At 37.9% G+C, this 65285-nt stretch overlaps 8 protein-coding genes and 2 non-coding genes across 11 annotated transcripts; 5 read left to right on the plus strand and 5 right to left on the minus strand.

The window, feature by feature from the left end:
* Positions 1-620: 620 nt before the first annotated feature.
* On the minus strand, positions 621-727 carry LOC130741524 (small nucleolar RNA R71). Its single transcript, XR_009020418.1, has one exon. It is a non-coding gene; the product is annotated as a small nucleolar RNA R71 (small nucleolar RNA).
* A 5115-nt stretch (positions 728-5842) lies between these two features.
* On the plus strand, positions 5843-6746 carry LOC130737057 (uncharacterized). Its single transcript, XM_057588827.1, has 2 exons — positions 5843-6048; positions 6143-6746. Exons 1-2 carry the CDS (start codon positions 5843-5845, stop codon positions 6744-6746), a joined length of 810 nt encoding a protein of 269 aa, XP_057444810.1.
* A 1137-nt stretch (positions 6747-7883) lies between these two features.
* LOC130739750 (uncharacterized) lies at positions 7884-9782 on the minus strand. The gene is made up of 5 exons (XM_057592141.1): positions 9583-9782; positions 9308-9450; positions 9112-9223; positions 8501-8692; positions 7884-8224 (listed from the first exon to the last, which is right to left on the minus strand). Exons 1-5 carry the CDS (start codon positions 9751-9753, stop codon positions 8030-8032), a joined length of 813 nt encoding a protein of 270 aa, XP_057448124.1. The 5' UTR covers positions 9754-9782; the 3' UTR covers positions 7884-8029.
* Positions 9783-11593: 1811 nt separating this feature from the next.
* On the minus strand, positions 11594-13763 carry LOC130737059 (zinc finger BED domain-containing protein RICESLEEPER 2-like). Its single transcript, XM_057588828.1, has 3 exons — positions 13088-13763; positions 11724-12925; positions 11594-11632 (listed from the first exon to the last, which is right to left on the minus strand). Exons 1-3 carry the CDS (start codon positions 13761-13763, stop codon positions 11594-11596), a joined length of 1917 nt encoding a protein of 638 aa, XP_057444811.1.
* Positions 13764-15067: 1304 nt separating this feature from the next.
* Positions 15068-17258, plus strand: LOC130739753 (putative pentatricopeptide repeat-containing protein At1g26500). The gene has a single exon (XM_057592144.1). The coding sequence runs from the start codon at positions 15224-15226 to the stop codon at positions 16721-16723; it is 1500 nt and encodes a 499-aa protein (XP_057448127.1). The 5' UTR covers positions 15068-15223; the 3' UTR covers positions 16724-17258.
* An 840-nt stretch (positions 17259-18098) lies between these two features.
* Positions 18099-23467, minus strand: LOC130739751 (probable methyltransferase PMT4). Of its 2 annotated transcripts, none has more exons than XM_057592143.1 (9): positions 22486-23467; positions 22222-22357; positions 21869-22109; positions 21455-21680; positions 21192-21354; positions 20779-21080; positions 19344-19476; positions 18774-18980; positions 18099-18372 (listed from the first exon to the last, which is right to left on the minus strand). In XM_057592143.1, the coding sequence occupies exons 1-8, from the start codon at positions 23004-23006 to the stop codon at positions 18831-18833; spliced, it is 1872 nt and encodes a 623-aa protein (XP_057448126.1). In that variant the 5' UTR covers positions 23007-23467; the 3' UTR covers positions 18099-18372; positions 18774-18830. The 2 variants fall into 2 exon arrangements, with proteins under 2 accessions (XP_057448126.1, XP_057448125.1); XM_057592142.1 differs by having other exon boundaries at positions 18099-18391.
* A 2661-nt stretch (positions 23468-26128) lies between these two features.
* LOC130739754 (uncharacterized) lies at positions 26129-31039 on the minus strand. Its single transcript, XM_057592145.1, has 9 exons — positions 30808-31039; positions 30386-30603; positions 30027-30141; positions 29365-29454; positions 28892-29062; positions 28690-28809; positions 28264-28374; positions 26760-26841; positions 26129-26659 (listed from the first exon to the last, which is right to left on the minus strand). The coding sequence occupies exons 1-9, from the start codon at positions 31012-31014 to the stop codon at positions 26601-26603; spliced, it is 1173 nt and encodes a 390-aa protein (XP_057448128.1). The 5' UTR covers positions 31015-31039; the 3' UTR covers positions 26129-26600.
* Positions 31040-36272: 5233 nt separating this feature from the next.
* LOC130739755 (UDP-glucose 6-dehydrogenase 1) lies at positions 36273-38872 on the plus strand. The gene is made up of 2 exons (XM_057592146.1): positions 36273-36443; positions 37132-38872. Exon 2 carries the CDS (start codon positions 37156-37158, stop codon positions 38599-38601), a length of 1446 nt encoding a protein of 481 aa, XP_057448129.1. The 5' UTR covers positions 36273-36443; positions 37132-37155; the 3' UTR covers positions 38602-38872.
* Positions 38873-42227: 3355 nt separating this feature from the next.
* Positions 42228-42387, plus strand: LOC130741481 (U1 spliceosomal RNA). The gene has a single exon (XR_009020377.1). It is a non-coding gene; the product is annotated as a U1 spliceosomal RNA (small nuclear RNA).
* A 4863-nt stretch (positions 42388-47250) lies between these two features.
* On the plus strand, positions 47251-50387 carry LOC130739756 (uncharacterized). Its single transcript, XM_057592147.1, has one exon. The coding sequence runs from the start codon at positions 48143-48145 to the stop codon at positions 49697-49699; it is 1557 nt and encodes a 518-aa protein (XP_057448130.1). The 5' UTR covers positions 47251-48142; the 3' UTR covers positions 49700-50387.
* The last annotated feature ends 14898 nt before the right edge of the window (positions 50388-65285 follow it).

A 65285-nucleotide genomic window follows, 5' to 3' on the forward strand; every position in this document is an offset into this window, starting at 1 on the left:
TTGGCGCCGTTGCCGGGGAATTGTTTGTGGTTTTTGGTTTAAGTTTTTAGTTTGTGGTTTTATTTTTGTTTTGAACTTGTCTAGAATTGGTGCTACTAATCTTTCTCTGTTTAGTATCAAACTTTCAGGCTACTCTCACAAGAGACACCACCATGGGTGGCCAAATGACGGAGGAGGAGATGCAAGCCCATATCAAGGCAAGAATCCAAGAGGGGATCACCCTCCGATTATGTGAACAAGAAGTTGAGAATGCCAACCGGTCTCTTCGGGAACTCACTTCGGCTACCATGAGTTATGACTATCCCGGGAGCATTGTCTTTCCTCAGGGAGTGGGAAACTTTAAGTTGAGACCGACATTCATCAACTTGGTGAGCCAAAACCAATATGGTGGAGGTACTTTGGAAGATCCACATGCTCACATGGAGAGGTTCATCCGGAATTGCAACACTTACCGTGTGAACAATGTTCCGACGGATGCAATTCGGTTGAGCTTGTTTCCATTTTCTTTGAAGGATGCAGCGGAGGAATGGCTGAATTCACAACCTCAAGGGAGTATCACTACTTGGGAAGACCTAGCAGAAAAATTCACAACAAGGTTCTTCCCAAGAGCTCTTTTGAGGAAGCTGAAAAAAGACATTATGAATTTTGTGCAAACCACTGAGGAAAATCTCTATGAAGCTTGGGAGCGCTTCAAGAAGCTATTGAGGAAATGTCCTCAACACAATCTCACCCAAGCTGAATTGGTTGCAACATTTTATGATGGTCTACAATACTCTTGGAGGTTTGGCCTAGATGCGGCTTCAAATGGGGAGTTCGATGCTCTTCCCCCACAAGCGGGGTATGACTTAATAGAAAAGATGGCAGCGAGAGCCATGAACTCTGAAAATGATCGCCAAACCCGAAGGAGTAAGTTTGAAGTGGAAGCTTATGACAAGCTCTTGGCCTCCAACAAGCAACTCACCGAACAAGTGGCGGAGATTCGAATGCATATTAAGGAGACCAAGGCTATTGGTGCAAGAATGACTTGTGTGGAGTGCAAGTCTTGTGGTGGACCTCATGTTAGTAACTTGTGTACTGTTAATGCTGAGAGCAATGAAGCCAAAGCTATAACTCAAGGAAGCATAGTTCCATCCTCAAATCATGAACCTCTTGTCCAAACACAAGCTGTTGGAAAGGTGAATTGCAAGAGGAGTTTAGAGGAGCTATTGGAGAGTTGCATCAACCGCATGAACAACAACCATAAGAACCAAGAGGCGGCTATCAAGAACTTGGAGAACCAACTTGGCCAGCTAGCGAAGCAAATTGCCGAAAGGCCTCAAGGTAAATTTCCTTCCGATACTTTCCCCAATCCCGAACAAGAAAATTCTGTTGTTGTTACTACTAGAAGTGGTAGAGTGTTGAATGGGTTAAAAAAGAAAGCAGAGGGAGGAAAAAGTGAGAGGATGGTTGAGGAGGAAATGAGTGTTCCTATTAAAACTAGAGTGATGAATGATCCTATTCCTGAACTTAGCAAAGTTCCATTTCCTAAAGCATTGGCTAAAAAGAATTTGGATAAAAAGTTTTCAAAATTTATGGATGTTTTTAAGAAACTCCATATTGATATCCCTTTTTCCGATGCTTTAGAACAAATGCCTATCTATGCTAAGTTCATGAAGGACATTTTAAATAAGAGGAGGAAGTTGAGTGAGGTTGATGAAACTATCATGATGACCGAGGAGTGTAGTGCCATTTTGCAAAGAAAAATGCCTAAGAAGAGAAGGGATCCTGGGAGTTTTACTATCCCAGTGGAGATTGAGGGGTTGACTGTTGTTGAAGCCTTGTGTGATTTGGGAGCGAGCATCAACTTGATGCCGCTTAGCATGTTTAGAAGGTTGAATTTAGGAGAGGTCACCCCGACCATGCTCTCCTTACAAATGGCGGACCGATCCCTAAAAACACCTTATGGGATCATTGAAGATGTGATGGTTAAGGTTGATAAGTATGTGTTCCCAGTTGATTTTGTGGTGCTAGACATGGAGGAGGATGCTAAGATTCCTCTCATTCTTGGTCGACCCTTCTTAGCCACTGGTAGGGCTAAAATTGATGTTGATAAGGGTCAACTCATTCTCAGAGTTGGTGAGGACAAGGTAAGATTTTCGGTTTTCAATCCTAATTTGCAAACTAACATTAATGATGGTTTTGTTTGTGATATGATCAAAAGCTTGTCCAGGTCTTCAAAGGAGATCCCCAAGGTAAGTGAAAAAGATGTTGAGCTTAATAAAGCTCTCATCAAGCTTGTTAGTGAAAACAAGTATGGGGGGGTCTAAAGAGGAGAATTTCCAAGACCACATGGCCCGATTCACTCAAGCTAGTCACCTTTTAAATATGGAAGGTGTGACTAGTGATGAGTTCTTGATTAAGCTCTTCCCTCACTCCTTGAAGGGGGGAGCAAGGATTTGGTATGATGGTTTAGATGATACCCTCTCTTGGGAGGAGATGTTCCAAAAGTTTTGTGCAAGGTTCCTACCTTGCTCATGTGGTAAGAAGTGTGATGGTAAGGAATTTCCTTCCTAACATCAAAGGAAGGAGAGTCCACCTAGGACTATAACTTAGGGCTGCTTGGGAGACAACCCAAGTCTTGTTTTATTTTGCTTGTTTGTTTGTTGCATTTTGCAGGGAATGAGAGCCTGAATTCTGGAGTAGGAGGTGTGTCTAAGGCCTCCATGGTAACTTGCAAAGGAGGTTGACTCTTTCCCTTAGTTAAGCTCATGCATTTTTGCATATCTTTCTTTTGTAGCTTTTATTTTTCTTTTATTCATGCATTGTAAGTTAGAGTCATTTTTGGGTCTTTACATCCCTATACTCACATGCTTTTGCCCGTAGTTATGCTCTCTAACATGTTGCTAGTGTTGAAAATGTTTTTGTGAATACTTGTGTTGTTTTTTTTTGGGGATGAGCGGTTGCATGCTTTGGGGAAGAGAGGAGGAGACTTCGGTCTTCCGAGTGTTTCTTAAGGATAGAGTTGATGTGAGTCCATAAGGGTCTTTCTTTGACCCTTCACCATATAATTTTCCTGGAGGATCTTGACTCACTCGTACTTCTTGGTTCTGTATTGATTTCACTCTTTTCATGCTTTGTGATACTTGCACAATTCTTGAGACTTGTAGGTTTTTGAGCTTCAGAGTTGTTGGTTTGAACATTGTCCTTAGTTGTCCCATTTGAGCCTTATTGGAGAATTTGTTGTAGCCAAGTGATTGGGACGGATGTTTGGTTGGATTTTGGGGAGTGTTTGTCCTTGCATTGTGTTGGAGCTAGTAATTTAAGTTGGAAATGTCTCTTGCCCAAAGTGTAAAAAAAAAGAAGAAAAAGAAAAATAAAGGAAAAAAGAGACTCCTAATCAAGTTGGAGTTGCAAAAAGAAAAAAAAATAGAAGAAAAGAAAGTTGAAAAAGGGGTCAAGAGACTTGTGCTTAAAATTTTTGTTGTTGAAAGCTCCGGGGTTACTAATAGGACCACACTCAAGATGCTTGAAGCTCTAGCCTTCCTTAGGGACCAACCACCTTGTACTTCACCAAGCCAACATTTCAACCCTTTGAAGTCTCATTGAATTTGTGCATGTTTGATCTTGGTTGCTCTTGAGTGAATGATATCCAGAACCTATGAACTACTTGTGTGCTCAGTGCACTAAATATATATCTCATCCTAGGAATTTTAGATCTATATGCTTCTCATGATGGACTCTACACTCTCCTTTGTCTAAAAGTTGCATGAAGTGGATTGTTGTGTATTTCTTTTGGAACCAGCTGTAGTTGCTAAATCCCCGGTTTTGTGATAAGTATTCCTTGCTGAGAGCACTTGTTTTGGGAGCATTTCTTGCGCTTGAGGGCAAGCGAGTGTTTTTTACGCTCGAGGGCGAGCTGTCGTTGAGTATAGTGGTGTGATGACCATAGTTTAGTAGTGTTTTTAGGGTCATTTCTTAGTTTGTTTTGAGTTTTTTTGTTGAGTCTCATGTAGTGTTTCATGCATTCTCATGTATTTTTATCTTTATTTGTGTTTTTACTTTGTTTTGGTAGTTTCATAGTTTTATAGGGACCTTTCATGCATTTTAAGTAAGTTTAGGACTTGCATATGTTTTCTACTTGAATTGAGGGTCTTTTGTGCTAATAATCTCTTGGAGTTCCTAGATATTTTCCTTGCTTTGTTCCCAAGCAGCTAGGTCTGAAAACTGATGAAGAAAGAAGGTCAAAAGGCTTGGAAAATTGAAGGGAGGCTTAAAGGGGAGTTAAGAAGAAGGTCAAGAGGCTTTCTAGCATGTAGAGAGCGCTCAGGCGCTCGTGTTGAGCGCCAATTGAGTCGATGTTGACATAATGCTAGAAAGGAATTGGCGCCTGAGCGCTCCTGATTGAGCGCCTGAGCGCCAATTACCTCCAGAGAGCTTGTTTTGGCTTGGAATTGGCGCTCAGGCGTGCTTAATTGGCGCCTGAGCGCCCAGACTCGACCTGTTTGCCTATAAATAGGCTTTTTGTCATTTCTTTTGTAACTTTTGTCATTTCTATACATTCCTAAATAAGTTAGAAGTAGGGTTAGGCTCTGGAGCTTGAGGAGAAGCATTCTCCAAGTCCATGTTCCAGGTTTTATCCTTCTTTTCTTGTATGGATTCTATAGCCATGCTTGGCTAAAACCCCTTTTGCTTTGGGTTCTTTGTAAGACTTTGAATGTTTTAGCTATCAATCCTTTTCTATTCATGATGTTTTGAGTAAACCCTTGAATCTCACTTCTATGCTTTATCTTTCAAGCTTGAATGCATGCTAGCTTCTTACTTTTCTATAATCATAACGATAGTTTGTTATAGAATTGGGACTTGTTGTGAGATTACTCCTTCTATACTTGCTACTAGGAATAGAGGAAGGGTTAGGGTTTGTTGGCCTGATTTGTATGCTTAGTGCTTCTAGCAAATGTTTAGGTTATCAAGGAATTGAACCTATCTTTTGATTAGGAAGGGTTTTCTTTACGAGGCATCGATAGATGACTATCTAGGCTAGAACATCAAGGAGAGACTCAGGATTAATTGAATAGGAAGGTTTGCTAAAACTGAATTTGTTGAGCAAGAACTCAAGGCAATCTCATCTCTGTTTTTCAATCGCTTTATTACTTGATTACTTGTCTTTTTACAAACTCAAGAAACAACCAATTATTAAAACTGAATTTTACTTGTTTTTCAACCTTAAACTTGAATCTTAAACTGAATTGCCACACCAATTCCCTGTGGTTCGATAATTTAAAACCCGGAGGTATTCGTACACTTGCGAATTGACCAACAGAGGTTGTAATAGAAGTTGGACCCTCAAATGTGGTGCAAGTTGTGACTGATAATGCACCTATGTGTAGGGCAGCAGGTTTAATTATTGAATCTGAGTTTCCTTCTATTTATTGGACTCCTTGTGTTGTGCACACCCTTAAACCTTGCTTTGAAGAATATATGTGCAGCCAAGAATACGGAGAGAAACAGTATTGTTTACGAAGAATGTTCTTGGATCACAAAAATTGCTGAAGATGCTATGCTTATCAAGAACTTCATCATGTGCCACTCTATGAGATTATCAATCTTCCATTCTTTCAATTCCTTGAAGTTGCTTTCCATTGCTCCAATGAGATTTGCCTCCACAATAGTGATGCTCAAGAGGTTTAGGGAATTAAAGAAAGGGCTTCAAGAGATGGTCATTAGTGACAAATGGAATTCTTACCAGGATGATGATGTTGAAAAGGCCAAACTTGTGAGGGAAAAATTGTTGGATGTTAGTTGGTGGGATAAGGTTGATTACATTCTTTCATTCACTAGTCCAATCTATGATTTCCTATGAAAAATGGATACGGATGCTTCAACTCTCCATGTAGTATATGAAATGTGGGATTCAATGATTGAAAACGTAAAGAAAGTCATATACAAGTATGAAAGAAAGACGGAGTCGGAGGTATCAACCTTTTATGAGGTAGTGCACTCCATATTAGTTGATCGTTGGACTAAGAGTAGCACACCTCTCCATTGTTTAGCTCACTCTTTGAACCCAAGGTTGTTATCTATATTCTTTAAATATAATGTTTAATTATATTCTCTATGTTATTCGAATTTATATATAACCATATTTTGTATATATTTATTGTAGATATTATAGTCATGAATGGCTAAGTGAAGATGCTAGTAGAGTTCGTCCACATCAAGATGTGGAAATTACTCGTGAAAGGATGAAGTGCTTCAGAAAGTACTTTGTTGATGTGGATGTGAGGAGACGTGTGAATGTAGAGTTTGCAAGTTTCTCAGATGGAAGAGAAGGATTTGATGACATTGACTCTTTAGGAGATAGGGGACGGATTGATGCTAAATCTTGGTGGCTTACTCATGGTGCTCATGCTCCACTATTACAACAAGTTGCTCTTAAGTTACTTGGGCAGCCATGTTCATCTTCATGTAGTGAAAGAAATTGGAGCACATACTCTTTCATTCATTCTTTGAAGAGAAATAAGATGACACCCGAAAGAGCTAAAGATTTAGTATTTGTTCATAGCAATCTCCGGCTTATTTCAAGAAGTTCTCCACAATACCATGAAGGGGAAACCAAGATGTGGGATATAGCGGGAGATGCGTTTGAATCACTTGATGAGGGTGGATGTGGAATACTTGAAGTTGCTAATTTATCACTTGATGAACCGGAGCTAGAGGCTATATTTTTCAATGATGATGGTGGTCAAGAAGGAGGAGCAAGCCACTAGATAGATTACCTCTTTTATTTTATGGAGACAAAGTCCTTAACTTGCAAAATGAGACTTCTTAGTATTTCTTTTTGGTGAAGCTCATTGACATAAGATTGAAGTTTTAAGTTTTTAATTGTAATAACATTAACTTGTGTTTTAACTTTGAGAATGTTTGAAGCACATACTCTTTGTGTTTTGAAGCTCCTTGGGGCTTCTTCCTTGCTTTTCTTGGTATGTGTTTTACTGCTACTGTTTTAGATTTGTTAATTCCTTTTTTGTGTTTTTATTTTCCTTTGCTCCTTGCTGGTTATTAGTTTACTAGGAAAAACTTTGTTCCCAAGGCTCCCCTTTATCAATACATGTTCTTGATACTTTGGGAAAGTTATATATAAACCTTTACTTGTCTAATGTTCTCTTAATTTTGTGAACAAATTTTCATGTTGCTTTATATATATATATATATATATATATATATATATATATATATATATATATTAGCTGTGTCCCCGTATCCTATTTTTTTGGAGTTTTGCCGTGTCGGCGTTCCCGCCCGTGTCCGTGTCCGAGTCCGTGCTTCATAGGTTAGAAGGTTGGAAAACACATTCCCGGGAATATGGAGGTTGGCAAGCAATCCAACCAGACATAGGAGATTGCCAAGCTACCTAATGATCTAACCGCAGGTTAGAGGAATCCACAAGAGTTGTTGCTGCAAACCAGAAGCTGTTAGCCGAAAGGCCACACAGGAAAGTTGTTCTTGGCCAAACAAAAAATTGCATCTTTGTTTCCAAATCTGCCACACAAAAATCAGAACTCCAGCCACATCCAAACGCAAAAAGGACAGCAACCAACCAATCCAATGCAAAGGGATCCAATTTCTCACAAATAAAAAATTCTAGGACCAATACTATCCAATACCAAATGGATCACAATATGAAGGAAACATCAACAATGGGCATATGAGTGGTAGAGGCGGAGGATTGAAAGACCAATCATATTAATCCTCAAACATAAGAAGCATTAATTTGTTATTGTTATTGTTATACTTAGTAACTAAAATTGCGTCCTTACATTCTCAAAGAATGATGAGTCTCAGTCTTAAACTTTTAAAACTTTTCACGGAAAACCTTAATTTGTTTTCTTATAGGCAAAACATCATGATCAGAACTTAGGAACAATGGCACCATAAGCCAAAGACCATATTTTCTTAATACGGAAGCCCCACAACAGTTTCAAAATTATTCCAAGTCAAATATCTCAAAAGTAACAACCCAAAAGTAAGAAGCACCATGTTTAATTAGAGCTTAACAGCAATCATGGTCACTATACAAGTAACGTGTCATCCATTCCTTGAAGCGAGACCAGGCGAGCTGAACTTCAGCATCATCTTCATCGGGCAATATCATGCTGTCCATAAATGCGTGTCCCTTGCCAGGATATATGTGTACCTCATATGGATATTCAGATTCCTTAAAATTTTCCTCCAATTCCTTCGCAGTCTGAGACATCAAACAATATCATAAAATGATGTTTCTTGAATCAAAGGATTTTGACTCAGAACATCAAGCATGTGTTCTCTCTAGTCAGAGAACAGAAAACTGCACATAATTAAGAAAGAAACTAGTAGGATTTGGAAGGTACAGAAACTCCTCCCACACCAATCAGAAAATGAAGTGATATTTATTTGGATAATGTACCGGATATAATATAAATAAACTGACGAAAGGGAACTCAAGGAAGAGGCAAATGGCCAGCAATGTGCGTTGCAAACATACCTTAACATCCGAAAATCCAACAAAATCGTCGAGCTCCCCAAAGTGAGCCTGAACAGGAGCACTGGCGTAGCTAGGGTCATCCTGCCGAGGAGGAGCGCCATGAAAAGATACAATAGCATCAAAAGATGGTGGAAACCGGATAGAGCCGGCAATAGCGAGAGCACCCCCCATACCAAAGCCAGTTACACCAACCTGTTACAATGAAATATCAATTCACATTTGTTTCCGGTTGAAAGCACAATCAACTTACATATTTGGCTTTCCAAGACAATTTAGCAAAGTTGTTGGATTGAGAAAAATCACATTCACATCATCCAATCTAATGGATGAACAAACTCACATTCTTATCACCCAAATCCTAATGGATGAACAAACTCACATTCTTATCACCCAATCTAGTGGATGAACAAACACACTATAAATCTTAGGCAAAAAGCTCATTTATGTCTTTGTGGGTTGAAGAAGAGGAAGAACCTTTTGCAACATTGGAATGGTGATAGAAACAAAAATGGCTCTTCAGACACATGTATGTTAACCAGGACAGTGTAGTGGATAGGAAAATTATAAAGCAGAATAATTTTTCATCTTGACAACACATGAAAGAGACAAACCTTTTTTGAACCATTGTTTTGAAGCCATGTAGTTGAAGAATCAAGTTTCATCAGAGCTTCATCCCAATCAATTCCATAAAACAGTTGCTGTCCGTAGTTTCCTCCGTACATACTGGGGAAAAAGTAAAACCCATCAGTGATCCAAATTCCCAATACAGAATATGACACAAATAGTAAGAAATATTATGCATCCTACTCTGGAATAAGAACTTTAAATCCACGGCCAAGCTGAGAAATCCTCAAAGCATGATTTTTGACATGATAATCCACACCAAACCAGTCCTGAAGCAGAACAATTCCAGGAGCGTCGTGCTCACCAACAAGATATCCATCAAATGTCTAATCATTATAAACAACAACAACATAACAGAAGATTAGCGCGCAATGAAATCAATCAATCAATCTCGTATGAAATAAATACATGGAAAGAGAATCAATCAACAGTGTATGAAAGCAAAGAGGGAGACTCACACTTGTTTTCATATCCCTTGGAATCTGGATTTTCTGGAAGGGAGCAGCAGTATCATCGATGTAACGAGCCGAGGAGAAACGAGGAGGAGGAGGAGGAGCAAAGGGTGAAATGGTACGACGACGGGCTTTAGTCAAGAATCTGGGAGCGGAAGATCTGAGAACCCTCAACATTCCGAGCGAAGCAGTCTCTCTCTCACTTCACTGTTTTGTTTTATTGACTTGGAGTTACCAAACACAAACACATAGAACATCATTGTGATGTTCCATCCTGTTCTGTTCTGTTCCGTTCCGTTCTGTCATGTTCCGTTCTGTCACCAAACATTAAGTAATTTAGGTATTTTAGGGTTTAGGTTTAGATTTTGAACAAGCAGTTTTATATGCTTGCTAACACTAACAGAACAGGTCATAAGTCCGGTTTCCGGCTGACCTGGTCGGACCGATTTTCTAAACACTTATACAGCCTGTGTTTTATTTTTGGTTAGATTAGATACTCACACCAAAAAAAATATTAGATGCTTATCTAATTTGTTTGTTTCAAGTTAAATTGATATTCTTTATCAATAAGATTAGGTTTTTCAAAAATTATAATCTTGGTTATTTATCTTATTTATAAATTAGTATAAGATTAATTTAAAAAAATAAGAATTAGGCATTTAAATTTAACTTTCATATCTAAAAAGTTGAAGAACTCGTACAATGCATGAGAAACTTGTCAAACAATCACTTCTTTTACATCGCCTATGTCGTCACCTTGCCAATTTTGGTCCACAAGCCTACAAGTTGTCAAGCCTAAAGTATGGAGGCGAAATGCGACTTCAGAATAGGGCAATGTGATCATAATGAAGCCATGTGTTCCTTCAAATATTTGATGAAGCAACCTCTCTATGATCGATTCACTTTCTGTCACCTTTCTTTTTCACGCGGCATCTCTTCGAGACATATTTATTGTCACATCTTTCAATTTTCATTGTCACCTATCTTTTCACATTTTTATAAGAGAACACAATCATATGATCAATAAATGAAAAGTTACGCATTTTAATGTGTTATAATTAATGAATGTGTCCTACACATGTTAAAGTCCATATAGATAGGGGTGGGAATAGGCCAGGCCAGGCCAGGCTTTACGTAAATAGGCCTGGCCTACTTAAAAAATTTTAGGCCTAAACCTGGCCTTTTATCTATCAGAGGCTTTTTTTTTTGGCCTGGCCTGGCCTTTTTAAAAGCCTGGCCTGGCCTGGTAGCCTATTTAAAAGCCTATTTTATAATAATCTTTAAATAGGCCAACAAGCCTACATGTAAATAGGCCGGCCTATAATTTTTTAAGCAACAATATTGATAAAAACAAAAGAAAAAATTCCTGTATTTGTCTAAGATACAATATGTTGTCCAAAGAATAACTTCAATTATTCTAAAGCTGCCAAAGTGCACTATAACAAATGCTTACAACTCTTCAAGGATCTGACTACATAAAATGATATCATATGCATTGTTACCAACAATCAAAATGTCATAGGACCTGGGTAATTCAAAAATTCTTCAAGAGTTCTTAGAAGATCTGAGTACGATAATATGCACTAATAATAAGAAAAGATCTCAACAAAAAATCAGATTTGAGTACTAAGCAACTCATTACTTTGCTATTTAATAAATCTGGAAAATAACCTCCAAAAATCTTCCATAACATACTAGATTCATAAACAGTACTCAAGGAAAAAAAGTCTCAACTAGACAACTACACAAATAACATTAGACAATATCTCAACAAAAAGCATCATATCAGTATTTAAAAAATCTGCCAGTATGCTCCTTAAGAAATCAGCAGCTCATGATAAAAGCACCTCCAAAATCTCATCAAAAAACACCAGATCATCTTCTTGTGTCCTTCATAAACAGTCCCAGCAAAAAACACCTTGAAAATAAGAGAATAATGTCACTAGACTGAAAAATATAAAATAATTATTATAGAGATAAAAAAACTTACAGATATGGAAAAACACTTAAAATGACATTAGATCTTCAAGTTGATCTCCTCATTCACTTCACCCACCTTCAAAATAAGAAAATAATGTCACTTAGTCTGAAAATATTTTCAAAATCATTATTATAGAGATAATAAAAAACTTATAAAAAGTAGTTACCTTTGGCTTCTTCATCAAATTATACTTATGACGCAGCCAATCCCCTCCACAGATGAGTGCTTCAATAGATTTTTCATTCAATCTAGAACGAAATTCATCAATTACTCGCCCTCCAGCACTAAATGTAGACTCAGATGCCACTGTGGAGATAGGTATAGCCAGTATATCAGCGGCCATCTTGGATAAGACCTTATACTTTAAGCTGTTGTTCCTCCACCATTCCAATGCACAAAATGAGTTATTATTACCATCGGGAACATAAACACCTTCATCAAAATAAGCTTGTAGTTCTGACTTCATTGGGGGAACCGCTTCCTTTTCACGCACAAGATTCATAATTTGGTCAAATCCAGTGACAAATGAAGATCCAGATTCAGTTGAGGATGTTACATTGTTACCACCATCATTTGAATTCGCAGCCACAAAGGATGACTCCTCAATACTCATAGACACATACTTATCATATAACTTTTCCAATGAAGTTCTAACCTTACTTATATTCTCCATGGCAACATTTTCAGGTTTATATATCAATGGAAAGCATATATCAACAATGTGAAATTTACACCTAGGATCTAAAACACTCGCAATAGCCATAAGCAAATTGCACTCACCCCAGTATTTGTCAAATTTTTCTTTCATTGGGGCTGCCATTTCTCTCATGAAGTCATCTTCATCCTCAGACGCATTGTCAATTACTTGTTTAACTCTCCAAACTTCAGCAAGATATAAATTAGCAGTTGGATACTCACTACCTGAGATTACATGAGTAGCTAGATCAAACACTTCTAGAAGTTTGCAAATCTTCTCAACTTTGCTCCAATCTTCAAGTGAAGGTGAATAAACATAATGCGGCTCTCTTTCCTTGTATGCAGCAAAGGCGGTCTTGAATTTCAAAGAAGTAGACAACATCTGAAATGTTGAATTCCATCTTGTTGGACAATCAATAACAAGCTTCCTTTCCTTCAAGCGTTTCTGTTCAACCACATCACAAAAGGCCTTTAACCTTGCATCATTGTAGTTGATATATTTCACACTTTCACGAATATTGACAATGACACTCTTGATTTTGCTTAAGCCATCTTGCACCAACAAATTTAATATGTGAGCACAGCACCTAACATGAAACAAAGCACCATCAAGAAATAACTTATTGCCTGATAAGTTCTCCTTGAGATTTTTTAAGCATTTATCATTGTAAGCTGCATTATCAACAGATATGGAAAAAATTTAATTCTCAATCCCCCAAACTTTTAAACACTTGAAAATGGCGTCAGCCACATCAACCCCACGCCTAGGAGCTGGCACTTTCACAAAACTCAAAACTCTCTTCTGAAGCTTCCACCCGGCATCAATGAAGTGACCTGTAACCACCATATATTCAGCTACTTGGTGGCTTGACTTCCACATATCTGTTGTCAAACTAATCTTATTCACACTTTTCAGCAATGCCTTCAAGTTTCTCTTCTCCATCTCATATAAAGCTAAACAATCATTTCTTATGGTTTTACGAGTTACCTTTTGAAAATCTGAATTTGCATACTGGAAAGCCCACATCCAAACATCATTCTCAACCACACTAAACGGCATTTCATGAACCATAATAGCAGAAGCAATGATTTCCCTCATCTTTTCATTATTGTATCTAGCACCAGAATTCAGAAACGGGTTACCTGAGTTACAAGGCTGAAATGGTATGGTACTTTGCTTCTTTTCACTAGCCAAATGCACTCTCCTTTGTAAGCAAATTTCTGAATGTCTTCTCAGATGGCTAGTACTGGCTCCTTTCCCACCTGTAGACAATTTCTCTTTGCAATATCTGCAAACTGCTTTCTTTGCACCCCCGGTAATTTCAATTTCATCAAAATCTGCCCAAACTGGAGATGTTTTCTTCCTCTTTTTCTTGGTTACCAATTCTTCACCGACCTGATCTTGGACTTGTTCACCATCTTGTGCGTTATCTTGCTGTTGACTTGCCTCTGGTTGGACATGCTCGTTCACCTCAACAACAATAGGATTGCTCTCAAGTGGAGTAGACATTTGTGAATCTGTAACAAAAATAGAACAATGAGGATTTTTGTTTTAAAAATTATTGATTATTTCTGTACCTAGAATAGAACACAATATTCATCTAATCGAGTTCATTGATAAAATATGACAGAAAATAAATTGTTACATAAGTAAAAAGTTCAAGTTATACAATATGCAATGAACTGTCCCAGGAAATTGTGAAAAGTGTAATCTCTAACTTGCAATTGTCATTACCACTAAAGGGGCGATGCAGAGAAATTAGGGCCGGCTCATGGAGATGGAGATGGAGAATGGAGAGAGTGAGAGTCTAAGAGAAAGAGTCAGAATTAGAAAGGCAACTTTATTCACAATTAATAAGAATTTGAAAGCAAATAGAAGGTCAAGGGTTACTCAAGTCTCATGATTCAAGAAAGAAAACGGCTGAAATAAATCAGGTGAAGCGTTGGACTTGGATACTGGAAGTTGGAAGGTGATATATACTTTAATAAATAAATATTATATTATATGAGTTAATATATTAAACAGGCCGGCCTGATAGGCCTAGAAGGCTTTTTTATAAGCCCAAGCCTGATCTATTTAATTAAATAGGCTTCTTAAAAAGCTTGAACCTAGCCTTTTTATTAAATAGGCCGGGCCAGGCCAGGCCTTAAACAGGCCAGGCCATAAGCCCCTTTCGGCGGCCTGGCCTATTCCCACCCCTACATATAGAGGCCCTAAATAAAGGGAGGGAACAAAGCCATTTCATTTTCCCCACACGAGTTCCAGTGGTTATCGCTCACTTTCCAAGCTACTCCGTTGTGCCTTTTTTCCCTTCTCAATCGTTTCTCCTACATCAACAATGGTTCCTCCTCCACCAAGCCTATTTTCTAGTGAGTCTCTTCATCTTCCATTTTACATTTTTTTTTACCTACATTATTGGACAAATGATTTTCTTAAACAAAATTGCACCTTTTAAGTAAAAAAAAATCCTTTATTAGTTTCAAATTTTCACTCTAGCCTCCTGACTCACATGATTCCATGGATGGAAACCACACCACCCGTTCCCGAAAAGCTTTAGGTAAGAGAGCATTTTCTTCTTCCCAACCCTATATGCTCAAATCAAAATAGGTTTACCGCCTCGCCTTCTTATGTAAACATTTTATGGGTACAGAGTGATATTTTTAACTAAAGAATCACATTACCTTTTCAATTAACGATTATGGTGATCAAATGATCATTTAACCATACATTTACAACGAACCGATATGCGATGCGCCAAAATAATGAGGCCCCCAATTTACTTGTATAAAACCATCTTCATTGAGTGAGAAGCCTAATTTCTATCAAGTGAGAAGAAATTACATGGGGGAAATTGTGACTTCTTAATTTTCCTGGTTACATCAGCAAATTGAGGACTAAAACCCTCATGTCAATGTAAAACCCTCCTATTCTTTTTTCATGTGGAATTACCTTCTGAATGAACACTGAAGATGCTTCTCCGGCGAACAGCCACCGCGCTTTTATCCCCAAACATCATCGCCGTTCAACTACTCCGCCGCCACCTCAGCACCAACCCCGTCTCTCCGGTAAACCCAGACGAGCTCCTCCGCGTGTGCACCGTCCTCTACCAGCAGCAAAACTCCCCCGAGCCAAGGTTCCGGTCAAAGCTCGCCGCCTGCGAGTTCGGTCTCACCCACGAGTTCTTCCTCCAGGTATGCAACAAATTCCCCTATTCATGGCGACCCGTCCACCGCTTCTTCCTCTACACGCAACAACACCCCACTTTCACCCACACCCCAATCTCCTTCAACAAGATGCTCGACGTTGTCGGAAAGTCTCGGAACATTGACCTCTTCTGGGAGCTTCTCTCCGACATCGCACGCCGTCGTTTCGCCACCGACAGGACCTTCGTGATTGCGCTGAGGACTTTAGGTGGTGCCAGGGAGCTGAAAAAGTGTGTCGAGGTTTTCCACTTGATGAACTCTAATGGGTATGGTTACAATTTGGAAACTTTGAACAAGGTGGTTGATGCAATGTGTGGGTACAAGCTTGTTGAAGAAGCTAAGTATGTTGTTTTGAAGCTGAAAGAGTGGGTTAAACCTGATGGGGTGTGTTACAAGCATTTGATTAGAGGGTTTTGTGATAAGGGTGATTTGATTGAGGCTTCTAAGATTTGGAACTTGATGGCTGATGAAGGGTTTGAGCCTGATGTTGAAGCTGTTGAGAAAATGATGGAGACCCTTTTCAAGGTTAATCAGGGTGGTGAGGCTTTGAAGCTCTTTGAGACAATGAGGTTGAAGAGGATGGATGAGCTTGGCCTTTCAACTTATAGGTTGGTGATTAAGTGGATGTGTAATAAGGGGATGATGTCCCAAGCTCAGAAGGTGTTTGAGGAAATGCGCGAGAGGGGTATTCAGATTGATAACTTGACTTTGGGGTCTGTTGTGTATGGGCTTCTAGCAAAACATAGGGTTAGAGAGGCTTATCAAATTGTAGACAGGATTGGTGTGATGGATATAAGTGTCTATCATGGGTTGATAAAAGGGCTTCTGAAGTTGAGAAGGGCGGGTGAAGCGACTCAGGTGTTTAGGGAGATGATAAAGAGAGGTTGTGAACCGACTATGCATACTTACATAATGCTGTTGCAGGGCCATTTGGGGAGGAGGGGAAGGAAGGGTACTGATCCACTTGTCAATTTTGACACTATTTTCGTGGGTGGTTTGGTGAAAGTGGGGAAGGCGCGGGAGTACATCAAGTATGTGGAGAGGGTGATGAACAGAGGATTGGAGGTGCCGAGGTTTGATTATAATAAGTTTTTGCATTACTTTTCAAATGAGGAAGGTGTGTTGATGTTTGAGGAGATGGGGAAAAAGTTGAGAGAAGTAGGGTTGGTTGATTTGGCAGACATTCTTGAGAGATATGGGCAGAAAATGGCTACTAGAGATAGGAGAAGGAATAGATGTCCGATAACTGAGGATAGTAATGACTGATAAACATGTTATGTATATCTAAAGGCTAGAATTTGATGGAAAAATCCAAAGTTTAATTGCAATGAAATAGCAGATTGATGAAATATCAACATTTCTAAACTTAGTGATGATGATGGAGAAAGCTAGCTTGAAGAAGCACATGATTAAAGGTTATATATGTGTTATATCATTGGTTATTTAGTGTCATAGACAAGTTTCTACTTTCTCCATCTCTTCAATACTTGGTGGTTTCTGTGAACCCATAATTTAGAAATAAAATGGTTTAGCTCAAGCTTGTTGCTAATTACTGCTCCCGAGTATCATTAGCTTATTTTCACTTGTTCCTATCATTCTTCTACTTTATTTTTGGGAGTCACTTTTTTTTTAATTTGGTAAGAAAAACATTAATAGGTTTCATATATCCAAGCTAATCCAACCTTAAAGATTGCTGTAGGCGCGCATTCATCTTTGAATTGTCCTCTATGGAACTTATTTAAGTAATTGGAATAAGCATATATTTTGCTGGCCTTATAAATTTCTACTCACAATTCTTTTGTCAGACCTTTGTTTTTGCTTCTAATACAATCAGAGTATTGAACTGTTAATATTTCTCTTGAGCAGTGGTATTGACTCTGTAGTTGGTCAATTCTTGCAATGCTTTTCAATATATAAATCATTCCTTTCCCCATATATAATGTTTAATTTCTCTGAATTGAAAGTGGTACTATAGTGCAGTGTTCTCTAATGCATTGGAAAATAGCAAACAATCAAACTCGTTTCGCATATATGAAGGTGCAACTCATTTATTCAGAATTCAGCGTTGCATGAAAGGCGCACCATTATCCTCAAGTATTCAGATTGTACGCTAAAAACATGGAGTTGAATCTTGGAAATGTGGGGTAAAAAGATAATGCTTTGATGGCTAAATGGAATGCAAGTTCCGTTTTCTTCTAGAGACCACCTCTTTATGGCATCAACCACAATGCTAACCAGATTCAAAAGAATGGTTTAGAGGGGGTGTCCATCTCACCCCAGTTCACGAATACACTGTGCAGTCTCTCTGAACCAGTGTGTCTGTGATTGAATCTGTGACAAATTGTATAGTCTCTCTTACTCTGGATTATTGATTTGCAACTATATGAAGTCTCGGGAGGACTTACAATCTTTCTAGTTAAGAACTTTACTCATTCCCCCCACAAACACCTCTTATTCATTTCAGGGTCCTCGTTGAAGTTGGGATTTTCTTTTAGCAAAGACTCATGTGGTGTAGGTTTTGCACATGATTATTTTAACTACAACTGCATTTCTACTATGCTCTTCGCAACTTTGTACATGTCAAATAATAATTTAACCACTCCTGCTAAATTGCACATGATTAAGAATTTACTATAAGGAATGAACTCTCAATCTCATTCTAGAATTTCGTGGCCATTTATATTCTTTAAAGTCCAATGATCAATAAAGAAATGAATAAGCACAATACAGATGCTACCAAGATATAAAATGAATGAATCACTACAAACACCTTTGACAAAAAAATAAAATAAAAAGAATTGGAGCTAACTTCAACGTGAACCTTCACCATCTACAGCTTTCCACATTCATCCCGACCCAATTGTGCAAAAAGATGAAAAAAGTGCCGGGGCTCAGCAATATATACAACCTGTGCCCTGTAAAAAAATCCCTTCTCTGAAATTGAACAATGAAATATTACAGTTCAGAACACAGATAAGTAGCAATACATTCTGATATGCAGTAAGAAAATTCCATTTATAAATTACTTGGAATCAATCCTTGGCTTGAACATTATTAACCAAAAATCCAAATATCAGTGCTTCTTGCAGAATTAAATTATCGACTTATTGTGGATGCTTCTTCACAACATCACGGAGTTTAGTATGACAAATATACAAAGATAGCACTAGTATAGCAGTAGTATAGAAAAGAATCCACATCCAGAATTAATGATCAATGCAGCATATACCATTCCCCACATGACAAAAAGTATTAACATTTAACTTTATACCAAATTAAATGCCCACCAGTATAGCAGAGAGTTTAGAAGATTTACCAGAACAAAAAATCATGTCCATCCTCCATGGTGATGAGACATGATAGTGCAGATCAATCATTTTTTCAAAAATGGTTTCTGGCAAACAAGAAGCCGTTGGTCACTGCCATTCTGAAGATCAATTAACCTTGCTTCCCAGCTTACTTGTGCTGCAAGTGTGCGAGCCATCTCTATAGCTCCAACGTTATCAGATAGAATCACCCATCCCTACCAATTCATGTAATGGTATGTCAACATATTTGGCTTCGCATACCATTCCCAATGTATTGACACTATAAATTACTTAAATTCAAAGAAAAAATCATAATAAATTCTAAAGAATTGTTTTGATTGTTCACTGCACAAAGAAATGAGCATCCGTGCTTAGAGCCAAATGCTAAGAATCTATCACTCATCATGCTGGGGGACATGTCAAAATTTAAAAAATGTTGAAACTTGAAAGGAAGAAGAATGACTGTTCTGCCAATAATTGATATATTTTTAACATACTGATAATACAAAAAAGAAGTTAGCAAACTGATCATTCCAGCACAAAGTCATGACAATAAATAGAAGGGAGGAACATTGTACCTCTGGTCGCAGTATTCTATCCATTTCCAAAAATAAGTTTATCATGCTGCACCTCTCTGATGCAAGATGAGAGAGAAGTCCATTTGCATGAAGCAAATCATATGTCCGAGGGTAAGTGGGGAAAGGTTCACACCTGAAGATTAATCACAAATAACCAAATCTTAAAAATGACACTTGTACTCTAGTGAAAAGAAAATTTAAAGATCAAATTCCGAAATGGATCTTCTTTCAACTTGATTCTGCAATAATCCAAGTGAAGTAGTTTTTACTTTTAAGCCATCAGATGAAGTATATGCATGCATGCTTGCTACATTCTATCTCCAAACTCAGTCTCAATAGGGAAAACCAAATTAAGAATGGTAAAGGTGCGTTCAATAAAACTTACTAAATTTCAGCATTGAAGGTGACACAAATTGATGTTTGAAAATATATATTTATGAGTTGAACACGTATGAAGGATACTGGTGACTATTTTAATTTCTCAATGCATCAAAGGGGCTGAAATGAAATTACAAGCTTATTCTCCTCTATGGTCTGAGAGAAGTTAGAGAAAACAAACGGACGAACAATAGGAGGAATATAGTCAAATATCTTTAGAGGACAGGGGAGGGATTGGCCGAACTTTGCAAGGGAATCAAGAGTGTTTCCCTCTCGGTGGACATGAGTCGAACGCCCTCAGCCTGTCTGAGAAGCTCCTTGAACTCTGTGATCAAAGGATAGCAAGGATGTCTGTCAATGCAACCCATATAGGAAATACGCTGCACTGCTTGAGTCTGTCTCAATCAGGATTTCCTTGAAGCCTCTTTAAAAAGTAAAATGAGGCTACATTAACCAAAACGAGTGACACCAACAATTTTATTAAATAAGTAGAGTAACTCCATTAAGAAGGGGAGCCTTAGCGCAACGGTTGGAGCTGCTGCCATGTGACTGATTTAGGTCACGGGGTTCAAATTGTGGAGTCAATCTCTTGCGCAAGTACAAGTTAAGACTGCCTGAAAGGGATCCACAATAGGTCCAAACCTTCCCAGGACCCCACCATGGCGGGAGCTTTAAAGTACCACGGTGAATTACTCCATAAAGCATTTAGTGAGCTTCCATTTGCTAAATATTTTCAACTGTCTTGAATTCATTTTTTGGGTATGAATTATACAAACACTACTAACTCATTGGACTTTTTCATATTCAGCAGTCAAAAGTCTTGAACTGCACACTTCTTCAAGCTATCAATATAAAAACAGTTTCTCTAGCCGCTAGAATACACTTCTCTGCTGTATGCTCCAAGAGTGTGCTAAGGAAAATGTACGCTATATATACATTAATCAGGACTTAATTATATTATTATCATGTTCATTAGCCTGACAGCCAATCAATTATATAAAAACTTTTACTAGGACCCCCAACAACTTGCTTGGACTAAGAATATAGAGAAACTTACCAGTCATGCATAACACCAACAAAACCTCTATCTAATATAAGAGGAAGTGAATTAGAAGCCTTAGCAGGAACAACGTTCATGACCCAAACTGACTTTTTCTCTTCCAAGAGGGCAGTGTTCAAGCCCCCATATTTAGAACTCATGTCCATCACATTGCGTAACATGTTAAATGGAGGTAGTGGATCTTCATCTCCTGGTCTCTTTGGATGGTCAGAGAATATTAGTGGTGTAAGCAAAGACCAGTAATTCTTGAGAGCTGATCTCCAGACTTCTAAGTCCTCAAAATAATCTTCAGGCTGAACTCCTGCTATAATAGAGACAGGTCAATAATGAAAAGGCAACACAGTACAAGATGGGAATGAGGTTAGAAAGAGGTGAAGTAAATAACCAGAAAGGAACTACAAATAATACTTTCCATTAGTTCTAAGCTCATCCGAACTCAGTTCAGATCCAGAGGATCTGTTCTGTATTGCAATCCAACGCTTGCTTGAGGTCCCACTTATACATGATACAAGAGGTTGATAATATGCCTCAGCATTATCACCTTCTTTGCATAGTGGTATAGAATTCTTCTTTCTACAGTGTAAAGAAACATGTCACTAATAGTCTGAAGTAGTTGCCAGAAACAAACAGTTAATAGACAATACCAACATTCCAAATTAATAATTATCCTTACCGAAATGCATAGCAATCAACATCAGCAGTCTTCTGCCAGATGAATGTCTCATCTTGCTGAGCTAGAATAGTCCAACAGAGTTGCTCAGTCAGCTCTTCAATTGGCATCAACATGTTTCTCTTTTTCAATCGTAAAGAACTTTCATGCGGCCTAACTGTGGGCAAGGTTAAAACAAAGTATCCTCCAGGTTGAAGAACACGATCAATTTCTATAAGGAACATTCCATCTGTTGGATGAGTTAATGTTAGAGAGCAGTAAGAAAGACAGCACTTCATACATAAACTAACTGTTATGTTATAGGATAAGGACAACAAGGAAGGAAGAGGATGTGAATTATTTCAGAAACTCCACAGAGAAGTCTATTGCCAAGGAAGCAAAGATGATACTTAATGCCTCATAATAGAAACATAATACCTTCTTCATCCCAAATGATGCCACACTCAGCACAGTGAACCATGTCATATGATAATGAAGGATATGGAAGCTGTCTAGCAATAAAGTTGCCAAGCATAGCAGGAAGGCCTCTCTCAAGGGACAACTGAACCTGGCTGCCTGTTGCTTCGTAGGCTGCAATGCAAACCGCCATTACTTTCAGGGATAACAAATGAGCTCCAAAGCTACCAAATCCACAATTAATGTCCAGTATGGTGCGAACCTGCATAATGTGATGAATATATATTAGCAACACACATTATACTACAAAAACAATGTAGTTCTCAACGAGAACTGAAACGAAACTTGTGAATGATGTTATATGTAAGACTTACACCAGCCTGAGGAAATTCAGTGTCACTTCCCAACCCTATCATCTCAGCAATTTGGTGAGAATAATCTTTCACACCATCATAGATCAGTCCATCCTCCGACTGAAAAGCAAATTGATTATCTTCTAGTAGCATTAACCTACATAATGGATTGCAAAATTTTAGAAGTATGGAAACCATAACCATCAATTGATAAACACCATGCACAAGCTGCACTACTTGCTTTCGACTCGGTCAATTGTTACAGATTACAGTCTAAAGGGGTACCTTTTGGTCATACTTCCAGATGACAGGAATTGGTTTTTGGTTATCTTGACATTCCCACTCCATATGATATCCCTTCCAGTTGGCCACCTCAAGGGAATTTTATACTCCTTCGGAGGGCGAACCAAACACCTCTCTTGTTCAACCAACAGCTCGCAATGCCGGTCGAACTCATGCCCGTCCTTAAACCCGGCCAACAAATTGGCAGACACATTGTAGCAAGGCACGAAATTCTCCCTTTCCTTTCCACAAAGGCCAAGCTCCCCTTGTCCACCAGACACACCCTTTTCCACAGCCCTCAACTCCAAATAATCAACCGCAGCCTGCTCCTTAACCCTCCCATGGCTCGTGTATATCAGAGACGCGGGAACACCGCGTAACGGCACAGGATCAACAACATTCCGCGAAGAACCTAACACGAGAATCAGCGCGATAAGGCTTACGAAGCACACGAATAACCAGCTCAATGAGGGTCTTCTAATGCCAAGAATAATGTGCAATTTGTTGAACCAGGACCTTCTCATGTCCAAATCTAAATGAATTTATATTTTCTATATTCCACCAATCCAAGGCTCTAAGAACAGCAGAGGGAAAACTCCAAAAGTGATCATAACATGAGAGAGGATGATTCTACACGTGTTACCACCACCACCATGAACCCTTACTATCGATGCAGGCATTGAAATTTGAAACAAACAATAGCTCCTCACACCGATTCTGAATCGAACGAACGAACGAAATTATCACTCACAGAATCGATTCAGATCGCTTGTAACAGAAATGGAAAAGCGATTCACAGAATCAAACAATGCAAACGTTTCTGATTAACAGGAATCGGATCAGAGCGGTGAATGCAGTTGCAGTGCAATGGGGAATTTAGGGTTTAGGTTGGTTGGAGAAGCGAGTTGAGTTAGTTAAGAATGAAAGAAGGGAAGTTGGGTCCAGTTTCCTTGTAACGTTATTGCGTGTGGCTTTGTTGTTTATGGCAACAATCATTCTTAGGGATATTTTCGGTAAATCAAAATCAACAACCAACAATAATTGCTTTTCTTTTTCCTTTTCTTCTTCTTCTTCTTTCCTTTGCACTCCATATCTTCAAGGATATGGTTGCCTATGTTGCTTAGTAATGCAAACACATATCGGTTATATTATATTGGTTCAGTATGGACTACTTTCTTTTAGAGGATTGTGTGTTAGTTTTCACGGTCAATGTGAAGGCTGTATTGATGGACAATTTGTAAGTACTTATGTAAGCAACTTATATAGTTCTGAAGGTGTGTCCTAACTCGTGGTATTGATAGGAGTTGAACTCACTCAAACTTTTTTTCAAGTGATATTTTTTATTAGGTCATTTGGTTAACTTACAGTAAAAATAATTGGTTAAAGGAGGAAGATTAACTCATTAGTCATTTCGAGTTAATTGCACCATTTTTGATGATTTACTAACTCATTTAATTACGAGAAAAAAACAAATCCTTAAGGGCAGCATAAATGTTTTCAATTCTTTAATTTATATCATATGAACACAAATAAAAAAATTACTTTTTCTTAATCAATTACAAGTATTTCAAAGAAGAGATTTATATTTTATAGTGATGGTGCACTTTGAGGAATAAACTATAACTTATGATCGACACATGTATTTCATTTGAGTCTTACCCATTAAGGATGTGGATTTGAATTCCCTACAGACAGAAATCTCAAGTTGGTGAACATTCATACTCATAGAAATCCCCTAACGATCCAGCATGCCACTAACGTAAACCTTTGTTGATCTTCACTGAGGTTAAGTGTAGTCAAGTCTTTCGCTTCCGAATAAAGCTCGAGGTACATCTTCAAGCCTACCACTTTTGTGACAAAAAAAAGAGAGTATGCTTGACAACTCTTGAGGCAAAGAGTCAAAGGACTGGTGGGGTTCACAAAACAAGTCGTTATTTGCACATCTCTTTTCTTTTTTCCGATGAAGGGCACATCTCATCTATCAATCAATCATGTTATTGAATATAAATTCTTAAAATATCTATAAAAAAATAGCTACATACATGTATGTTTTGAAGATAGTTTTGAAAATGAGAAAAAGGTTGATGCACCGACGGTGTAAAGTTTTTTTACACCATCAACCAATCAGATTGTTTGAAATATGATCTCACTCAGATTTCAAAAAATACATTTTGTAAATGTATATTTTGAAATTGTATAGAAAATATATATTTTAAAGACTAGTTCCAAATGCAATTACATTTTCAATGAAAAAAAATTAGGTGAGTTTGACCACCACCACATTTCAGGCCATCCGATACAATAAGTCGCTTAAAATGTATTTAAAGATTTCTCACTAACACAATTCTCATATTAGAAGCGGGAATCAAACATATAATTTTCTGAAGAAAAGTGATTCATACTTGCCACCTAGGTAAATATTCCGGCTCATTCAATTTTAAAAATTATTTTTTACGGCTGCAAATAATTATATTTCAAAATTTAGTTTCTAAAATTATTTACTTATGGAATGTCCCAGAATCAACCTTCGCTTCATCAATTTATAAAGTGAGCTGTGTTTACCTATTTGTCTTGAAATACATTAAAAATTTTGTTTACATTAATCTAAATGGGTATTCAAACATAGCTTATCCATAATCCGTTCAATTTTTTTTTAACTTATAAACCTGACTGTCTACCATTACAGTCCAAACCATTTGACTAATGTTTTATCCAAGACAATCACATCTCAATCTCATATTCGATAAGAACTTGAGTTTTGTCCCATTTGATCATGCAATAAACTAGATTAATATCCACTGATGAGTTAGAAGTATAAATCACAAAAAAATTACTCAAACATAATTGATAGTAGTATTAAATAAGATTAGTTTTTCTTGCACAAGCTGTAAAATAAACGGAATAATACCCTTTTTCAATCCTTTTGAAAATTGACATAGACACCGAGTCGGTAACGATAGAGAATTGAAAGTGACATTAATATTAATGCACATGATGTCAGCGGAATGAACGGCTAGGCCACTAAATAAAATACAATAAAGTTGATGTGCACCCAATGAGAATAAACCACTTATCCTGTAACAAAAAAAACCACTGAAAAGAGATTTGAAAAAAAAGAGAAGTGATAGATGTGATATATCGTATGATTATGAGTTGTAGTAGGCCAGGCCAAATCAGGGTTTGCATGGCTCAAGCCCGACCTGAATTCTAATTTCGCAGCTCAAGTCTAGCATGTGGTATGAAATATGCCAAATTTGAAGGTCTATCATGACCTTTTAAATAGTATAACCTACGAGCCTATTTAAAGAAAATAGACAAAACACCATCTTAAAGAGATCAATATGTGAGCGGGCTAATAAGCCTTTCTACATATCACTATAGTCGAGGGACAACCTTTTTAGCTAATCAGGAAGCCTAGCCCTTTTAATAAATGGACTAGATCACACCATGCATTTGACGGGTCAGGCCACGACGACACCTTGGCATGTCGTACGACCTATTTCCATCCCTAGATACAATGTGACAAAAAGAGAGAGCCACGAGCCCACGACACCTTGACATGCCGTATTCCATCCCTAGATACAATGTGACAAAAGAGAGAGATAGAGAGAAAAGAAGGATTTTGCAAGTTCGATGCACCTTAAAGTGGTCTAAGAATCATTATTGAATGAATATAGGTACACATGTTGGGCGAAATGGGGGCAATCTTTCTGTGCCACCCTATCATAAAGTCACATTTCACCTATTTTGTGGCTTTTCACCAAATCAAATACATTGTCAGTGTCCTACTCTAGTCAAAATTTATCTATAACGATAGAGATTCGAATTGTTTCTTAGTTTAGAAAGCTTTTACATAATCACTTCTGACATAGAAGGTTAAGCAATAATCTATTTTCTATTTCTGATACCTGCCAAAGCAGCTTCCTTTTCATCTTTTCTCCAGAATATATATTTTAATCCAAAAATTGGTAATCCAAGGCTACCGGGCCAGACTCATGAGAGGACTAAAAGGGTTAACACTTAACACAATGTTATTTAAGCTTGTTGATATAGTTGAATCTCATAATCCCAATCAAAAAGCATTGCTTACCCAGCAGTTACCAGAGAACAAGCACAGCTTAACAGGTTACACAAGCTCTGAATGAATGAATTAGAACATCTTCTTTCAGATTATGACCTGTCAATCAAAAACAAACATGTTAGCAAGCTGAACAAGGTCTTTTCAGTTTTCACTATTTAAAGTTGTGCTTAGACTGGAACAAAGTTCATCTGATTACCAATAAAAACTATCTTATTCATTCGGTTTTCTTCTCTTTCCCACTTGCGGGCTGGAACAATCTCATATAGTTCCCTCACCGCCTGCACATTTTCAGAAAAATAAATGAATAACAATAATACCCACCAGACACACACAGAGTATATAAGAGAATTGTCTTCTTTCACCATTGCAAAATGATTTCGTATAGATATGAAAGAAGATAAAAAGTCTAAACAGATGCGCATACTGCATGAAAATTAATGAGCACATGTGCATGGCTGATAAATAATTGGCACTTGTTAACATAAGGATCAATTTGACTGATTGTGTTTGTATTTCTATCAGCACAATTCCAAAGCAGTTTGAATGTGCTTTCGGCTTATCCATGTCTCTTGTGTCATTGGACTGAATGTGTTTCTGGCTAACTTAATCGCAAATACAAACACACATGTAGTAATCTTTCAGGAACCAAGGGTCCATCATTCAAGGGAACAATTCCCTGTCTTCGAAAGGGCAAAATAACCATTTACTCTTTATCCTACGTGAAAGGTTTCAAGTAACAATCAACATTAATCATCACTGTATGGTCAAGATTAGTTTTTTCTATTATCCCACACTCTCACTTGATACACCTTTTATGACTTGTGAGGGATTTACTTGAGAGTGAAGAGATGTTATAGCCAATGATTTAAAAACCAATCGTTCAGATAACTTTGTAGTTTGTTTTACATGTGCATGAGTTTGATCACAATCTTAAACGTTGATTTTCTAATTAATGGCTATAACTCAGTCTTCCCTCGTCTTAAAGGAGTCAATTCCTATCTACACACACAACACCAATAATAAACAAAGCCAATATCACTTACAAGCATCTCATGCTTAAAATTATGAAATTTATCAAATATCAAAAATAGATGTGGCTGATAAAAAAATAACCCTTTTATCATATGAGGATAAGAAGTTTCAAAATCTAGGGTTGCCTGATACCATTAGAGAATATAGAATATAAATGCAATTTATACTTTTTTTTTCTTATAGCATATATTTCTTTTCTATTAGTTAGGGATGAGGATTTTTTTTTTACTCAAATATGTAAATCAAGGAGTTGTAAATTTAGCATGGAAATTTGTCTTATAAAATACCCAATTAAAATCAACATGCCTCAGTACCTGAACAAAAAATGCTTAATTGCTGCAGAATCTACAATATATGGAACGAAGGTAGACACTATCATAGCTTGGTAGGTGGTAATGTGACACAGCTTACTTGCCAAGCTCATATAAAGCATAGTAGTGTCTTATTATACGCTAAATATCAATTCAAACAGTAATAGTGGAGCTAATGAAAATTTATACTTAATTATAAAATATACAAAATTTTAGATGCCCAACCACTGGCGAATATGGACCCTAAAACTACTTAGATACAGAACATGTAAAGAGCAATCTTACTTTCACATTGTAATAGCATAAGATAGCTTATTAGCTTCTGCGAAAATCTTAACTGTGTTAATTATAATTTACCTGTAAAGTATGCAGTTGATCAGAATTTTGAACACTCAGCACTCCTTTGCAACGGTAGACATCCATATCATATTTCTTCTCCCAAAGAATCTCCTCAAGCCATATACGAGTCTATCAAGGTTTAAATAATATGTCAATACAAGATGAGACAGAGGAAAGGATGATTCAAAACATTGAATTTTGAACAGAACGAACATAAACACATTAGCTGGACAATTTATGCCTGAGGCAGGGAAATAAAGAGAGAAACGTTGTTTTAATTAGTTTATTATCTTTCCCTCCCTATACTAAACTTATGATGCCACAGTTAATTGTAAGATGGTCATTCTTGCTTAGAAGCTATATAAAAATGGAAAACTTTCAATTGGTTAACATATAATCATAATGTAATCTACAATAACATAATGAATAAATTTGAAAATCTACCTTATCAATATCAATAGTCTTTTGCTCAGAAATGCATATAGTTCTCACACCACTATCATGAAGCTTTTTAGTAGACAAAGAACAACTTTCTTCCAACAATGTCTCCAAATGTGGGGCACGCTGAAAATAGAGGCGGCGAAGTTAAATAGTAGCCATAAGAAGGTGGGAGAAAAGCTGCGAATGAACAAAAATATATATTAACTGCAGTATCATATGCATGGCGGTTCAATATCTTAGACAAGTCAACTTGACATTTGACAGAATGAATTATCTCCACAAGGGAGTTAATGTTATGGATTTCCTCCTCAAGTTCCTTCAGAGCTCCAGAGCCCTCTGCAGATACCAAATCAACCTTGTTAAGAATTATAATGTCCTGAAACAAGCAGCAAAATTATTAGCTCTTCCGTTTGTCAAATTATCATTAAGAGAAAATATTATTGCTCTTATATTATGGTACCCTATGCTTAACATGATCCAAGTTATTAGCATAAATAAGGGTATGGTCAGTTTTACATATAACAATTACTTAGTCTGGTTAGTGAAATAATTTTTTGTGTTCCCTCTCTATCTCTTTTCCCCCCTTTCCATCAAATAAAAATGCTGCCAATTACTAAATGATAAAAGGAGAAATATGTTATTGATGACCAAATTCCAGTTAATACTATAATCAATTACCGCAAATGCAATTTGAAAATATGCTTCTGGATATGAAGATGAGCGACGATGCTGATCAATCTGGAGGCGAACATTCTTGGCATCCACCACCTACATGAGCAGAAACTCAATTAAAAAGAGACCATGGTTCACAAGCCATTCTCTTACATACCAAGGAAAGAAACAGCTCCTATGAACATATAAGTCGACACTGAGCCACGAAGGTAAACATGATAGTGCTATACTAGTTAAGAAGCCAAGAGAAGTGCTATACTATGTTTCCAACTTGGACACAAAAGAATGACAATTTTCTAGGGATAAAACCTAAAAAAATTAGAATTTGTTTGACAGAGAATAAAACTACTATAAGCAACTGTATTTTTATTATACAGAAAATTCTAGAGAATTAATTTAAAAACAATATAGAGGAAATTCTAAATAAAACTCTCCCTATGTTGTGTCATAGCTGGTCCGAAGCCCGGATAAAGAAGGAAGGTTGTGTTAGGCCAGCAGCCAACATAAAACTGGCCATGTCTTTAATATAGATCATGTGATTCATACAAACGACCTCACTTAGTGGGATAAGATTTTGTTTACTTTTATGTATATAGAAAATTATAGCAATATTCAAGGCCCAAAAAAATGAGAAAACTAAATGAATTTCATCCACCAAAGATACTTACAGTGACGATAGAATCTAACTTCACGTCTGACTCTAATTGTTCATCCAACCAAAGAACAGAAGCCAAAGGTGCTGGATTTGCCAATCCAGTAGTTTCCAGCAATATATGGTCAAGCCTAAAGACACAAAAACTGCTTAATTGCGCCAAAATATATAGCAAAGCTGACTCACGTTGCTGAATACTACATCAATTCATGATAAATTGAAAACAGGGTTTGATGAAAGTGAACAACAACAATATGTAAGGGTCATTTATCATTCAATCACTTGAATTTTCCATGACATTGCTTATTTGAAGTATTTGCTTGTTTGAAGTGTATGCTTGTTTTACCACAAGGTTGAAGTGTCTAAGTGTTTTACCTTTCCTTCCTCTGTACAAGCTGCTCAAGTGCTTGAACTAGACTATGTTTGACCGTGCAACATATACACCCATTGGCAAGCTCAACCCACTCTTCAACCATTGCACCGCCATCCCCTTCATTAATCATAGCTCTTTCCACGCCAATCTCCTCACCAAACTCATTCAGGATGACAGCAATCCTCTTTCCATGTTGCGAATTCAAAATATGATTCACTAACTGAAAATCACAATTCCACATCACAAATCATTCAAACACCATCATTCCAAAAACCAATGTCAACAAGCAACAACAAGTGAAAAGGACATGACTTTATACCACCCAATTGCCTAAAATTTAGATAAATGACAACCTGTGAGTCAATCATGTGCATAAGAACAAATGGGGTGTTTGGAAAAGAGAGCAGAGAAATGGAAAGCTTACAGTAGACTTGCCAGCACCAAGATAGCCGGTGATGAGGGTGACCCCAACAGAAGATTGTTGAGAAACGGATTCATCAAGCCCTTGAATCTGAACAGCAAGAGGTGCTTCTTCATCTTCGTCGTGCTCCATCTTCGACTGCTTGGTTTTCTTTCTTGTGTTTCTGTTTCGCACTTGTTCTTCTATTTCCAACAAGTTTTCGGTTCTCATTCATACCATGATTATAAAATGTGTCTATACATAATTGCATGTGTTCTTGGATTAAACATAGGGTTTATTAATTATTATCAAACAAAGAAGATAGGGTTTATTCTGAATTTTTTAAGAAAAAGTATATTTGTTGTTTTCATGATTTTTCTTCTCAAAAATAAAACTAAACGAAAAAATATTTTGACATGATAAAAAAAAACTAGTAAAAAAAACATCATTCAATGAATTTAAAGTTGCTAGAACCAGTTTACAAATTGCATGTTTGAATGCACACTAAAAATAGGTTTTCACATTGGAATGAGAATTAATTTTGGAAGAAGATGCTCCTATTAGCTTTTGTGGTAATATTTGAACATAAATACGAAGATGCTATAAGTAATTTTTCCATAGAAAATACTAGGTAGATCTATAGGAATATCTTAAGATGTAATCTTTTACTAACGAATTAGAAAATTGTGCAACTTAGAGAGCCATGGATTTTCAGCTTGGATGGTTCTTGCAAAACCTTATATGTATTGTTTGTTTCATATTCTTTAGGAAATAACATATAAACCACACAAAAGTACTTTTTTTGAAAGAAAGAAAAAGAAGGGGTTTTCTTTTCAAAACAAAAAAACATTGTTTGATCCATATCCACGATTTTAATTTTATTGAAATCAGCAATGGGTAAGCTAAGTTGTTTTCTTACTTAAAAGGCTTCTTGATCTATTGGTTTTTGGAGATTATCCAATCTCAATTAGAAGCAGAGTAGGGAGTAGGCTGCCAAAATTTTCTAAATCTCAAGCTAATCTTCTGAAGGGTTCATTAGATTTTGTGGGAATCAAACATTACACTACATTTTATGCAATGCACAATGTGCTTCTAAGTTCTAACTTACTTGGGGTTGTCCTTTATGACTACATTGCAGACTCTGGTGCCCTTATCTCAGTAAGTTAAAACTGAACCTTTATTAATCAGTCTCTTAAGTTTGTTGAACTGTTTATAATTTGTGTTTTATGACTGAGCCTAATTGATGCTATTTTGTATCTTTTTCCAACACCTTTCAGCATTCAATGGTACTCACATTATTGGAGAAAAGGTCAGCACTGTAAAATTTAAAAACAGTGCATCAGATTTATGTTCTGTCCTCAACTCCATGTTGTTATCTGTATTTTACTTAGATGAGTCCAATCATAAAAGTACTATCCTATTTAGGTCTCCAGAACTTTGGTAATGCTATGAATACATTGTTTTGTTACTCATTTTTTTTGGAAGGCCAAATTAAATGAATAAATAGTAGGGTGCTACAACCCAAGTAGAAAGGATGAGAAGCACAATGAATCAAGTGCGGTGCACCATTGGATCATTGCAGGATCATTACCCCCTTTAGCCTCTCTAGACGTGCCTCTCTCTTCTAGTATTTGTTATGAAAAATCTCTTTCAGCAAGCAGCTGGTCTAGTAGTTGAAACATTTGCATAATTGCATGGACAGCATTGTATAAACCAAGTGAGTAAGCAAGTCGACACGAGAAGGGGAGAGATGGACCTAGACTAGCAAATGGGACATTGGACCGGTCCAATGGGGCCATCAGCCCAAGTCTTAAAACACACAAATGTACATTTTTTTCCTGTACTTTTCAATGGATTAATAAAATTTAACAGTGTAAGTTTATTGACCAAAAAAAGTTTGTTTCACAAAAAATAACAGTGTAAGTTTTGTATAGTTTTGAATTTTTGTTAGTATTTTTATTTTATTTTGATGATAAAAATGAAAGAGTATCTCCAAATTACCGGATAGAGCAACGACGTCATATTAAAAAGATCAGCAGAGACTCACTCCTAAATAGGAGCATCAATAACGTTTTTTTTTTATGACCATTCATATACACGGTCACAATAACTTTTGTCCAGTTGTATTACGTACATGCTATAACAATTAACAAGTCACTTTTATTTCATGACACACCATGTTTTTTAAACTTCACGTTAGCTTAGCTTTAATCACATCACCATGTGAAAGCTCCATATAATGATGATGAAAAATAAATTTGAGTTTTGCCTTTACTTTTCAAGGAAAGTTCCCCACAGGTCATGCTAGCTAGACAAAAACCAGAAAGGGTCAGAAAACGGTAAAAGTTGAGTGGCATTCCATGAAACGAAAAGATGATCTAAGTGAGTAAGTGATATATCACCAGCCTCACATGACTTGGACTTGTTGGTATTTCGTTAATCTAGCCAACTCTTCAGGAAATCAATGTTGACAATGGAAGCCACATTTGACATTTTATTTTGGTATTAATTGTTTTTTCTTTTTCTTTTCTCTTTTCTACCGAAGCATTTGATCACCTTCCATTATGCAGTATTGAGTTTTTTAATTTTCATGCAAAATCTAAAAAATGTGGTATCCAAATTTCTTGGTGGTTTTCAGTGTTAACTCGTGCATGCTCTCCTTTGGACACCTCCTCTATCCCAAATCATTAATTCAGCACCCACCTAATTAATTAATAAATGGGACAATTAAGAAAATTATTCCATGAACAAGTATGAAAATCTCAATGATGATACAGTTACGAGTTTAATATATAATCTCAAACTTACATAAAAAGTAATGTACGTACCCACTTTAAATCTAAGACTTTTACATAAAGGGACACATTAATTAGAAATATGTAGTGATTCATATGAGTTCCCTTACGTAGATATTTGATCTTTGTATATATGAAGCTTATATTATATAGTTGTCATTGCTAAAATCATCAACTAACTGCCTTAATGAGATCTTGCATGAACCAATATAAAGGAGTCTTCTAATTAAAGAAACCAAGATGTGAGACTTCAATATTGTATATTGTATATATAATATAATTTATGATATATTATTTACTACGATTTCTAGAAGCAAATAATGATCACCTGATGAAATGGCTTAAGAATGTGGTTTAGCAAGAGTATGAAATAAGAAAAGGCCATTCTGGTGATATTCCGAAATGAGTTGTTGGACGGCAGCTTTTCTTCAAGAGATGAGAATATATGCACTTTAATACATATTGATTCAAGAACCACTCCAATTAACAGTACTGTCACAAAGTGGAAAATTAAATTAACAAAAAAAGAAAAAAATCCCAAAACACATTTTGTGTCATGCTGGGTGTTACAAATGCTACATTTACTTTGTTGAGTTCAATTCAACTACCTTCCACGTTACTCCTCTGTTCATGTGAGACACTGACTTTCCTCAAGTTCAAAGCTTCCCCACCGTTTCAGAAAAAATAAATTTTCCTCAGCTCAACTTCTTATTGCTCCACTCAATCTCGGTTGCGGTGATTAAAAGAGGTCGTTTAACTTTATGAGATTGATACTTCAATTTTTAAGAGAGACACTCTTGAAGAAGACCGTGGCTTTTATCACAATCAAATGAAATATTTATAATTGTCTCCATATATGGTCACATAAAAAAATTATTGTTTTGTTTTTCATTGGATTTCAGAGCTTCAGATTTTTTTCAAGCATACATAGCAAAACCGGATAAGTCAAGGTATTAATTCATGATTCATTAGTGGCTTAAATAAGTTTTTCTTCTGCAAAATATATCTTTTTTTTTCATCCGTGGAATTTTTGTTTGTTTAACATCCTTTCAAAATTGCACGTTTTGTTTTTAGTTTTTTCTATCCAATCTAAAAGAAATTACACGCGGCCTAAGTTAAATGATTATTGTGTTTATTCGCGTATATTCTTGCATTAATTGTATTTATTTCGTTTAGATTGGATGGAAAATGTGACTGCAAAGACTAAAAAACAAAACAAGGATGTTAATTTTTTTTCCAATAATGAAAAATAAAAATGATGTATTATGTAGGGACGAAAAACTTATTTAAACTTTCATTAGTGGTTAAATCGTGATCACATTCAAGGAACACAAAGTGTGTCTTGAGAAGTCGATTCTCTACTCTTGCAAAATGTAACTCAGTCCTCCTTTTAGTCCACAAGTCCTGAAACCACCAAGTCTTTAAGAAAGACGAAACATATCTTATAAGGTCAGCCATCCACCCGTGTCGGATGTACTCAGTCTCCCTTTAGGACCACTGGCCCCAAAGACACACAAAGTTTTTGAAGAGGTCGAAGTTTGTCTTTTGAAGTTAGTCTTCTGCTTGTAGAAAATGTAACTTGTTTTTCCATTTAGCCCATGTATAGTTTCTTAGTATACACACTGAGGTTTTAAAAGAATTACTTTCGAAATTTAATATTGAAATAGTTTCTTAGTATATGCATTGAAATACCCTTTAAGAAAAAGATAAGGAATACAATGTCGATTTAATCATGCAGATATGACCACCAAAGGAAATGTTGCATTTCTTAGACTAAAGTGAATTTATTCTTCACCCTACCACACACTTGTTCCCGCCTTTATTGGATTCGCGCCAATTTGAATACCCAATTAGACAAAACGTATACTTATAATATTGTCGGATTTTAATATTGAAATAGTTTCTTAGTAAATGCATTGAAATACCCTTCTAAGAAAAAAGGTAAAGACTATCGTTTTGATTTAATCAAGCAGATACAACCACCAAAGGAAATGTACATTTCTCCCACCAGGTCAATTTATTATTCACCCTACCCCACACATGTCCCCGCCTTTATTGGATTCGCGCCAATTTGAATACTCAATTAGACAAGATGTAAACATATAATTCTACAATGACGCAAGTATGCAAACCTATTAAGCACCTCATTATTCACCCACTACCCGTACCTTCACACCTGAAAATATGTTTATCAACAGAACCTCGTGCATCATCCCTCTCAGACCCTCTGCAACCAAAATATACAAGAATGTCGCCATAAGATCACACTGTCCCAACACTCTAAATATTTTAAACTCGTCTGTCAGGCTCTCATTAACTAAGACTGAAACTTCAACTGTTTGGAAATGCACTCATTTCTCATCAAACCCCAATCTTTGAGTGATACGTTTGATATTTATTAAGCAATGTCGGCTTTTGGTATTATAGATGAACTTCCCTCTCCCGCCACCCGCCCGCCCGTCCCTGACAGAGGCACAAAGCTAACCTCATCATATTCTGATGTTGCCAACTTGAACCGAATTACGTCGTCTATAGAAGATACATGTGATCAAACCAAAATTTAGTAAAAACACATGAAGAAGCAAAGATTAGAAAAGCAAAAAACGTGTTGGACACAAGGGCAATGATAATGATGGTAGTAATGCATTTCTCACGGAAACTAATGAAACTATGGTCTATGGGGCTGGGTTAGATCTTGGTGATGACTGGACTGCTTTTTGAAACGCAAATTGCCAAATGCTGATTGATGATGCTACGTGACACACACTCTCTCCCTCTCTCACTATATAAATCCTCACGCGTCTCTCTTTCTTCTCATTCCATTCCATCAGATCTCTCTCTTGCGATCTCAACCTCTCTAACAAGGTAATTCCCATTTCTTCTTCCTTCCAATTCGCTTCTCTGGTTAACAAAGTTTGTTTTTTGCTTCATACCCATTTTTCCTTTTCCAATTGCCTTTCGATTTTGCCTTCTGGGTATTCCTGTTTCTGTCCTCAATTCAAATGCCGACATCGCCATTACCCTTTTGGGTGTGGTTGTTTGTTTCTGAATTGTGGATGGATCGATCTCTTGTTTTGGCTGTTTTCGTTTGAATGGATCGTTGGATCTGATGGCTGAATATATTTTATGTCGAGATTCTGATTCCTCAATTTGTTTTGTCCCTTGTTTCGTGTGTGTGTGTGTGTTTGCGTGTGTTTGTGCATGTGTGTGTAGAAACCGAGGGTGATTCCTGAGCTTAATAGTTCAATAGTTTTTATTTAACCATTCTGCATGTTCTCTCCTCTGGATCTGCAAACTTTTTTGTGATTAACTCACATGAAAATTATAGATCTTGTTCTCCCTGTGATTATACTCATGTTTTTTCATAGTGATCATGTTCTGTAATGTTATATATTTGGATTTGGATGTTGGATGAATTTCATTGTTTGATCTTTCAATTATTCACCTTTGGATCATGATACCTTGTTAGTGGTTAATGAACAATTCAATAGTAAAATTTGAATTTCTTGTGTGTTGTTTTGAGATTGGGGTATTTTTTTTTAATGTGATGCAGGTTGCTGAGGACTAACAAGCGAAAATGGTGAAGATTTGCTGCATTGGAGCTGGGTATGTCGGTGGCCCAACCATGGCTGTGATTGCCCTGAAGTGTCCTGAGATTGAGGTGGTTGTGGTGGACATTGCCACGCCGCGAATCAATGCCTGGAACAGCGATCACTTGCCGATTTATGAGCCGGGCCTTGATGATGTGGTGAAGCAGTGCAGGGGAAAGAACCTCTTCTTCAGCACTGATGTGGAGAAGCATGTTGCTGAGGCTGACATTGTCTTTGTCTCAGTGAACACCCCAACAAAAACTCAGGGTCTTGGAGCTGGCAAAGCAGCTGATCTGACTTACTGGGAGAGTGCTGCTAGGATGATTGCTGATGTCTCCAAATCTGACAAGATTGTGGTTGAGAAATCCACTGTCCCTGTCAAAACAGCAGAGGCAATTGAGAGGATTCTCACTCACAATAGGAAGGGCATCAATTTCACAATTTTGTCTAACCCTGAGTTTCTTGCTGAAGGTACAGCTATTCAGGATCTGTTCAACCCTGATAGAGTCCTCATTGGAGGAAGGGAAACCCCAGAAGGTCAAAAGGCAATTCATACCCTGAGAGATGTTTATGCTCATTGGGTCCCTATTGACAGAATCCTCTGCACCAATCTGTGGTCTGCTGAACTCTCAAAGCTTGCTGCCAATGCTTTCCTGGCACAGAGGATCTCTTCTGTGAATGCCATGTCAGCCCTCTGTGAGGCAACTGGTGCTGATGTCTATCAGGTATCCCACTCAATTGGGACTGACTCAAGAATTGGGCCCAAGTTCCTGAATGCCAGTGTTGGTTTTGGTGGATCTTGCTTCCAGAAGGATATACTGAACCTGGTCTATATCTGTGAGTGCAATGGCCTTCCAGAAGTGGCCAATTACTGGAAACAGGTCATCAAGGTGAATGACTACCAGAAAGCTCGGTTCGTGAACCGGGTGGTTTCTTCGATGTTCAACACAGTCTCAGGGAAGAAGATTGCTATTCTGGGTTTTGCTTTCAAGAAGGACACCGGTGACACTAGGGAGACCCCAGCCATTGATGTGTGCAAGGGGCTGATAGGAGACAAGGCCAAGTTGAGCATTTATGATCCTCAGGTTTCTGAAGAGCAGATCTTGAAGGATCTGTCAATGAAGAAGTTTGATTGGGATCACCCTGCTCACCTTCAACCAACAAGCCCCACTTCCAACAACCAGCAGGTGTCTGTGGTTTGGGATGCCTTTGAAGCAGTCAAGGATGCACATGGTATTTGTATTCTGACCGAGTGGGATGAGTTCAAGACACTTGATTACCAGAAGGTTTATGATAACATGCAGAAGCCTGCATTCGTATTTGATGGCAGGAATGTTGTGGATGACAAAAAGCTGAGGGAAATTGGTTTCATTGTTTACTCCATCGGCAAGCCACTAGACGCTTGGCTCAAGGACATGCCTGCAGTGGCTTAAAGGAGAAGTACAATCTGGAGTTGAATTTGTTGGTGTTTCAGAGAGAATGTGCCCATTTCCTGATATATTATCATGCTATTCTTATAGTTTAGACTTATGTTGCTATTTACTCTTGATGGTACTTTGATTTTATCAGGCTTTATCTTATGTTAGGGCTTCATTGCCTTCATATATTGTCTTTAGCTAGCCAAAAATCTTATTTGTTGACCTGGTTTAATGTAATAAATGAGTATTGGAGGAATTTTTATACAATGGATCATCATTTGTTTTATGTTTCTTTTGTTACTTTTATGGGATGCAATACTCTTTACTTTCTTACACTACCTGCATCCTTTCATTTAGGCCGTATATAAGGTGGACCAACATTTAGGGTATAAGGGGGACCAACATTGCAAGTTCAAGACAGTGCATAAATTAATCAATGTGTAGAGTCAAATAAAAAGATCAGTCCGAGGCAGCTAAAGCTTGGCAGAAATTTATTAATTGTTGATATCCATTGTTTCCTAGCATTGCTAAGTAAATACTAAATAGACATTTTGCATCTCATTTTTTTCCAAATTTCTTACTCACAAGTCACAACCCAATCTAGCCTGCGTCTTGTTAGTTGTTACCTATATTGCATCATCTTAAATGATTGAAAAATAATACATGTCTGCTACTTGCTCTTCTCATCTTCTAGGATTCTATGTCTTGCTTTCATTCGTTACAGTTTTTGCTCAAGGTCTCAAGGAAATATTATATTCCTTTGTAGTCCCAAATTAAAATAATTTTCAATAAACTTCAATAGAAAACAGAAGATGTGGGGTAGATCGGGTTTTACAATGTTTAAATTTCCGCTAACACTTGTGTAAACAAATATTAACACTCATTCTATAAGATAAAAATATGAATGCTTCCTATAAATCAACCCTGTATGGAGTCTAATTTTAGAAATTCGCCCTCGTGGTCATTGACGACAACATGTTGTTATTTTCAGCATCACTGTGCGCTATTTTATTCATTCGTTTTCTTTCTTTAGAATAGACTTGGTTACATGTTATTTTCCATACTTGTCGATTCTTCAGTTTTGTTTTTACTTTGTTTTTTCCATTACAGCCTAAGTTGGTGAAGTGTTTAACATTATTTAACTAGAGAAATATTCTATTCAAGTTCTCAGGGACATTCTTTCTGCATTGTAATTGAAAAATACTTTCTTTATTGGCTCATTCAGTTATTCCTAGTTAATTAAGTTAAAGTGTAGTACACCGATGGGCGTTTGACCATATGCACACAGAAAAGTAATGAGTTAAATTATTATACATATCATCTAATTAAAATCAATCAATTTCTTATTTAATAATTAAATTTAAATTTAAAAATAGTGAAATTGAAAAATCGAGAAGTGTGATAGAGAAGATTCAAGCAATTACGACAATTAAAATCTGACTACCAAGATTATTTTTTGCAAAAAAAAAAAAACCAATAGTAATTTGATCTATAATCAAAAGAACTTTCAACCACTTGGGTGTAATTTGGTCAGATCTAACCTGATGTTCAACCATTGTTGTAGAGCTCAAATAAACCTTACTGGGTAGACTTATCCTGAAGCTTAGGGCTGCTTGAATGCTCAACCATTGTTGTAGTCTCAAAGTCAAAGGGGAATTCCACAGTGAGTTGCGGTGGAGGGGGAGGGGAAATGGCGGTAGGTTTTGTGTGGGATTGGAGTCAGTACTACAAATATAGAGTTGGAAAATAGAGAAGTGTGATCGAGAAGGATCAGGCAATTACAAGGGGGAGAGCGAGGATTAGGACTGAGGAGATGTACCTGGAGATCTAATATAAGCAATGAAGATTCGAGAGATCTAATAATGAGGCAAGGGGAGATGTACTTGGACGCCTTTTTCTAGGGGCAGCTGACTCAGGTCATTAAATACTTGGTAAGCTAGCGAAGATTCTGGCGTAGAACCGGAGACTTGGTTGGCTGAATGCTCTAATGGTCCACAAATTCCAAGGCTTGGAGTTAAGAATCCTTAGTAATGAAGCTTTTACGCCTCCTAGGTTGGGCCTGCTTTGGTTATCTGTTCGACCCACAATATAATGGTCCAAATTTACGCCTATAAAAAAATGGTCCAAATTTGTATTGTCTATGCTATAACATTGCAAATTCATTCTATTAAAGGGTTACTTTGTTTTCTCCTCTATTTAGTATAGTTTGGATAGCCTTTTTGCCTTAATGAATCTTAGTAAGAAGAAGAATGATGCTAAGTGAAAAAAATGAAGGCTAAAGTGTCTCTCAAGAAAATGCCATGATAAAAATGGAGGTGGAGGTGGACCGGAAGATAATATGGCAATTTAAGTCATTAGAAAAGGTTTTATAAAATTATTTTGTATCAAAATAATACAAAATAATTTCCTTCGGGGAATTAACTACGAATTTACGACCATCGGTAAAAAACCGCCAACAATTAGTAGTTTTTATGCAATGTCGGAGGTTGCAATCATTGGCTTAAGAACCTTGAAATTGGAAATCAGATGAAAACCTAATCGCATGAACAATGATTTAAAATGGCAAGATGCATCTGTTTATGATTATGCTTATGCTTTTTCTAGGGTTTGTTTGGGATGTAGGTGGAGGGATTGTCGAGAGCATTTGTAATTTGATCTAAAATCGAAAGGACTTTCAATCAATTGGGCAGTAATTTGGTCATCTAACCTTATGTTTAACCATTGTTGTAAGACCCAAATAAATCTTCCGGGTAGAAACCTGGGTAGATTTATCATGAGGCTGCCTGAATACTCAACTATTATTGTCCTCTCAAAGTCAAAGTGGAATTCCATAGTGAGTTATGGTTGAGGAGGAATGGTGGTAGGTTTTGTGTGGGATTGGAGTCAAAACTACAAATAGGGCAATAGTTTGTAGCAGGTTGGGGTAGTGGTATTGGTTATGAAGAAGGGAAGGAGACGAAGAAAGAACGAAGAACGAAGAACGAAGAACGAAGAACGAAGAACGAAGCTTGCAGATTTTGGGATTTTTTTGGGAGAGATATCATTTAGTATTTTTTGGGAAAAGACTAAATTTAAAATAAGTTACAAAAGACAAAGATCAATTTGACCACTAACCCTTGAATTAATTTACCTTTCTTTTTCTACGTGGTCGTCGTTTCTCTATTTAGAACTCTTACCTTTGGCATTTGCAAGAGGTTGATCCCCAACTCAAACCTTTGGGCTTTGGGACTATTTACAATTGTAATGAATGAATGAACAATTGATCAATATAATTTGCACATGTCTTGCTTGCAGTTAGCTAGCTATACATCCATTGCTTATGCTATGCCAACGACAATTTATTTTTCAAGTCAAGATGTTTTTATGCCATAAATAGTCATGGATTACAAATTAGTAACGTTTCTCATACAAATTAGTAAAGTTTCCTTAGCTTGTCATTTAACAATGTGGCTAGTAAATATATTAGCTGTTGTTTTCTTGATTCATGCATGTGTTGTGGAAGGAACACTACATAATAGTAGTAGCAATCAACATCGCTGTTAGGAAGTAGAGAGCAAAGCATTATGTTCCACATTGCTGAAGCATCTAAGTGTTATGGGTGGAGTCTGCTATAAGAAAGAAGGTAGGGTGAACGTTGAAACATACTTACTTGGACGGGATCAATGGGTGATCATGAATGCCCATGGTCTATGGTGTTGACTTCCATTGCACTTAGGAAGGGTGCCACCCTAAGGTCTACCTAAGTGGTGGAGCCTACGTCATAATTTGTGGTAGTGGGGCCTGCGTTCGCGCGGCCCCTTCCAATACTAGTTCAAGATTTTTTTATTGTATTTGTGGGTCATATCTCTAATGGTATGAATTTGTAAATTTTTGTTGCTTGTTGTCTTCTTATGTGTATTCTCATTTACAAATTTGAAACCTTGATCGGTGGAAGCTGCTATGGTTAATGCCAGAATAAGAAAACCTATCAGATCAAACCATGCCAAGGTTGGGTACATCGGGCCTGCTACTGTCTAAAATGCCAAACACCCTGTTCACAAAGTCCCACACCAGTTAGATTGATTTTGTTCTTTTTTTCCTCATAAATCAATAAAACATACTACCTATATTTCATATCTTAAAAAACATATTATCAGGTTTTTGAAAACCCAATAACTTAAACACAAAAACACACGATTGGATCTTAAAAAAACAGGTTTTCAAAAACATATTCTTTTTTTTTTCACGGGCAAAAAATTCTTAATTAAACATTCAACTCATTTAAAAAAAAGAAATATTAAGTAATACAAAACGAAATCTCATGAATTGCAAATTCTTTTCTTTTATACTACAAATAAACCTCATGAAACTCACCGGTTTCTCTTATTCGTGTGTTTCGCTTCGGCCCATTTAGCATAGCTCTTACAAAAAATAAGTCTTTGTTATAAACAATCAAATCAAATACTTTTTTTTTAGGAACAAATCAAATACTTGTAAAAGGTAAATCCAACAATCACCTTATGGACCTGTTTAAGTCTTCAATAATCATGAATCAACAAAACACATAAATATTTGTTTAGGGGTTTTATCATTTCTTAACTTTTTTATTAGATATTATTGTATTTTCACATTTTCAAGAGACGAGGACCCCACCGAATAAAGAGAGTGATTTTTATTCATACATTTTTTTGAGGTGGTTTCATTCTCATCCCTATCACAATGAGAAAAGATTTCCTGAAGTCGGAGTCTTAATTAAATAAAACAATTCTCATACTTTTTTTTTTACGTAGAAATTGTCATCCCTAAACTTGATAGGATGTAGAACTATATAGGATCACCAGGAAGTAAGTCTGGTTAGTTCCAAACTCAAATACATATTATATTCTATGTTTTATTATCAGAGTATGCTAATTGTCATTGACTAGCTATGGCTTAATAAGAGAATTGATAACCAACAAAACTCTATTTCATCATATTCATATCTTACTAGTTGTAATTGTTTCTATTTCATTGCTTCTTAATTGAATGTATACAACATGTAAAAAGGAGTATCTTTTATCGTCTTAGACAATCATCCCATAATTTTTATTATTGTGCTGAGTTTGTGCAGATAATCTGGAATTCTTTAAGGATCGAAAGCCAATTTATAATTATTAATTGCTTGTCCTTTCCCTTAATTTCTACTTCCTCGGTTATGATTTGGTGCATGTTATGAATGACAAGTAACTAATCAAAAGGGGAAAGAAGAAAGGCACCTTCCCCGCTTTATGTGGGAGTTCTTAAAGAAGAAAACGAAGCATGAACCCTGTTTTTCATGTACATATCTTTACGCAGCATACTTTGGTCATAATGTTGTATCACATGCTATGCCTATGTATGTTACTGTTACCCAATGAGGACTCTCAACTTGCCAACTTTGAAATGATGATATGTTACTTGGAGTTTTAGAAGCAAGAAAAAAATGCAAGGAGAGTGTTTGAACTTTGAACTTATGAATCTCGATTTTCTATCCCATCAATGAAATCCTATCATGTTTATTAAAAATCATTAAATTTATAACTTCCCCACTCATGCCTTTTAATTAACTTAATAAGATTTTATTAGTGAAACAGGAAATTGAAACATCAATTAGAAAAAGAAGATGCTGATTGATTCAACAACTTATGTATGCAAGCTATGCACTAGTAATTGCTCTTAGTGACTGACTACTTACTAATCCTCTGCTTAATTTTGGCATATTTATGCATCATTGTGTTTTGAGGAGAGAAAACATGCGCCAGACATGCTTTATATAGGAACTTGGCCATTTCATTTGCCAACAATGGACCATTATAAAATTAAATGAACTAAGTTAATGCTTTTCAAAACGAAAGAGATCCTCAAGAAATTGGATGTATATTAGTGTAGTTGGCAAGGCATCACTGTCTGTAGTAGCTAATGAAATATGATAACTTGGATTAATTTACATCAGATGGAACTTGAACAGAAACACAAGGAGATATTTGAAAGTAATCTCCATAGTTTTTCTCCATAAGTCAGGTTACTAAAGGCTGGCTTAATCTGAGGTCCTGATGGATTGTATAAATTGAGTTCCAATACAGGACTGATCTCCCCATTGGTGTCTGTTTCTTTCTTCTAATCAAATTGAATTTTGTCATTCATGTTCTTAGAAATGACATGACACAATTTAATTGACGTATGACGTCAGTTGAAGATAGAAGATTTCGGTCTCTTGGTACAAAGTATAAACTTAAAATTGCGTTGTGAATTCTTACTCAATATTAGTTATTTGTGCTTATGGGTATATGAGCTTATACAAACTAGTTTGCTTAAGCCACGCGTTAAATAGTTATGGCTCGCGGGCTAACTCACCAGCTAATCCGCAAATCAATATTTAAGATGTGTATGTGGGACAAGTCGGACTTGTCATGAGATAGATCAATAGAACTAGATTTTGTTATAACGAAACTCTAAATTTCAAAAGAAAAAAAAAACTAATTTTACTCGATTGAAGGTTGATTACTTTTGAAAAATATGAAAAATCGTGTTTTGAAACTAGTCTATAAGGTGTGCTTGTGGGATAAGTTGTGTTTGTTTAACCTACCTTGGATGACCTGACTAATTTATAAACTAAAATTCATCCATAAATCCAAAAAAAATCTGATGAGGTGTGAGTTTAATTGGCTCGAACGATGATAGGTTAATGGACTAGTCATTTGTCATGTGCGCCTTTATGAGTAGTAAATAATAGAGAGTACAATAATTTACCAAACTTTTTATTAAATCTTTATGATATTCTATATGATTTCTAAAATTTATAATTTAAGTAATTAGGTATGAAACTGATATAATTAAATATTTAACTAGTATTTAAAGAAATTAATTAATTATTTATAATTGATTAACTTTATTTATTTTATATATTTAATTAATTATTACATCTTAATGTTTTTTGGTTGCACCATGACATTCAACACAGTCAACAACTATAAGAGCTCAACTATCTACATGTCGTGGATACCTTCTTTGTTGATTTTTTTTAATAGTGAAGTATATCACTTTTAAACTACAAGAAAGTATATCCTCTTGTATTCCACATGTACCATTGATACACTTATTTCCACCAATTTCAACAAAAGTTGCCAAGGTTAAAAATAAATAAATCCATTACTCATCTGAAAAAAATAAAACCACTAATTGCTATTGGTTGAACAAGGTTAACATCAAGGAGCTAGCTCAGTTGCTTGTGAACTTCTTAACATCTAGAATTGTACATAAATATGTGGTTATAAAGTGTAACGCACCAATCTGAGTCACTAACCAATATTGTGACTTCCTTAGACTATGTCGGTTCAGAAAATAAAGCCCAATTAGTGGTGCTGAATACTAAAATAGGAAGAAGAAGAAGAATCATAGTTGCATATTAGTCACAAGCAAAACACATCTCTACAATATTGCTTTGACTTAATCCAAGGGAAGCAGTTATACACTTCCGGAGCACCAAGCATCCACCTAATTCACAGTGCTAGAAGAAGAATCTACCACACACTTTCTTCATGTTATAAGATTAATGAACTAAGAACATTGTCTTGAACTCATTTAGTGACAAAATAGTCATGCCAATTAATAAATTAAAATACCATGGGCGAAGATGATTTCAAGATTCGGACTCTATTATGTTATCCTACTACTCCCTCCGGTCCTATTTATAAGCATGAAAGAGAAGAAAAATCTTGGTCCTTTTTATAAGAACCAAATGAAAGTTTGAGCTATAGTAATTATTTTTTTCCAATGATGCCCTTATTAATTCTAACTTGTAGAATGTGTCTCATTAATTATTTTCTCTCTTTCCCACTTTCCAACACGAATAACAAAGGGTAATTTTGGAAGTTTATTTTGATTCAAGACAAATTTAATACATTTTATCTAGTTTTACTACATTTCTTAAACTATGTGAATTTTTTTTTGTTGCTTATAAATAGGACCGGAGGGAGTATTTAATTTCACATTGATGATTTAGATAAAGACCTTAACAATTAAGATTGTTAAAATTTTATCACAATTGCACATAATATAGAAATCTTGGATGATTATAAATTAATTTGGTAGGAACACATTTCAGGAATTTAATTATAAATTAAAATGAATATATTCCCAATTGAGTAAAGTAATCAAATTGACCTCATGAGAATGAGCTATTAAAATATGATGATCCTATGATTTTATATTACCATTTTATAAACTAATTTCCATGTCTCTTCCAATATTTTATCAGGTACCAAAACTTGGGATGCAGATAAATCTCTACTTAGTCCTTACCATTCCTTCCAAAAACTAATATCTATATTCCTTACAATTTTTAACTTTCTAAATTCATGTTTTCATGTAACCAGAGCCGTTTGATTAAGATTGTTCTACTCGGATTTTAAATTTATATTTACCGTCTGATCTTGATGAGTTATATAAACGACAATCATAGTCAAACAATTCAGATCCATTGAATGTGTAAATGTAGAGTATCTTTGACCGTATAGATAACAAAGTCTCAAAAACTAGAGTCTCAAAAACATGGTGAAGGTGAGCATAAGGGATATGGAGAAGATATGAGGAATAGAGGGTATTAAAACCATAAGGTCAGGGTAAATAAAAACCAATAAATGGAATTAAACAAGACATCATTTTCAAGAGTGGAAGTGAAGAAGGTGAGGTCCAAACAATAACGGTTGGAGATTCTGACCTTTCACTTGTGCAAGCAAAGCATAGTAGTAAGCAGTAAGCAGAAGAAGCAGAAGAAGCAGAAGCAATTTAAGGCATAGTTTGGATGTTTCAGTTTTTGGTTTGCCAAATCTGGTACTCCCCGCAGGCCTAGAGATCCTCAAAAACCAAACAAACAAACAAACCTCAAATCCTGGCCGTCCAAATGAACACCGAATTGTTCTCAACTGAGTACACGTGCTTCCTATCATTCCTTGCAACAACACCCTCTTTGCTTTAACAAACACCACCCTTTTCTTCCATGCATGGAATTCTAGTTCTAATTCTCCTCCAACTACAACACCACACAACCATGGTTTGGTTACTTCTTCTAGCACCACTAGCAGCTATTAGCAACCCCATTTCTTCAAAATTTGATTTTACCTATTAAATTTGTTTTCTTAGGGAATGGAAATTAAAGGGTAGAGACCCTTCTCTCTGTTCTTGTGCCCTTTTTTTTTTGTTGTTGTTGTGGGTCTGATCTTGTTGTACTTGTAGCAGAACTGTCACATCTGAACGCTTTTTGATTCTCTTCTGTTCTGTTCTGATCATCACCTGGTTAAAAACCAAGAAGCTTCGTGATCTGTTTCTGAACTTGATCTCAATTTGTCCCTTTCTTCTCTCTCTCACTCTCTCACACTCTCTCTCAATCTCGCTCTCTGTCTCTACCCTCTTTATACTCTGCCTTCAACCGCTTGCTCTGCTTTCAAGGAATGTGCTTAGTTTTTGTGAGGTAAGTGTTGTGGTTTGCTGATCTTGATTTGTTTTGCTGGGTGTATAATTGAATTGAATCAGATTCGTATCAATCAATATCGATCGATCAATGGAGGAGAGGAAGTTTGTGTGCAAGTACTGCAGCAAGAGGTTCCCTTGTGGGAAATCTCTTGGTGGACACATCAGGACCCACATGATGAGTGAGCATTCAGCTCAAGCCAATGAAGCTTCTGCAGAGAGAAGAAGTAATGCTGCTATGCTCAAGCTTGATGCTGCTGAGAGGAAGAGGAAGAGGGAGTCAGGGTATGGTGGCGGAGGAGGAGGAGGAGGAGATGACGGCGGCGGCGGAGGAGGTGGTGGTGCTGGTGGGAATCTCATGTATGGGCTGAGGGAGAATCCCAAGAAAACCACCAGGTTTGTGCATTCCAATGCCACTTCCTCGCAAATGGAGAAGTTCTGCAAAGAATGTGGGAAAGGTTTTCCATCATTGAAAGCTCTATGTGGTCACATGGCTTGTCACTCTGAAAAGGACAGAGGAACCAATCTCAGTGAGAAGCAGAAATTGGTTATGGATACTCAATCTGATACTGAAACCTCTGGTCCAACTCATCCAAGGAGATCGAAGAGGATGAGGTTCAACTTCAACAACAACAACAACAACAACAACAACCTCACCAACCACCACCCTTCTTCTTCTCTAGCAAATGGTTCATCTTCTGTGTCAGAAGTTGAGCAGGAACAAGAGGAAGTTGCAAGATGTTTGATGATGCTGTCTAAGGATTCTAGCTACAAGGGTCGTTTTGCTTTGGTTACAGATTCATCTGATAACAATTCTGTTGTTCTTGAAGCTAAGTCACCTTCTGTTACTTTCAATTTTGGTAAGAACTTTGTGTCCAATGCTTATGAGCTTGTGGAACAGAAGAAGAAGGTGCACAAGGATACCAAGTTGAAGTCTTCTGCTGAAATTGGTTATGATTCTGATAATTCTGATTCTGGGTATTTCAGATATGGTCCCAAAAAGGTGGACTCAGATGAAGAATCAAGTGATGGGTTTTTCAGGAATGAAGTTAAGTCCTCTAAAGTTGGATACTTGTCTGGGTTTGATGGCTATGATGTTGAATCAAGGAAGATGATGATGCTGAGCAGAGGAAGTAAGAAACTGGTTTTAGAGGATTTGGACAATGAACACAGCAAGTTTGGTTCAAGGAAGAGGCTCACCTATGATTCTGTTGGTCAAAAGACAGAAGCTTTGGATCATGGTGGTGGAAAAGGGTGGAAGAAGAATCATGGGTTGTTTACTAATGAAAGGGACAATAATGGGTCTGGCTCTGAAGATTCTGCATATGAGAGTGATGAAAACAGCACAGACAGTGATTCTTATCCTGCTACAAAGCCTCACAAGAACCTGAATGTGAAGAAATGCAATAGCAGCAAGGGGAAGAAGAAATTGAAGTCAAAGAAAAGCAAGGAACATGAGTGCCCAATTTGCAACAAGATTTTCAGGTCAGGGCAAGCTTTGGGAGGTCACAAAAGATCCCATTTTGTTGGAGGTTCTGAAGAGAACACTCTTGTGATTAGACCAGGTGCTGCTGCAGCTCCTGCTCCTGCTGCTGTTGCTGTTCCTTGCTTAATTGATCTTAATCTTCCTGCTCCTGTTGATGAATAGGGAAATGTTCATCCTGGTTATGAAGCATAATTTTGAAGTGAAGACTATTGAGGTAGCTGAATGAAAATGTCTGGAATTCTAAATTGGTTTTGTCTTTATGTGATGAAAGCAATGACAATGTACAGACAAGTGGGTAATTGGTTCTTTTTTTGTTCCTAAATCCTAAGGTCTTAGATCCATTATTTTGGTAGGAGGTAGCTGTTTTTTCTTTACATGAGCATGACAACTTCACTAGTCTCTCAATTGGATTTTTTTTCACCTTCCTATGTTGAAGTAAAGCCATACTCTTGGAAATTATATTCATTTGCTGCAAAAGTTTAGTGCTTGTAGCTGGTTCAATGAGTTTTGTCTTTTGATGTCAGGGTTTATTGGCCAATGTACCTATGAACCATGATAATCTTGTAGTTAAATAATAGTATTTCATCTTGAATCTAGAGTCCAGTTCTCAGTTCCTCTTTTCATTCTGTGACTTGTCTTATAGGAGCCGTGTTATGGAAGAAAGGTCTTGTTTCTCTCTCTCTAATGGTGAACACTGAACAATACATGGCTTTTAGTTACGTGTTGTTCTTAAATAGTGCCATGAAAGTGGTTAAAAAAACAAATTCATACATTCTTATATCTTGTTTTTATTCCATCTCAATTCCAATTATATATATATATATATATACATATTTTTTATCACATCATATCTCTTATCTTTTTTTTTTTCTTCTTTTTTCACTCTTAGTGTGGGTGGAAATAGAGTGAAAACATTGAAAAAATTGTTCTCAGAGGTAGGAGAGAGTCATTTCCAAGGCTAAGTGATTGTATAAAAGTTTAGAAGTATGTATTTTTTCTTTAGTTTTAGGATACAAAGCATTAAAAGTCAAATCAATAAAATATAGGATTGCGGATAAAAGTATTTTCTCATACTATTCCATTAAAAGTATTTTCGCTTAGTTGAATATTAAGGCTTTTGATTACTAAACTATTCACATTTTAAGTTATAATAATATTTCGGATTATGCATCATCTGATCTTAAAGTGTTTGAATGTTTGAATATGAGATTTCTTTAAGCGCCGGTAACTCAAATCACCCAAAACATGGATAATGGTGTTCTTAAAGTAAAGTAACTTTCTTTTTCTTCTATTTTACAAAATACAAGAGTTCCTTTAACAAATAGCCAATCACCATGGTCAACCGATTATGCTAGTGAAAGTCTAAGAGGAGGAGGATACCAATTTCCCACACTGAAAATATCTTTTTCAACTAGCTTGTCATATGTTCCTTTGCCATTGAAAAAGAGCAAGTGGTTGTTGTGGGATTAATCTTTAGGTTGAAGACTTGACGAGGGAGAGGGATGATTAGTGGTGTAGAACCATGACGAAACAAGCTTCAATAATATTATTCAAAGATAAAAAATTTGTGGGTTGAGGTGGTTGTAAGGTCACCTACCAGTTAAGGTAGCAAACCTTATAATTGCTCCATATATTCCTTTCTAACATATAGATCTTGATGGCACGAGAATTTGTATGCTTTTTTGCTCTTCATGTCAATTCTCTTATACTTTGCTGCCTACACATCAATTTTTTTACTCCTTGCGGTATATGAGAGGACCACTTGGTATTTTATTACTCTTGGGACTCACATGTGGGCTTGGTGAAGTTGAATCCACAGGCACTCAAGAAGAATCAAAGCCCGTATATCAACAGAATTATTTGCTCATATGGGATGTGGAATCAATGCAAGTGGTACCTTAATTTGTGCAATTAGATTGATCAGTAAATAAGAGACTGGTAGAATTTTTTGTCCCTCAGTAGGTAAATGCAATTAATTGACAGAAGAATGAAATAGATATTTATTTCAATTGTCATGTACATTTTTGTCATATTTTAATGTAATGTGGAGTGGAAGCTACAATAATAACAAGTAGGTGGTCATGAACCACGAGTTGCGGCGTGATAGTTCTCACTTCATTTTTTAACTATGAGGTCGGAATTCGATTATCACCCATATGAATGAAGCATATTTTGGGATTAAAAATTCGTGACAAGAGCGGTGAATTCCTCTATAGAGGGATGGTATTGTTTAGTGTAATTGAAACTGAAGATTTGAGTAAGTTGGTGATGAGTGGTTCAGGGTCATGATGGTTAGTGAACAAGGACATGTGTTGTCTCTATTAATGCTCATAAGTGAATGGTAAACAAGCAACTTTTCTGACTTTCTTCTTGTTAAGACAAAAATGTGAACAGTGATTGTTGTGATTGCTCCAGAGGAGATATCACATAACACAGGGCTATTTAGCTTTGTCAATTTATTGACTCAAGTTTTCTATCTATTCAACAGTGAAGTTTGGATTTGTGGATTCCTCTTAATGGAACATTTTTAAGTGGTGGAGCATGTGTGAAAACCCCATTTGTGGAAAAAAGCATTATCTCCCAATGTTACAGTCTTGTGGAAGAAAAAATCACACAGAATATACTTGCTTTTCAGATAAGGTGTTAGTTTACAAGGAACTTTCCATCTTTATTATTTCTCTTCATTTTCACACTCAACTCTTTCCAGTCTGTGTTAGTTAATTTTGGAAGGAAGAATATTGTCCTTTGCATTATGAAATAGCATGGCCACTGCTTTGACAGAGCATGAATTAAGTAAAAATATCATGGTGGAGATAGCTGGGCTAAAAAGAGCTCAGGGAATTTAATTAGAAGGAACAATTATTATTTTCTCTATCACTCTCTCCCCCTTTGATTAATAAATACTATATGTCTTTATTCATATACATAGGATGATCCCAAAAATTAAAAAGAATATCATAATTAGTTTCTAACTTCTCTAACCCAAACAAATAACTAACAGATTAATTGTACACAGCTAACATTCAACTATGATTTTAATAAGGCACTAAAGTTGGAAGATATATGTCCAAGGCTTTCACTTAAATACCCTACAAATCACAAGAATATTGTCATTTCATAAGATAACATGTCAATTCTAGTTTCCTCAAATTGATTCAAGTGTCATATGTCAGTACCAGTTAGCAAATATTCTTACCAAACATTTTCCCAAGGCTCATTGCCTCATTCCTAATCCATTCAACCCAATTTGGGAGCCTTGGACATATACCTCCTAACTTGAAGAGCCATATTACAATCATAACTGAATGTTGGCTTGGTTTTTTTTTAATAGTATAATAGATGGGGGCACAAGGGGTGCCCCAACCCATGTACAAGAAACAAAAAAAGAAAGAAAAAACAATACCCAGCAGAGATTTCAGGGATATCCAATCTCTAGATAAAAGCTACTAAGAACTAACAGCAGTTATAAGTGAACCTGCACATAAAATAAACCACTAGTTTAAACACAAACGAGCTCAACAGTTCACCACAAAAGTAGGAAAAAGGAATATAGTAGGTGTTCCTCAAACCGCTGTTCAAGCTATCAAAGGCTTTCCAAACAGATTAGCGGATTAGAAGCCCACTCGTATGGAGAGAAGCAAAAATCTTTAACTCTTCCTTTAAGCCACAACCAAGATTTGTGTTGTATCGAATCCAAGGACAAAGAGAATTCTGCTGTTTCACCTTGGAAAATTAACCTGTTTCTAGTATTCCATAGGTACCAAATAGTTGATAGCCAGATAAAGCTCATCCCTCTCCTTCGGTCCCTTACACTGCAGCTCTCTTGAAATGACAGGAAATGCAAATTTCCTGCTTCAGGCATAGCTATGATGAACCCCAACCATCGGAAGATCCGATTCCATACACCCCATGAATAAGTATGTAACACCCCGATTTCGGTGGCGTCACTTTAGTAACCAAAAGAAAATACTTTAAGCGGAAAAACGTGAATTATTTTTTTTCGACAATATAACTAAAGACAAAAAGCAATAAAACTCCCCAACAAAAGATAAAAGGAACTACTATACAACTATATATACATGCCTCGTGTCGGGTGACAGAAAAGAGTAACGCCCGAAGGCAATATGTACAGTCCAAGATGAAGATACTGTGTCCGCAACACTAACCTACAAAAACTGAGAGCAAGTTGGCCCAGCGGCCTAAGAAAAGACCCCCTAAATCCAACCAGCTCTCTGTGATCTCCATAGGAAACCACACAAAAGCTACCGGTAGGAAAACTACCCTGTCCCCAAAACGGAAGCATGACGGTCAGAGCATCGACACAACTCCTACACTATCTGTAACACCCCAATTTCTCAACTGAGGAGTCACATTAGTAACCTAACAAAGTCTAAGGACCAATCTGCAATCCCTAAAAACCAAGGGAATTTTTTTTCCTGTAAGACAACTAAACACTTCGGCTAAAAGGTTGGAAACATACCATAACTTTATTTAGATAACTTGTTTCCCGATATACAGTAATAATAGTTTACAATACTATAAGTAAGGTTCAGAATAAACATGCGCACTTTAACAGTGGCGGAAGCAAGACTTTAATAACAGAGTTCTCATAAAGTAAAAGAGACTCCAACATAATCCACAAGAAGAGAAGCAAAGCTGCTTCTCATACCTCTACTCCACCGCTTACAACTCGATCTCCAACTCGAGTAGCTATGCCTCGGCGGAAGGATCTCCATCGCCTAATAGCGTTAAGCGCCCAAACAACAAGTAGCAAATAGAAAGGGTTAACTCCATGCAATTACCATGTATAAAAGAGAAAAATCATGCTGTTCGAATTTAATTACCTGGCATGGTAAATAACTAGCAACATAACTCAACTCATATATCAACAACTTAAACATAAATCGGACTTAGATAATAATAACCTCAACAATGTAACATCAAATCAGATATCAATAAACCAATACGAAAATCCAACAACATAGGGTCAGGTGTTAGTTCCCTATAATGCAACTATATGCTGCTAACAAAATGGATCGATCAATATCGTCTCTCAAGACGGGACAATGATAGGACACACCTCCTCATCGCCACTTATAACGTCATACATGACGGGACAATCATAGGACACACCTCCTAATCGCCACTTAACGTCACACAAGACGGGACAATCATAGGACACACCTCCTGATCGCCACTTAGCATCTCGCAAGATGGGACAATGATAGGACACACCTCCTCATCGCCACTTGACTCAAGCCCTATATGCCAAGTCAGACAATAACAAAGCCCACCCAAGGACCAATCCAAAGTAACCACATGTTCCATCCACTAGGAAGCAGTAACGACAGAAACCAGTAAACGGCCGAAGCCTCTCAAAAAAACATTTTCCAAATTCAGCATAATAATCATAATCATCTGCCAATCAATATAAACATCTTCATCTCAAACACAGGCAGTGCGATAAAAGCATGCAAGACTCAAAGACGCTCTAAAACCGAGTTACCCTTACCTTCGTGAGTAGAAGTTGGGCATGGAAATTGCGAACCTAGAACAAAGAAAACACAATCATCAACACAAGCTTCACTAGGAGCAACACGATCTACTAATACTAATCGAAATCGTAAAGAAAGCCTCTAAAGCTTCAGAGTTCCTACTTAGGCACAAATTGACAACGGAGACTTCGTTCGCTAAAACGAGCATAACTCGAGCTACAGAACTCAGAATGACACGAAACCGGCGCCAAAATTTCGACAATTGAAAGAGCTACGCAATGGCTCAGGTCATAGAGACCCAAAAATTATTTTTGGACACGGTACCCAAGCAATTAGGTTTCGGCCACTATGGAAAATAGGGTTTTCGAACTTTTTCTTCGATCTAAATCAATTCACAAGGTAGTTTTAGGGTAAAACTAAGGCAAAGAAATTGTCGGAACAATTTTCGGACAATCGGGTCGAAATACGACTATCCAGGGGCATTTAGGTCCAAAATAAAGGCTCAAAACTTCAAAGTTATCAGTTCGGAAAACAAATTTGACAGCAACGATCCTCATGATATCCGTGACAACAAATCCTAAAGGCACGAAGTCAGATTAAGTCTTTTCGACAATAAAGTTTCGAAATGTGAGACAAAAAGAGTTTTGAGTCAATTTTTCAGATCCTGGACAACTGAATCGCAATCAGAGTTTACTGACAGAGGTTTTAGACTCAGGGGAACATAAGGAACATAACCCAAGCGAGAAATCAGAGAAATCGGACAATTTTAGAAAAAGCTCAAAACTTAGAGCACAGAAACGACTTCAGAAACTCAGCAGAAACAGAAATCAGAGGCAGGATTCATGATAGTTACCTCGATACCTAGAAGTAGGGACGAACTGCACGAAGATTGGTCAAGTTTTCGCGGAAATCTCCTCCCCCCTTGCTCCCCACGAAATCAGCCACAAATGGAAAGAAAATGAGAGGATTTTGCTTTTTCGCGCTATTTATAGGCGGGTGAAATCGCGGGAAAATGAAAATTTCGCGATTCCGATTTTTGCAGCACGATCACCGAGAAATTCTAAGAGAGATTCTGGCGTCAGAATTCCAGAACTCAAAACAAATATCTAGGATTTGGGAAAAACGATATCGAAAAACTCAAAAGCGGTGTCGGTTAATCTGCCCCGAAAAACTACTTTTTGCTGTGATGCTCAAACGACAAAACTTCCAACTGAAGAAAGATTGGAAACGTCGAAACAAGTCTGGCAACATGGACGGAATCTTCGTTAGAAGTCCCGAATAGAAAAAGTCTTCATCCATTGCTCGAAAATAGGGTTTCGAAGCAAAGAAATTAGCGTCGGCGGACATCCGAAAAGTGAAACCTATCGTGCGTACAGTCCAGAGTTCCGAAATGAAACGCTGGTCGAAGGAAAAATAAAGAAAATCTTTAAATTTTCCAAGGATTCGAAATCTCACTTAAAACGTTGCTCTAAAGCGAAATTAGCCTATTCTGGACACGCTTGCCATAAGGCGGGTGTGCAGACGACTCGCTCTAATTCCTAAAATGACTACGCAACATTCCTCAAGCAATTCCTGAACTTTCTTCTTCATTAATCTTTCTCAAATATCAAACTCCTGTCACGCTTACACTGATTCTACGCGTGAGTCGGAAATTAGCTTGTTCTGAAAATCCAGGTCTTACAATACTACCCCCCAAAAAGAAAGTTTCGTCCTCGAAACTTAAGGCTCAGTGAAGAGTTCCGGATACTGTTCCTTCATCCTCTCTTCTAGTTCCCAAGTAGCATCGCCCGTGACTTGGTTCCAAATCACTTTTACCAGAGGAACCTGCTTGTTCCTCAACTGCTTGATCCTACGTTCCTCAATCCTCATTGGGGCCACTTCAAAAGACAAGTTGTCTCTAAGCTGAATATCATCTTCCTTGATGATGTGAGAGGGATCAGGAATATACTTCCTCAATTGTGACACGTGTAGCACATCATGAATCTTGGAAAGAAAAGGTGGCAACGCAATCCGATAAGCTACTTTACCGACTCGCTCGATAATCTGATACGGTCCAATGAACTTCGGTGTCAGCTTCCTCGAATTTATCGCTCTTCCCACTCCGGTAGTTGGTGTCACGCGAAGAAACACATGGTCTCCCGCCTCAAACTCTAACTCTCTCCGTCGTGTGTCAGCATAACTCTTCTGTCGACTCTGTGACGTCCTCATCTTCTCTTGTATTTGCTTCACTTTCTCAGTAGTTTGTTGTACTAATTCAGGTCCAACGAGAAGATGTTCGCCATCTTGAAACCAACATAAAGGAGTTCTACATCTCCTCCCATACAAAGCCTCATAAGGTGCCATTCCAATACTAGCATGAAAACTGTTGTTATAAGTAAACTCGATCAACGGCAACAGCTCATCCCAGCTTTCTTGACTATCCAGAACACAGGCTCGCAGCAAGTCTTCCAATGACTGTATTGTCCTCTCTGTCTGTCCATCCGTCTGAGGGTGATAGGCAGAGCTCAACCTCAACTTCGTCCCAAGCGCCTCGTGCAACGCCTTCCAGAAATGCGAAGTAAACTTCGGATCTCTGTCAGAAACAATACTCGATGGTACTCCATGAAGTCGTACAATCTCAGCGACATACACTTTTGCAAGTGCCTCCACATTGAACGTGGTCTTCACCGGTATGAAATGTGCTGACTTCGTCAGACGGTCCACAATGACCCAAATGGAATCAAATCTCTTCCTCGTAGCTGGCAAAGCTACCACGAAATCCATAGAGATACTGTCCCACTTCCACTCCGGCACATCAAGTGACTGTAACATACCCGCAGGCTTTTGATGTTCTATCTTCGCCTTCTGACATGTCAGACATGCCGCCACAAACTCTGCTACATTCTTCTTCATTCCTGGCCACCAAAAATTCAACTTTAGATCTTGATACATCTTTGTCGATCCCGGATGAATACTCAATCTGCTCTTGTGACCTTCGTCAAGAATCATCCTTCTCAACTCCATGTCCAATGGTACGCAGACACGTCCTTTGCAACGCAGAATGTTGTCGGTTCCTACCTCAAAATCCGGCGCTTTTCCCAAAATGATCAAGTTCCGTTTCTCGATCAGCTCCTCATCTAACAGTTGTTTCACCTTGATCTCGTTCAGAAAATCACTAGTGATCGTCACCATCCCAAAGCTCAATTTTCCAGGTGTCACTTGCATACCCAAACTGAGGTCGCGAAAAGTCTCGATAAGTTCCAATTCCTTAATCATCAACGATGAAACATGAATTGTCTGGCGACTCAGTGCGTCTGCTACAACATTTGCTTTTCCTGGGTGGTACAACAAAGTGAAATCATAGTCCTTGATGAATTCCACCCAACGCCTTTGTCTCATATTCAGATCCTTCTGATCGAACAGGTACTTCAAGCTCTTATGATCACTAAAAACAGTGAAAGTGCTCCCATAGAGATAGTGCCTCCAAATCTTGAGCGCAAATACCACAGCCGCTAACTCCAAATCGTGCGTAGGATAGTTCCGTTCATGTATCTTCAATTGCCTTGAAGAATAAGCCACAGCCTTTCGGTGTTGCATCAACACACAACCCAAACCTTGGTACGAAGCATCGCAGTAAACCTCGTAGGGTTCCTTCTCTTGTGGTAATGTCAGAACTGGCGCGGTCGTCAAACGCTTCTTCATATCTTGGAAACTCTGTTCACAATCCTCTGTCCAAGCAAAAGGTTGGTTCTTCCGGGTGAGTTTCGTCAATGGTCCTGCAATCTTAGCAAAACCTTCGATGAATCGTCGGTAATATCCAGCTAAACCGATGAAACTCCTTATATCTGTCACAGTCTTAGGACGCTCCCATGCAAGTACCGCTTCAACTTTACTGGGATCCACAGCAATGCCCTCCTTTGAGATGACATGCCCTAAAAACTTTACTTCTTCGAGCCAAAATTCACACTTTGTCGCGTTAGCATACAATACCTTCTCCCGAAGAACTTGTAAAACTTGTCGCAGATGCTCCTCGTGTTCTTCACGATTCCTTGAGTAGATCAAGATGTCGTCGATGAACACCACAACGAAGCGATCCAAGAATGGATGAAAGATCCTATTCATGTAGTCCATGAATACAGCTGGTGCATTCGTAACTCCAAACGGCATCACCAAGTACTCATAGTGCCCATAGCGTGTCCTAAACGCCGTCTTTTGAATATCCTCATCCTTGACTCTAATCTGGTGATATCCCGATCTCAGGTCAATCTTCGAGAAAATAGCAGCACCCTTCAACTGATCCATCAAATCGTCAATCCTTGGCAACGGATAACGGTTCTTTATCGTGACTTTGTTCAACTGTCGATAATCCACACAAAGTCGCGATCTTCCGTCTTTCTTCTTCACAAGCAGCACTGGCGCTCCCCACGGAGAAACGCTAGGTCGGATAAACCCCTTCTTGGTTAAATCTTCGAGTTGACTCTTCAGCTCAGTCAGTTCTGCCGGTGCCATACGATACGGTGCGATTGATATAGGTCCAGTGCCTGGGACTATATCAATTGTGAACTCCATATCTCTGACCGGAGGTATTCCAGGTACGTCTTCGGGGAACACATCCTCGAAATCTTGCACAACAGCAATTCCGTGTACTCCATTCTCCTTAGCTTCCACCACGGTTGTAGACATGAGAGAACTCAAAGCTCCTTTCCTCAAAGAAAGCTTTGAAAAGTACGAGTTCAGGAACTCAGCGAGTCCAGCATCGGGAAAGATAACTACCTTATTGGCGCAATCAAGAAGAACATGATGATGGGACAACCAATCCATGCCTATGATCACATCCAATCCCTTGAGAGGTAAACAGATTAAGTTTGCTACAAACTTCTTATCTAGGTACATCCAAGGACATTCCAGACATGCAGTGTTAGTTACTAGACTCTTAGATGCAGGGATAGACACTGTCAAGTCAAACGGTAGCTTTGACACTTCTAGCTTTAACCTTGCCGCACAAGCTATATCTATAAATGAATGCGTAGCACCAGAATCAAATAGCGCGATAAGGGAATTACCCGCAATCTCGCAGGTACTGCGGATCAGACCATCGTCTTCCTCAGCTTCAGTTCCACTGATCGAGTAGACCCTTCCACCAGCAGTAGGCCTCCTAGCCCCAGCAACATTTGCAGCAGCCTCAACTTTAGGAATCCTGCACTCTGCAGCAGTGTGGCCTGGCTTGTTGCAGTTCCAACACGCCGCAAGACTCTCAGAACAGTGGTTGGCATAGTGCCCCTTTTTGTTGCACCTGAAGCAAGTCACATCCTCCCGATTCCCAGATGGGGTTCTTAGTGCAATTGCATTTCCACCAGTAGGATAAAAGGACCCAGAAGTTGTCCCCCTACCCTGAGGACGAACATACGGCTTCTTCTGGAAATGCCTACCCTTGTCACTTCTTCCTTGGTTAGTCCTAGCCGGACCTCCACTTCCTTGGTAAGGCTTGTTCAGACCTTGGAATTTGCCCCTTGCATTATCAATGGCCTCAATCCCCTTGGTCTTCTCCACCAGCACTTGGTAGCGATTCAGTCCTAGCGGTTGCACCGCCCTCTGCAGCTCATAACACAGCCCCTCAATGAATCGCTCACACATGTAGCCTTCATCAATCTGTCCTCTAAAGTAACGGAAGTGTTTAGCCAACGACTCCAACTTTGCAGCATACTCAGCAACGGTCATGCCTCCTTGACGGAGTCTCAGAAATTGTGCTTCCTTAGCGGCTCTAGCACTTCTAGGAAAGTACTTGTCCAAGAAAGCTCCACGGAAACACTCCCAAGTGATGGCTTGATGGTCAGCCTCCATCATAGCCCTAGCCCCACGCCACCAATACTCAGCTTCACCCGTTAGCAGGTAGGTTGCATAATCAACTTTCATCTCTGCAGTTGTACGCAAGAAGGTAAAGATCTTCTCCAACTCTTGGAGCCATAAGTCAGCTTCTTCCGGATCGAAGCCCCCAGAGAACTTCGGCGGATCCTGACGCTTGAAATCATTCAGACCCCTGGTCTGAGCAGCAGCTAATTCACGTTCCTCCCGCTGAACACGGCGAGCATTCTCTTCAGCTTGGTTTTGTGCAGCCACCAAAGCAGCAGTAGCAGCACGTTGAGCTTCAGCTTCCTCCCTTGCAGCAGTGTTAGTAACTTGTTGTGCCATAAGGGCAGTCAGATTAGCAATAGCTTGCTCCATCGGATTCATGCTGTCTGAACCTTGAGTCTCGATCGGTTGTGGAAACCTCCTGCTCCTGTTTTCATGAACAGTCAAAGACCACAACAGATACTCAGGCCAGAACAACACAAAGTTCTATAATAACTAACTATGTATATACTTATATCAAATGTATAATTAATAATAACTAGCATAAGGTTATTCACTTACGAATAACCTTCAAAAATAATCTATATAAACAGTAATCAAGCACACTCTTCCTCCGATTGACACCCCATCAATCGGTCTCAGAGTTCAAACATCTTAAGCAGGCACTCTACCCAAAAGCTCTGGTTTTCTAGACCAAAGCTCTGATACCACAATTGTAACACCCCAATTTCTCAACTGAGGAGTCACATTAGTAACCTAACAAAGTCTAAGGACCAATCTGCAATCCCTAAAAACCAAGGGAATTTTTTTTCCTGTAAGACAACTAAACACTTCGGCTAAAAGGTTGGAAACATACCATAACTTTATTTAGATAACTTGTTTCCCGATATACAGTAATAATAGTTTACAATACTATAAGTAAGGTTCAGAATAAACATGCGCACTTTAACAGTGGCGGAAGCAAGACTTTAATAACAGAGTTCTCATAAAGTAAAAGAGACTCCAACATAATCCACAAGAAGAGAAGCAAAGCTGCTTCTCATACCTCTACTCCACCGCTTACAACTCGATCTCCAACTCGAGTAGCTATGCCTCGGCGGAAGGATCTCCATCGCCTAATAGCGTTAAGCGCCCAAACAACAAGTAGCAAATAGAAAGGGTTAACTCCATGCAATTACCATGTATAAAAGAGAAAAATCATGCTGTTCGAATTTAATTACCTGGCATGGTAAATAACTAGCAACATAACTCAACTCATATATCAACAACTTAAACATAAATCGGACTTAGATAATAATAACCTCAACAATGTAACATCAAATCAGATATCAATAAACCAATACGAAAATCCAACAACATAGGGTCAGGTGTTAGTTCCCTATAATGCAACTATATGCTGCTAACAAAATGGATCGATCAATATCGTCTCTCAAGACGGGACAATGATAGGACACACCTCCTCATCGCCACTTATAACGTCATACATGACGGGACAATCATAGGACACACCTCCTAATCGCCACTTAACGTCACACAAGACGGGACAATCATAGGACACACCTCCTGATCGCCACTTAGCATCTCGCAAGATGGGACAATGATAGGACACACCTCCTCATCGCCACTTGACTCAAGCCCTATATGCCAAGTCAGACAATAACAAAGCCCACCCAAGGACCAATCCAAAGTAACCACATGTTCCATCCACTAGGAAGCAGTAACGACAGAAACCAGTAAACGGCCGAAGCCTCTCAAAAAACATTTTCCAAATTCAGCATAATAATCATAATCATCTGCCAATCAATATAAACATCTTCATCTCAAACACAGGCAGTGCGATAAAAGCATGCAAGACTCAAAGACGCTCTAAAACCGAGTTACCCTTACCTTCGTGAGTAGAAGTTGGGCATGGAAATTGCGAACCTAGAACAAAGAAAACACAATCATCAACACAAGCTTCACTAGGAGCAACACGATCTACTAATACTAATCGAAATCGTAAAGAAAGCCTCTAAAGCTTCAGAGTTCCTACTTAGGCACAAATTGACAACGGAGACTTCGTTCGCTAAAACGAGCATAACTCGAGCTACAGAACTCAGAATGACACGAAACCGGCGCCAAAATTTCGACAATTGAAAGAGCTACGCAATGGCTCAGGTCATAGAGACCCAAAAATTATTTTTGGACACGGTACCCAAGCAATTAGGTTTCGGCCACTATGGAAAATAGGGTTTTCGAACTTTTTCTTCGATCTAAATCAATTCACAAGGTAGTTTTAGGGTAAAACTAAGGCAAAGAAATTGTCGGAACAATTTTCGGACAATCGGGTCGAAATACGACTATCCAGGGGCATTTAGGTCCAAAATAAAGGCTCAAAACTTCAAAGTTATCAGTTCGGAAAACAAATTTGACAGCAACGATCCTCATGATATCCGTGACAACAAATCCTAAAGGCACGAAGTCAGATTAAGTCTTTTCGACAATAAAGTTTCGAAATGTGAGACAAAAAGAGTTTTGAGTCAATTTTTCAGATCCTGGACAACTGAATCGCAATCAGAGTTTACTGACAGAGGTTTTAGACTCAGGGGAACATAAGGAACATAACCCAAGCGAGAAATCAGAGAAATCGGACAATTTTAGAAAAAGCTCAAAACTTAGAGCACAGAAACGACTTCAGAAACTCAGCAGAAACAGAAATCAGAGGCAGGATTCATGATAGTTACCTCGATACCTAGAAGTAGGGACGAACTGCACGAAGATTGGTCAAGTTTTCGCGGAAATCTCCTCCCCCCTTGCTCCCCACGAAATCAGCCACAAATGGAAAGAAAATGAGAGGATTTTGCTTTTTCGCGCTATTTATAGGCGGGTGAAATCGCGGGAAAATGAAAATTTCGCGATTCCGATTTTTGCAGCACGATCACCGAGAAATTCTAAGAGAGATTCTGGCGTCAGAATTCCAGAACTCAAAACAAATATCTAGGATTTGGGAAAAACGATACCGAAAAACTCAAAAGCGGTGTCGGTTAATCTGCCCCGAAAAACTACTTTTTGCTGTGATGCTCAAACGACAAAACTTCCAACTGAAGAAAGATTGGAAACGTCGAAACAAGTCTGGCAACATGGACGGAATCTTCGTTAGAAGTCCCGAATAGAAAAAGTCTTCATCCATTGCTCGAAAATAGGGTTTCGAAGCAAAGAAATTAGCGTCGGCGGACATCCGAAAAGTGAAACCTATCGTGCGTACAGTCCAGAGTTCCGAAATGAAACGCTGGTCGAAGGAAAAATAAAGAAAATCTTTAAATTTTCCAAGGATTCGAAATCTCACTTAAAACGTTGCTCTAAAGCGAAATTAGCCTATTCTGGACACGCTTGCCATAAGGCGGGTGTGCAGACGACTCGCTCTAATTCCTAAAATGACTACGCAACATTCCTCAAGCAATTCCTGAACTTTCTTCTTCATTAATCTTTCTCAAATATCAAACTCCTGTCACGCTTACACTGATTCTACGCGTGAGTCGGAAATTAGCTTGTTCTGAAAATCCAGGTCCCTGTGACGCCCTGAGCTGAGAAGGGCGAGGATTGATCGCCTTCTATGTGGAAGGACGCACCACACCCGAACAAGAGGTATTCCGAGGCTGTGTAGGGATGGACTATACAGTTGAGGAGGGCATATATGATTTGATTGTACTACTCATAACAACAAGTTGCAACTTCTTTTCGGGAGCCCAACTGATAAGAACTCCATGGTTAAGTGTGCTTGCCTTGGAGCAATATCGTGATGGGTGACCTCCTGGGAAGTTTTCCCGGGAAGCGCGCGAGTGAGGACAAAGTGCGCTGAAAAGACTCGTGTTGTTACCGTGAGGCCAGTCGTCAAGTCAGGATGTTATAATTGGTATCAGAGCCGACCTATCCCAGTACGGTGTGGTTCGAGGACGAACCAAGCGGAAGTTGGTGGGCCTGTGACGCCCTGAGCTGAGAAGGGCGAGGATTGATCGCCTTCTATGTGGAAGGACGCACCACACCCGAACAAGAGGTATTCCGAGGCTGTGTAGGGATGGACTATACAGTTGAGGAGGGCATATATGATTTGATTGTACTACTCATAACAACAAGTTGCAACTTCTTTTCGGGAGCCCAACTGATAAGAACTCCATGGTTAAGTGTGCTTGCCTTGGAGCAATATCGTGATGGGTGACCTCCTGGGAAGTTTTCCCGGGAAGCGCGCGAGTGAGGACAAAGTGCGCTGAAAAGACTCGTGTTGTTACCGTGAGGCCAGTCGTCAAGTCAGGATGTTATACTATCCCTACCCGAGGAGCCCACACTAGCACTCGATCCTACATGCTAGCGCGGTCGTCATCCGAATCTGCATCCAGGACGACTAGGTCGACGTACTCAACACTGCCCTCTCTGTCCACCCTAATGCG

Source organism: Lotus japonicus, chromosome 2 (assembly GCF_012489685.1).
Source record: "Lotus japonicus ecotype B-129 chromosome 2, LjGifu_v1.2".
In the NCBI taxonomy this organism is placed as follows: domain Eukaryota; kingdom Viridiplantae; phylum Streptophyta; class Magnoliopsida; order Fabales; family Fabaceae; genus Lotus; species Lotus japonicus.

Excerpts from the sequence above, each read along its gene's own strand:
- LOC130737059 (XM_057588828.1), bottom strand. The coding sequence starts at position 13,763 with ATGTCTACTCCACTTGAGAGCAATCCTATTGTTGTTGAGGTGAACGAG. Across the intron at positions 12,926-13,087 it reads TGAATATATGGTGGTTACAG|CTTACAATGATAAATGCTTA; the intron begins GTCACTTCATTG and ends TTGATAATGCAG. Across the intron at positions 11,633-11,723 it reads ATTTGATGAAGAAGCCAAAG|GTGGGTGAAGTGAATGAGGA; the intron begins GTAACTACTTTT and ends CTTATTTTGAAG.
- LOC130737057 (XM_057588827.1), top strand. The coding sequence starts at position 5,843 with ATGGATACGGATGCTTCAACTCTCCATGTAGTATATGAAATGTGGGAT. Across the intron at positions 6,049-6,142 it reads GCTCACTCTTTGAACCCAAG|ATATTATAGTCATGAATGGC; the intron begins GTTGTTATCTAT and ends TATTTATTGTAG.
- LOC130739756 (XM_057592147.1), top strand. The coding sequence starts at position 48,143 with ATGGAGGAGAGGAAGTTTGTGTGCAAGTACTGCAGCAAGAGGTTCCCT.
- LOC130739751 (XM_057592143.1), bottom strand. The coding sequence starts at position 23,006 with ATGAGAAGGTCCTGGTTCAACAAATTGCACATTATTCTTGGCATTAGA. Across the intron at positions 19,477-20,778 it reads GTTGGTGTTATGCATGACTG|GTGTGAACCTTTCCCCACTT; the intron begins GTAAGTTTCTCT and ends ATTAATCTTCAG. Across the intron at positions 18,981-19,343 it reads ATAGAATACTGCGACCAGAG|GGATGGGTGATTCTATCTGA; the intron begins GTACAATGTTCC and ends ATGAATTGGTAG.
- LOC130739755 (XM_057592146.1), top strand. The coding sequence starts at position 37,156 with ATGGTGAAGATTTGCTGCATTGGAGCTGGGTATGTCGGTGGCCCAACC.
- LOC130739753 (XM_057592144.1), top strand. The coding sequence starts at position 15,224 with ATGCTTCTCCGGCGAACAGCCACCGCGCTTTTATCCCCAAACATCATC.
- LOC130739750 (XM_057592141.1), bottom strand. The coding sequence starts at position 9,753 with ATGTTGAGGGTTCTCAGATCTTCCGCTCCCAGATTCTTGACTAAAGCC. Across the intron at positions 8,693-9,111 it reads AAAACAATGGTTCAAAAAAG|GTTGGTGTAACTGGCTTTGG; the intron begins GTTTGTCTCTTT and ends TCATTGTAACAG. Across the intron at positions 8,225-8,500 it reads TTGGATTTTCGGATGTTAAG|ACTGCGAAGGAATTGGAGGA; the intron begins GTATGTTTGCAA and ends TTGATGTCTCAG.
- LOC130739754 (XM_057592145.1), bottom strand. The coding sequence starts at position 31,014 with ATGAGAACCGAAAACTTGTTGGAAATAGAAGAACAAGTGCGAAACAGA. Across the intron at positions 30,604-30,807 it reads TTGGTGCTGGCAAGTCTACT|TTAGTGAATCATATTTTGAA; the intron begins GTAAGCTTTCCA and ends TGTGATTTTCAG. Across the intron at positions 29,455-30,026 it reads AGTTAGATTCTATCGTCACT|GTGGTGGATGCCAAGAATGT; the intron begins GTAAGTATCTTT and ends CTGCTCATGTAG.